This window comes from Caenorhabditis remanei, chromosome II (genome assembly GCF_010183535.1).
Source record: "Caenorhabditis remanei strain PX506 chromosome II, whole genome shotgun sequence".
In the NCBI taxonomy this organism is placed as follows: Eukaryota; Metazoa; Nematoda; class Chromadorea; order Rhabditida; family Rhabditidae; genus Caenorhabditis; species Caenorhabditis remanei.
In genome coordinates this window covers 17,234,224-17,304,478 of record NC_071329.1, presented here as the reverse complement: position 1 = coordinate 17,304,478, position 70,255 = coordinate 17,234,224, and the positions used below count along the sequence as shown (strand labels likewise).

The following is a 70,255-nucleotide window of genomic DNA, read 5'->3' as shown; positions in this document are numbered from 1 at the left end:
GCCTTTCACCTTGACAATCGCTGAGCGAATTTGTCCATCTCTTTCAGATCTTTCGACTTTAGTGATAATGCCTAGTGGCCATTTATGCCTTTTAACCAACTTGGTAACAACGATGACCACCTGACCCACTTCAGGTTTGATGAGCGAACAACGCTTCTTTTTGTGCATGTTTTCTCTCAGATGGAGCAAGTATCCTGTCGACCATAATTTCCACATTCGTTCCGTAGCTGCTTCCATCTTATCTAGATGTGCTCGAACTGTTGCCTCAGTACTTCTTGGAAGTACATTTGGGTCTTCAGATTCGGCTGGAATTTCAGTTAGGACTCCTGGGTTTATGAAATCGAAGGGTCTCAGTGCGACCATGTCTCCTGGAGATCTGGCGTGTGGGATCAGAGGGCGGTTATTGACCATTGACTGAGCTCTTGACACGACATATTGAAGCGAATAGTAGTCATACATTCGTGCCCCACACTCTTTGGTGATCTGGGTTTTCACGAGTTTCACCACTCTTTCGTAGATACCTCCTTGCCATGGAGCGAGAGGTGTGATGAACTTAAAGTTGATCAGTTCTCTGGCGAGGTACTCGACAAGTGATTGACTATAATCTGCATTCTTAATGTCTTTGTTGATGATCTCACCGCTCAACTTAAACGTGGATGCGTTGTCCGAATAGATACTCTTTGGCACTCCGACTTCTCCGAAGATCATTTTGAGTGTTTGGATGTATCTGAAGGCTGTTCCATCTGGAACGACTTTGAGGACTGCTCCGCGGGTGTTGAGACAAGTGTAGATGAGGACGTACGCTTTTTTGGCTGATCTGCCATCGTCTGCTCGGTACATGATTGGTCCTAGGTAGTCTAGTGCTACATTTGAGAACGGTTTAGATGGAGTAGTACGGCATTTAGGGAGATTTTTAGTGTATGGATAGTCGAAAGGGAAATTGTTCACTTTCTGACACTCGACACATTCTCTGATGATATTTTTTAGGATGCCTCCAAGTTTGGGAATCCAATACTTGGTCCGGATTGCGGATACTGTATACGTCTCTGGTAGATGACCATTTATTTCATGTGTCTCTCGAGCGATTAGCTGAGCAAGCGGATGTCGATTGTGGATGAAGATTGGCTCGCTGGCTTCCTGTGGAAGTACTGGAGATTCAATTCTTCTGTGCACTCGACGTATTCCTTGTGTGTCAATGTTGAACTCAATGTCGGTTGGGTATTTGTAGTCAAGAGCTTCACAGTCCTTGTAATGCTCGGTGATAATGAGCAATCGAGCTACCTTTGCTCTGTGGAGCGGGCAGTCCGATTTGGTGAACTCTTTCATCACTTGACTTTCCCATGACTTGTTTTTGAGCGAGATGCTTAATGAGTACAGAATCTGTACGACTATTCTAGTCAATTTGGTTAGAGATTTTGTTGCGTAGAACGGAATGAACGATCCTTTTCGAGTGACTCTGATGTCAGTAGTCATCACTGTATCGGATGGAGTCTGAGCTTCATTGTTGGCCGCGGGTGTTGTCACTTTCTTTTTTCTTTCCATAAGCGGCTTTCTTGCCTTTTTGGTCTCTGGATCAATGATCTCTGAGTAGACCAATTCTCTGAATTCAGCTGGGCAAGTGACTGTCCCTTGGATCATACATGGCCAATCTCCCGGATCCTGTTTGAGGAAATCCGGGCCTTCGAACCACATCTTGCTGTTCTGGAGTTCAGTGGTGCTCATTCCCCTTGTGGCAAAGTCAGCCGGGTTCTCTTTGGTTGGACAATGATGAATTGTGGTATCAATGCCACATTCCTTCATCTTGTTCCGATTCTCTTGGATAGTTTTTATCCGATTTCCGACCCATGGGCGGGTGTTCTTTTCTGAGAGAATCCAATAGAGAGCACAAGCACTGTCTGTGAACAGCTTGATGGACGCGATGTTTACACGGAGCTCTGCGATAATTGCACAGGCTAGATTTGACGCACATTGAATGCCAAGAAGCTCAAGTTTCGGAATAGTCCAATTCTCGTTCTTTGACGGTCGGATTTTGTTCTTACTGGCGAGTAATGACACAATTGGTGGTCTCCCATCCACGATGTAGTAGGCGTAACAGACTGAAGCATAGATGTCATGCGAGGCATCGCTAAACATAAGCAGGTGGATATCAGAATGTCCCGATTCTGCCGTAAGCTGTCTAGGTAAGCTGATCGCTCTGTCTATGTAGTTGTTACATAGAGCTCCCCATTCATGGAGTAGCTCTTTTGGAATGGGATCCTTCCAATTCGTGTCATCATTCCAGATACGTTGCATCAACCTTTTAAAAGGTACTAGAATCGGTGAAACTAGACCTAAGGGGTCGAACGTCTCCGCCATTTTGGACGCAACATCTCTTTTAGTTGGATGATCAATATTCAGCTGGGCTATTTTTACAGAGAGTGTATCCTCAATCGAATTCCACGTATATCCGAGCAGCTTGATGGTGGACTGTTGAGCTCTATCTGCTGGTGATAGTGACTGCATGGTCTCCGGATGATTTACAATATATTCTCTCAAGTTCATTCCCATTTTTTGGAAAATTTCTTTCGAGTCTTTGATTATTGCGGAGATTTCCGATGCGTCATTCACGCAGAAGAGACAGTTGTCAACGTAAATGTTGTCCTTGATCTCTTTGTTGAGATCATGCGGATTGTTGTCCAGATTGAAGGTGATATATGCTGCAAGTTGGAAGGGGCTGCTAGCAACTCCGAATGGAATACGTGTGAATCGATATACTTGGATATTGTCGGCTGTTGCGGGTGCTGTTACGTCTTTCAGCCAAAGAAACATTGTCACATTACGGAATTCAGGTTGAAGTCTGACTTGATGAAAAGCCTTTTCGATATCAGCTACCACGATGATTGGTGGGAACCTTACTCTGACTAGAATTCCGAATATAGGAGTGATCATGTTAGTCCCGGCGTATAAGCATTCATTCAATGAGAGTTCGCCGGCAGCGTGGCTGGAGGCGTCCAAGACAATGCGTAGCTTGGTTGTCATTGAATCTTCTTTTACTACGCAACGATGCGGGATGTTGTACTTTGGACCTTTGACTTTCAGCATCTCCGGTGTAACCTTCTCAATATAGCCAGCGATTTCTTGATCTATGATAATCTTCGCGTACTTTTCGAGAAGATCTTTGCCTCTCTTCAAAGTCAGAAGAAGACTTACTAATCTTTTGAACGCTACTGCATAATTGTCAGCTAGACGTACTTGGTTGCCATTGTAGGGAAGTGCTACTTCCAGTTGTCCGTCTTTGTTGAATTTGACGGTTTTGTTGAATTCAACAAGTAGATCGAGAGTGGTCTTCTTGAGATCATCGGATACCGTTATGTTCTCGATTCCCAGATTCTCAACTCTGTACATTTGGGCAACAAGATACGTTAGCTTTGTCATGGCGTCTTCAGGTTCACAGCTGTTCAGAATTGTGTTGGCCATGTTGATTGTTGATTGATACTCGTCAGACGGTAGCGGATGGTGTCCAGGTGACCATAGGTCTAGCCTCGGCACAGGGTGGATCAACATTCCGAGCTGAGTTTGCTCCAGTGCTCTTCCGGATGGAAGAATGTGTTTGCGGTATTGGCGTTGAGCTGAGATCCAGGATAACAGATCGTTTCCCAGAATCATGTCAATTTTTCGACCGTTGTATTTTGCACTGGTTCTGACTCTTTGAGTATCAATTCTATGGCTTTTAATATACTGTGAATCTTCTGACGAACATTTTGGAGCAGCGAACTTTGTATTAGGAAGTGTTGGGGTACCTACAATCATAATAGAAAGTGGTTTATCGGTACCATATAAGGATAAGTTTAGAGCAAAAATCTTCGTTCTGGCGAAAGTGGTGGAACTGAATCCTTGAACTGTAAGTTGTGTTTCTTTCAAGATTGGTAGTGACAATGCTTTGGCTTTAGCCTCGTGTATGAGAGACAACGATGCGCCCGAATCCGACAGAGCCAGCAGATGTTGACCATCCGAGGTCTCCAGACATAGAAACGTTAAGCGGTTGTTGTCACAATCGGCAATCGCCGCAGTCACTTGATGAGGTGGTGATCTTGCCAGAAATCTGGTAAACAACAACATAGCCAGTTCGTTAGGATCTTTGTCCTCCGAACAATCTTCAGAAACGAGATTTTTGAAATAGGTGATATTGGTAGGGTCAGCAACAAAGTACCTCGGTGGTACTGCAGAGAAAGAAACATTATTATTAGAAACAAGGTTAGTAGAACAAACAGGTGAAATCTCAGAACAATAGTTATTGTAATATGCTGTTGGCAAGTCAGCGTGTGACACGGGATTCGGTACTTTTGACCCCGTGTCTGCCGGAATGCCTTTATTGAGACTTGTTGGTGTTACGGGCACGAAAAAATGTTTCGACCTTCTTGGCACCTTTTGGATAGTTCTTTGGGTTTCTGTAATGTTCTTTCCTGGGACAACCACCCATGTTGTGGAGTCCATCGCAGTAACCGCAGCGGTACGCCGCGACGCATTTGGTGATCTCATGTTTACGAGCACAGATTGGGCAAAGCCCTTTCTGTTTGATCTTGTTGCGGAATTCTGTACTTGGCAGTGGGCATCTGATGATATGATGTTTTCCACCGCAGACAGCGCATTTCGAGTCTTCCTCGTTGGTGTATGGAAACGTCCGATGAATCAATTTCAGATTAACGCCTTTAGCTCCTGGGGCATAATAGCCTTCCAGTTTGGCGTTGGTGGCAGGATCTGTGTATTCATGCGGATGTTGTGATGCAACGTAAACTGGATCCCTATTATTTGCGCTTGCGGTCTTGTAGCTTTGTTGACCTGCGGATGCTGTCCGACTCTGATTGGAATTCGTATAGTGTATAGCAGCGTATGACTCTGGTAGTTCATTCATTGGAGGCTGATTCATCTGGCTAGTGAATGTATGTTCGATAGTTATGACTTCGATTTCACTGCTGATGTGATCGAGGATTTGATCGTGAGTGATGTTGTCCTCTCCGATCTCCACCGTATATCTGGCTAGACTTTTCCTGAAGTCTGCTGGAAGTTTTGCTCCAATGGCTCCGCTGACCATGTGGTCGGTTGTTGGAACACCTTTGTCTTTTAGCTGTTGAAGAATTCCGGCTATTTTCACGACGTCCAAACGCATTGCATCTGGGTCTGTTTGATGGAAGGGCATTTTCTGCAGCTTCGAAATGAGGCTGTGTCGATTGTTGATCTTTCCATAGACCTTCTTCAATGAGCAGAATGTTGTCATGATAGCGATGTGCGAGTCTTTGGCAAGCGAGATGCAATTCTTTGCTGGACCAGTAATATGATTCAGAAGAATGGCATACTTCGCCTCCGCGTTGAAGTGACTGTTCGATAGAACGAACTTTGAATATACATGTTCGAAAAAGTCCAAATCCGTTGTACCATCAAATTTCGGCAAGTATTTCAGCATAAAGTCTGCTGGTACCCCGGTGTTTTGCGGGCCAGCAGCTGAGGGCTCAGTGGTTTTGGGTTTCGGAACTTCCTTTTTGCGATTTCTTGTAGTTTGGGGACGTGGCGCCTGCGCTTCTTGTGGGCGATCTGTTTCATCGCCGGAGTCTGCGGAAGCTAGTCCTTGTTCGTATCTGCTCGCATAGTCAGACTCGGAACCCTCTGAGTTCTGTTGCTGTTGTCTCTTGCTTCTCTTTGAGATGATAGATTCGGCTCTTTCTTGGAAACGGGCATCCATTCGCTGCTCCAGTTCATGAATCATGCTGGTATTATGATGCACTATCTGCTTTTGATGCTCAGCAACTGAATGTATCGCTTGCATGATATCATGCATGTTTGGAGTATTGTTTGCGATTGGTGTCTCGTTATGTTGTGGCACAACTAGAGGGCTTCTGAAGGGTACTGGTGCGCTCAAGATTGGCGTTTCAATGTGTTTTTCAACATTAGTGATGACTGAGGCTCGTGTGCCCGCAGACGTCGAAACCATTTGCATCGTGGCTTGGGCTCTTGTTGCCATAGTGGCTGGAGCCGTGGCTACATTATTATTCGGAGTCGACGCTGCTATTGGCGATGGTTGAGCAGTGATACGTTGGGGTCTATCTGCGTGGAGAGCAAGCGCCTGGTTCGGCATTGGTGAATGTTCAACATGTGGTTGAGCCAATGTCATAATGTCTCGCGGCTGTTGTGCAAGCTCATTCTGCAGAGAGTAGACACGATCAATGTTTTCAGTCTCTTGAGCAGTTCTCCTTCTGATGTCCTCATCGTGGGCGCGACGATGTTTGTCTGCATTGATCCTTAGGATACGGTTCTCTTCTTGGAGTCTCAAGTTCATGAACTTGTGACCGTTGGCCAGCTGATCGAATGCTTCGTAGTCGTAGTCCATTTGAGAGATGTTTCGTGCTGCGGATGATGTGATTGGTCCGGAGCTAGATTGAGACTCAGTGCGGATAGCGGATGGTTGTTCTACAGTTGTGGACTGCATGTTGTTTTGGCGGACGTTGTCCGAAATACCGCTACCGACTTCGTTAGCTTCTACCAATCTGTCATCTTCCTGAGCACCCGTTCCATAAGGATCGAATTCAGTTGGGCGACGACCACAAGAGGCCAGGACATACTCCAAGTTGTTGACGCCGTTGTTGAGGTCAAGTAAGACTTCGTTGGCACCACTGTCATGGAGAGCGTCCGTGACTTCCTTGAGGAATGCGTCTCTTTCCGGGGATGCACGCATCTCCGGTTTGTTGAATTGTCTCTCAATAAAGTCACTGAGTTCCGTGATCTTTTGGATCGCAGTCTTCATTTTGAGGACTAGCTTATCCGTAGATTCGAGTGTCTCAGCGTCAATATTTTCGAGGGTCTTGTTCTGTGGATCATCGAAAAACGTCAGCTTCGCTTTCGAGGCTTCAATGAGCTCCTTGGCTTTGCCGATGGATTTTTTGATCACAGTTTTGGTGGGACCTACGATCGACTGCGTGAGCGTCGGTCGAGATCGTGAGCGAGACTTGGCTCCTGTACGTGGCACCTCACGCTCCGGGGGGAGCGAAAGAGCTTTGCGGCTTCTTGGTACCGGGGATTGAGAGCGGCTAGTGAGGCTAGACATCCTTTTGGGCGATCGATTGTCGATGACAATGAAGAATCCAGTTAACTGAAAAAAAGATGTTGTATACCTAGAAGTTGCAAATGCAACCATCATCGGTGGATACTGGAGCCTTGGGGATGATGACTAGCTAAGATCTTGTGAGAAATAGCTGCTCTTTTGAACACATTTGGGCTACATGATGTTGTGTATGTGTAGACTGTATGTATGAATGTTACAGAGTATGTCCAGACAGCGGTAAAAGCTGCTGGATGTTTGTATATTGCACAGCAGCGCAATATACTGAATGACTGGGTTGGGATTGACACTCTACAGTAACCGAGAGCTGCGCAACTCTTGGTGGAAAGTCACCGCGCACCCGTCCGATTCCAGTAAACCGTCGGAATCATCTGGGCAACATAGCTTCATAGGACCCGCCCATTCCGGCTCCGACAGACTGTCGGAGCGTCGAGCATTGTAACCGTAGGTTCGCAAATACTAGGGTGCCTACTTATAGTGGTTTCCTCAGCCTCCTTTCAGAGACTGATACTGACGACGAGCAGCTCTTACAATCACCGGATTCAGCGCGACCACAGGTCCGCAATATATGCTCCTCATGCAGTGGCTGTTCAGAGTAAAACCTTAATGTCGGTGTCCGATACATAAATGCGTCTTCCGCCTAATTTCAGGTAATATTTTAAATACCCGGTCCGGTTAGGAATATTGATTCTATTAGACCTAGTTGCAGCAGTCAGCGCTAAAGCGCGAAGTTATGTCTATATTAGATCTTTTGTGAGTCGAATATTATCGATTGTTTAGCTTTTGTCTTGTTTATTTAAGAACAGGAACACAGATTTAATCTCAATTCAAATTTATTTGATTGGATTTAAGAAGACAAGTAAGACGAGTAAAACATATGGCACAGGATCGGTTTGCGGGTTGTTGTATGAAAGAATGGAAAGATTAGCGGATGTTGTTGACTTCGAGCTATAGCTCTTGAGGAATCTCCTCGAAGTTGGTCGACTGACATCCGCAATCCTCCGTATCCTCCTCCAGTTGAGTCATGAGCTGTTCCCAAGTATACTGGAGCCAAACTCTCCAACGTCGTGCTGGAAATTTGGAGAACAGCTCTATCGTGGGCATGACCAAACGATGTCCAAATGCTCCAGCTGCGGCCAATTCGTCCGGGCAGTCGTAGAGAGTAACTTCGACTGTGTTGACCGGATTCTGCCGGACTTCGACCATCACCTGCATGGCAGCTCTGACTAATGGGTAGTAGTGAATCATCGCGAAGTTGTCACTTTCGATGTCTGGTTGGATCTTCTGAGTCAGAAAGCTGAGCATCCACTGGGTGTGTACGGCGAGTGTTGGCATTGACCTGGGTACTGCGGAGTTGAGGGCTTGCTCGAGGTCCTGGGATCTTAAGACGCCGAACCACATATCTTCAGCGAAGAGTTGTGCGGCCAGTTGTTCTTCCGCCATTTCCTCTTGCTCGTTCCCGTCCCTGAACCGTGGGATTTCGTCGCGGAACCAGCGGTTGTTGTCCTGGTTTTCGAAGCGATCGAAATCTCGTACAGGTCCGAACCGATCGTCACCGAGCATTGATTGGAATGCATTTTGTACCGTCTCCTGCTGCCATAAATCGATCGTTGGGACCAAGACGAAGTCAGCTCCGATTGTTGCTTTGGCACACACATTGATGGCGTTGTTCTTCTCCAGCATCACGATCAGAATACGTTCGTGCGACAGCGCATGTCCCAGCTTGACTAACCAACGATAGTATTTGCGGATGTTGGCCAAATCGTACTGATTCCACACGTCCATACGTTGGTCCTCTTGAGCTGTGAGGATGTGAGTCAACGCTTGAGAACGGCCGATGTATGCTGGTTTCCCGTCTGGAGGTGGGATACGCATCAGCTTATTGAAGGCGCGATGTTGGAACGCATGTCTCGCTGGTTGGTCCAAGATTCTGAGTGGTTCGTGGCACCAGGGAAGAACTTTCGAGCTCATCTCTCTATCAAGGTTGGCTTCGCGAATGTCTCTTTGCTGAAAAACAAATTGTTTTGCATTTTTTACAGCTGGGGTTAGATAGTTTACCTCAGAACCATTGCTGGCCTGTGAACCTTGAGAGGGACTTGATGTGTGTGTTGCAGCGGCGGATGTTGGTCTTTCAGCAGTCTGAAACAAGAATGTCTTCCAGTTATGTCTTGATTTATTTCGAGACAAACCGTGTCGGAAGTGATTCCATTCTGTTGTGGAGACTGTGACTGTGACGCTTGCTGGCTCGCCTGAGGTTCAGGAGTTTCCTGAATATTTACGATTTGATTGGTTACTCTATCTTAATCTTGTTTACCTCGCGGGTGTTGGCTTCCGATGAGAGTTGACTATGATTGTCGAGAGTTTCGACAACTTGCATAGCGGATTGTGCTCGAATCTCCATCTCAAGTTTTCTTTCCATATGCAAAGCCCAGTCGCTGATAGATTCGGATGGTCTTACACACAGATTTGGTTGATTGGATGTCGATTCTGATGCACTCGGAGTCTGCAAAAAGCATATTTATCCTCCGTATTGTCTCAAAAGTAGCTTACCGTTGAGTTCTGATGAACCGCGGATGTTGGCCTTGCACTTGTGCTCGGCTGTGAATCCGAGTGATCGTATGTCGGCAATTGAGGAGTGCCATACTGTGGTCTTTCCACAAATCTCGGCGGTTGTCTCAATCCTGGAGGGTCTGCTCTCAAGATTGGAGTTTCCACGAGATTCCGATCAACTGGTCTTTGGACGGCTGGACGTTCAAGTGGACGTTGAACAGGTGGCGAATATTGTCTCTGGACCTGATGCGGATGGTGTCGTGGATAGACTAGACGTCTATTGGCAGTTGGCGGTGGTGGCATTTGCATCTGTAAATACAAATGTCTTTTAGAATTCCTCGATGAGTTTTTATCATTAGAATAGATTAAAACTCTTACCGATTGTATGCGATCTGGATACATTCTGGCCTCTGTGACCATTTGTCCGATTCTCTCCAAGTATGCGATGGATTCTTCGTCGAAGAGTGGAATCGGAGCCTGCGCCTGATTGAAGAATTCCGGTGGAACCATGGATCGATAGTCGGCTCTCCGGTTTTCCCTGGCGCGGATGTAGGCACGGATTTCCGGAAAGGGAAACTCGTTGTTCCAATCTTCGAAGAAGTGAAGTCCTCGATGTACCTGTTGTCGATTGGCTGGCATTCGACGCAAGAGTAGGTGATATGGGTTGTCCACATGTGAACGATACAAGAGCATATGTTGTCCGGATTGCAGCATCTGACGCATTCTAGTATAGTGTTGGCGGCGGATGTTGTTGACGAAAGCTCGGAGCTCGTTCACATTTTCGGGATGTCCAAATCGATGATGACAGAGGTCAGTTGCGGTTGTGTGTCCAGGTCTTCTGCACAGTTGGCACAGCAATGGGGTACAGTTGATGTGGGTTGCCGACCTCGAATTGCACCAGTTGCAGTATGACACGAGATTGATGCTCATGAACTCGATGCGGGTGGTGTCTCTGAGGTCCGCGAACGGACATTCGGTCGCCGCGTGGTCCCACATCGGGAATCCCAACAATTGGCTGGCACATATGGGGCAGCGTCTCGAAACTCCGTTGACCATTGGTTCATGCACTGATCTTGCGTAACGTAAGAAGAATTGTTGTGCTCTCGGTGCCTGCTGGATTACGGGGAGTCGAATCACCGATTGTTCCCAGTGCACTGCGGGTGTTGGTCTCTCTTGTCTCCAAACGAATAGACGTAACGATTCGCCGTCGAAGATTGAGTTGGGCAACAGGTTGATTGTCCAAGTCTCCTCGAATCTCGCGAAAAGACGAATATCTGTCAACGTGAAAGGTGTTCTTCTATCGAAGAACTGCTCAAATGACATTTGTCTGATGACGACGTCTTCCTCTCTTGGTTGTGGATGTCTTGGCGGATGTTGTACGTATGGTCCGCGGATGTTGGGCGGACGCTCGTGACCTTCCGGCGGGACGTGTTCCAGCGGGAGAAGATTCGGACGTTGATTGGCCATCTGAATTATGGAATTGTTTTCTCTTTCAGGGCTTTTGGTTTCATCACGACAAGTTTGGAGAGGAGACTTACAACAAGGCGCAGATTTTTGAAGACTGCTATCAGAATTGTTCTGGTTATGTACAATCTTTAGTATTCGATCTCTTATATAATGCGCGAATCTAGAGCAATAGGTTAACGTGTCAGTGCAACGTGTCGCTATGTCTGTAGTTCACGTAAAATATTTAACTTTTTGCTGCTTACAGTTCAGACTAATGTCCTCAATATCAATCGATATAGATTTGATGCAAGAATATCATAAAAACAGCCTCCCTGACGGAGTCTTGTCTGCATTATATCTCTTTTATAGTACGATCTTTCTTGTAATCTTTTGTTCAAATTCCTGGGTGCCAGCCCAGTCTTTTGATGTGTGAAATCTCGCTACCAACATTATTACTCATGCAATCCTTTGCGTACCGGGTTATAACTCCGATACAGACAACATTCTTTCTGCTACAATCTGTAACTGCCACTTATAGACCTTAATCTGTCGACAAAGTCACGTGCATTGGCTTTATGAGTATTCTGTTGGGTCCTCAGGAGTTGGCGACTCCTTTGGATACTACAATGTCCTGGATACTACGCAGCTTTAACTATCGTCAGTGCCATAGTTTATGGATTCTAGTAACATCTCCATACTTCAATTATAGCCGAAACTATAACCTAACTTTCGGAATAACAATCCCAAATGGGTGAAGTTTCCCTGAACCTAGCCGAAACTTATGGTCACGTGGGGGATACCTCGATTGAAGTGGGTGAGTTCAATGCAAGTCGCATCTTACTCGAGATGTTTTGACTTCTAGTTCTGGAAAGATATTTCACTTCCTTTACTGTCTGTCGTTGATGTTTTGGCTCTGGATACAAAGCAGTAGCTTTGAAGAACCGAGGTGGATGTTGCCTATACTCGTTTGTGTAGGTCTTCTTATGTAGACGTTTGTCCGAGGACTAACGTTTGAAGTGTTGATGATGTGTCATCTGTAGTGTTGTGCAAAATATGTCTTGCATTGTTGAAAATTTATGTGGGTTTGTCATCCCCATGTATCTGATGCTCTTTGAGTAATCAGTGAATGTGTACCTATACGGTGTTGTTGTAGCTAAATGTGTTGCTTTAAAGTTTGTGTTCAAAAGAGCACCTTGTTGCTAGTCATCATCTCATTCTCTCCAAAATCTCCGTGATGTCGCCTATAAACAGATATTCGACAGAGTATATATACTCAAGAGTCACAGAAGAAGAGATAAGAAATATGTTTGATAACTTTTAATGCTTTATTCAATGAGCAAATGCTCCAAAGCTTTTACTGCAACAATTGTCCATGTAGAATGGAACAAAAACAAGAGTGTCTCCGAGGAGATAACAAGGTTAACAACAAAAATAATAGAAAAAGCAACAATTTGATTGAGGATCAGCGGATGTTGAAGTTCGTCAGCGGATGTTGGCGCCTTCTGTGACCGGCTCAATGTCCACGTCGTGAAGTGCCGCGTCTCAGCGGATGTTGCTGAAACTATCAATGATTGCTTACTATCAGGCTGTGTTATAGGTTATACCTTGATGACAGGAGTTTTTGGCTTGTTTGGTGGCTCGTGACTCGTTCCCGCACCGTTGCTCTGCGCTCTGAAGCAGCAGAAGACCGGGTGATGATACGAGGCCTCATCGTAGTCGACGTAGCGGAAGCAACTGCGGCATTTAACGCCGACTCTTGTGCATTCCTCATGCAATCCTTTGTCGTTGGCTCGAAATGGCTCCAGACATTGGATGCAGACGTTCAACTTGTGTGCCTGTTGAATCCTGTCGATCGATTTTGGATACGAACGACAGTTTTCGGTGTTGTGGGCGTCGGAGTCACAGAGAATGCAACCTCGCTGAAATATATCAGTTATGGTTCTCTTTCAAATGAATCAAAAGATAACTCACGTTGACTTTTGCGGATGTTGTCCCTGGTTTTTCACTTTTAGTGTTCTCCAGTTTGTAAGGATTGCGAGTGACTGACGAGACGGCAGGTGTTGTCGCTGTCAAGAGACCTTCGATGCGTCCGGTGGCCGCTGCTAGCGAGCCCACTAGTTTGCGAGTCTCATCAGTGCGGCCGACGACATCAGCCATGCCTTTGAGCCAGTCCTCTTGGTGATGCGTGTTGATGAGTGATGCGACAAGGTCTTGGAGACCGCGGATGATGTCACATGCATTCTGTAGAGTGTCAACGGTCTTGTTGTTTGACTTCACAAGTTCTTTCATGTTCTTATCAATGCAGGACATCATTGTGGCTATCTGATCGGTTGATCTGATCCACGCTGGAGCCACGTCATCTGCTGATTTGAACGTTTCCAACTTGTTCTTGACAAACTTGATCGCTTCACGCAGTTCCTTGTACTCTGGAAAAAAACGGGACGTTAAAGGTTATAGGCTTATAGAAGCGTATTGTTACCCTTTGACGCTACGAAGGCGGATGTTGGCTCCATTGGCTTGGAGGCGATCGATCGGACTTCAAGATCTTCTTTTCGAGTTTCAGCGGATGTTGGCTCCGAGATTCTTCCCTTCTTGGGAATGACCTGCGGCTCCGAAGCATGAATCCCAGAAGTCTTGGCTCCTCTCTTCTTCGCCGAAGACGATGGCACGTTGTCCTGGTCCTCCTCTTGGCGTCTCGGGCTTGCCGAACGACGAGAAGTACGTTTGGATGGTGCGGGTGGTGTCTTCAACTCCTCTTGGATCGCTCTCACGACTCTGGATGTGTCGTCGTCGCTTTGAATTTCCTCAATGTCACTCATTCTGCAATAAATATTACATGGAGACACTATGAGAGTATAGCGAAAGATAACAATAGTCGTATAATACGAGAAGTGATCTGAAATATCAGTAAGAAAGTGAATTTTATTCAACTTTTTATTCTTTTTTCCTGATAAAAACAGAGAAGGTAAAACAATGGTTTCAACAAAACAAAGGTTAACAATGCCTCAAAGGCGTTCTTCGGCTATCAGCCATTTTCACACGACTTCAGTGTCTGCGGGTGTTGGCGCCATTATCCAATGGGTTCCATCCGAGCTTGAGAGACTTCAGCTCGCTAAGCGAGTGAGAGGTCATCTGGTGATGTACTTCGAGAATTGCCTCTTGGAGGACTCTTCTGGCTTCGCATTGAATGTTGGCGTCGTGTGCTGCATAGTGGTGCATCATCGTTTTGATGCATGGACACTTTCTGCGACCGAAGGTGTGTGGCCTGAAGGTGTGGACGGGCGGATGTTGTACCAACTCCGTCACTACAAGTGCGGAAGTTGTCTCCTTGGCCCAGTCCTCCTCCTTCTTGTCGGCGATACGCTTCTTCTCCTTGAATTGCGGGTGTTGGTCATCCAAGTACAGCAGCTGCTTAGCATACGCTCCATGAACGGAGTAGTATGCAATTTGGGTGGAGCTCTTCGTGTGGATGCGGATGTTGAAGCGAGTTCCAAGGAACTCGCGGGCCTCCGACCATTTTGAGAGTCCATTGATGATTGTCTTCGCGTCCCTTGGCATCGGCTTCAACGAAACTCTTTGCAGAATTTCAGTGAGCTTTTGCTCGTTGTCACCGCAGCTTCGGACGAGTTGACGAATGCCTTCCGAGATCCCCGAACAGCATACGGCTCTTTGGACTAACCCTGCAAGGAAGAAATTTGTTATATTTTCGACGTTTTGCTATAATTGTACCTCCGATTCTGTCCATGATTGGAGCAGATGCGGTTGGTGGCGTTGGACGCGGGTTGTTGGCCTGAGGTGGAGTTGTGCGGCTGTTGTAAACAGATGTGTCCGCAGAGAGTCCTGGTGGGAACGGATGCGGGATTAGAGAGCTTGTCCCGTCAGCGTTGATGACTCGGCACTGGTTGAAGTGTCCTCCTCCCAAGTTGACCCATCCTTTGGCCATAGAGGCTTGGACTCGCTCGTTGAATGCTGTAACTATATAGTTATACAACAATTCTTCTCTCAATTACTCTATACCCTTGTGGAGATCGGCTTCTAGCGGATGTAGATGACGTGGAGCACCCGATGCTCTAGGCGGCATGCGGATGTTGTTGTCGGTGTCGGAATCACCAGACTCCTTGTCGACGTCGTTGTCTGAAGCGCCAGAATCCTTGTTGACGTCGTTGTCCGATTGATTGTTGCGGCTGTCGACATCGTGCTGTAATAAAAACAGTACAATTGTGGGTTATTATAGGTAAAGAGAGTTGAGTTTGAGTTCATTTGCCTTAAATTAGCAATTTTTTAGCTGCAAATCAGTGTCTTTCAGTATATTTCTATTAAATTTCAATGAAATAGTGACCGAAATTCTGAGCTATGAGCAATAATCGATTTCTATGGGTGGGAATTCGAAATATTTTCGAAAGTAGCGCTGGAACCGCTACGCGGCCGCGTCGCCTCCACCGGAATTCAAAAATTGCATCATTAAGTGAGGTTTTTTGCTGAAATTCTCTCGGAAGTCCTTAAAATCTAATAGAAACTGGGCGGAAATGGTGTTAGCTTTGATGCTTTTACCGAATTTCAGCAGTTTGACTACTAGTTCGTCGGCGTTCACTGAATTTTAGCTTAAAACTGCTCAAAATCACTGATTTTTAGCGTTTTTTGTCGAAATTTCACGAAATTTTAGCGAATGCGACTAAAATTTTGCCGAAAGCCTGGCCTTTGGCCTTTTTATCCACAAAAGAGTGAATTTTATCTGGATTTGACACAAAATTTTAAGCTTTTAGCTACTTTTCGATGATTTTCAGTCGAAAATTATCGATTTTTTGCGTTTTTGGTCGAAAATTCTCAGATATTTTCAGATTTTTTGGTTATTTTTTCTATTCATGACAAGAAAATACCAACCTCACTCTTATTAGAGCTTGAGTCCGCGGATGTTGGCGCTGGAATCGCTGCGGAGGTTGTCACGGACTGTCCCTCCACGTTTTCGCTGGCCTGTTGGGCGGATGGTGGTGTTTCGTTGTCACATGCCATCGAGAAGTCTGAAATAAACCCTTTAATTAATTATTATCACGGAAAATACGGATAAAATCAACGGAAATTGCGGAGAAACGGCAAGAGAGACGATAAAAATTTTAGGAGAAGAAAAATTTTTCGTTCGCGCTCGTTAGGTCCGCAGTCGTACGCAATGTCGGTGAACATTAGACAGTACGACTTTTTGGCGGGAAATTCAAACTTGTGTCGATTTACGGCATTGTTGCTCATGTTAAAAGCAAAATTGCTCATAATGACGCAAATTTGTGCGAAATTCATAGAATTTCGACTTGGGTGAATAGAAAAAATCGAACAGAGTTTCGCCATGACTTGACACAGAGTTTTTCGGCATTCTAATGAGAACGACAATCGAAAAAGGGTCTCTAGTGCGGGTCTGAGGCTAGTTCCGTCGTTTTTCAGAAGATGTCAGCTTCAACGGCGATTTTCGAGCGGATGTTGGCCAACGTAGACTTCGTAGAATAATGCAGACTTCGTAGAGTGACCGTGACATCGTAGAAAAAACGCAGACATCGTAGAAAACTTGACGTAGACCTCGTAGAATAACGCAGACTTCGTAGACTGAATTGTGCTTCTTTCTTCAACGATTTTCGAGCGGAATGTTGGCCAACCACGACTTCTTCGATCCATTTGACCTTCTTTCTTCTGCCTACACACTGTGGTGTAGGACTTTTCAGCTCGATTCGCGTCGTTGACTGCCGAAATCCTCTTTTGACCAGGAATGGACTCGCGGACAATGCCGGGAGCCGTCGACTGGTGACGATGACTGCCAAAATTCTCCTTTGACCAGGAATGGACTAGCGGACAATGCCCTGAGCCGTCGACTGGTGACAAAGGAAAAAAATCTGAAAAGGAGAGAACGGAAAGACGACGAAAGCGCGGAAAATCAAAGAAAAACGAAACAAAGAGGGTAAAGGGTAACATGTTGCTATTTTTTAGCTACAATTGCTCACTTTTAACACGTTTTTAGCCAAATATTCAGAAAATCAGAATTGTGCGAGCCGACTCGGTTCATATACAGCGGGAAAGAAGTCCTCGATAAATTAACGATTTGTGTAGAGACATGAGAGCCGTTTTCGAGTGGGAAATAATGTCGAAATCGATAAATTTGCGATTTATGTAGAGACATCAGAGCCACTATACAACGGAAATGCCGAAATCGATAAATTAACGATTCGCCGCTGGCCATCAATTAAGAAATTGAACGGTCGTTATGCACCATGTGGAGAAGGCAAGTAAGAGCGGTCGAAGACTATTGCCTAATCCGTTATTATCACGCACTCTAATATGAATAATGGCTAGTTTTGTGTAAGATAAGCTATGCAACCGGAAATAACAGTACACATGTATTCAATGACCCATTTATTACGCTCTCTATCACGGAATCCCTTGATAAAGCACCAAAAAAGGTAAAAAGAAGATAAAAATGATAAAGTTGACGGTATGACGAGCAGGTGACTGCGAGGAGTGCGTGCGGGTGTTGTCATTGATGGCGAAGGTAAAAAGAGTGACAATGCACCCAAAAACCTTCGGAAAAGATGGAAAATCCATTCAATGCACTCACAACAAATACGCGCGCTCCTCCTTGCACCCGTTCGCATATACGAAACTATTCGCAACTGAATGAGTGGGTGTGGGAATCTCTCAGTGAGAGAGTGGAGGATTAGAGAAGTGCAGGGGAGCGCGTTTGCATATTTACTTTGCGAGGGTATTTGAATTATAATTAATTGTTAATCAATATAAAATAAGCCTGATAACAGGAAATAAAGGAGAATAATAACAAGGTGAGTAGAACAGAGAGTAACGAAGGTTCTGAAGGTCCTAGTTTTGTGGGCAAAACCTTAGGGGGCCTTCAGATGACCTTCAAGTTGGCAACTGAGAACATTCTCTGGTAAAGTTGACAACAGACAATATCTTTACTCTTTACAACCTGACGAGATTTCGCAAAATTTCAAAATTTTACCTTATATTCCATTGAATGCCTATATTTTTAGTTATGATGCTGTTAGAAAAAGTTCTAAAAAAAACATTCGACTTTACCATTACCCACTCCAGGACAACCGCGCCGTCTCCACCTTCGCCGCTAGCGCCGGCGCCACCACTGTCTGGCTCGGCATGTTCTGTTTCGCCACGGGTAACACCACCACTTGCTACCACGATGACAACTCCGGACCACTTTCCTACAACAGTTTCGCAGCTGGAAACCCAGCAGTTGCTGGAAACGGAGGATGTGTCTACATGCAGACATCCGGAAAAACCGCCGGACAATGGTTGAGTGCCCCATGCGAGGTCGTTGGTATGCCATTTATTTGCGAGGTTCCATTGACTAATGCTGGTAAGTTCTGAAATTTGGATTTTTTATTCTGTAGACTTATCAAGCCTTGATTACTGTTTTTACAAAACTTCAGCCCAATATCTTCAAAACTGTTTACAGTACTCCAATTAAACTAGCCTCATTTGCCACCGCCTTCTCCAATGGGAGTCCTCTAACTCCGCCCATTTAGTTCGATAGAGTTGAAATTTTCACAATATACTTTTAAAGCCTTAGGCATCCTCCTTGCAAAAATTCATACATATATATGTTCCAAACTGTGGGAGTTACAGTATCCCCAGTAGACTTACCTCAAACTAAAATCGAAAAGGCGGGTTTCTAGGCCACCAAGTTGTTTTCTAGGCCACCACTCAAAAATTATGTTTTTTTTTGATGACCAGGACCTTCTGAAAGTGGAATAAAATTCGAATTTTGGGAAAAACTGGGAGAATCAATGATTTGGGTTTCTAGGTCACCAAAAAAATTTCTCGGCCACCAAGTTTTTTTTTCGAAATTTTGGAAAATTCGAAATTTTTATCATTTAAGAATGTTTAAAAGTCCGACATTCCTTTTTTGCAAAATTTCAGCCCAATATCTCTAAAACTACAATAGGTACAGTACCACCAATAAGCATACTTCAGTTTCCTCATCTCCCAAAGTGAAGCGCATTTTAGCATCTGTAGCTCCGCCCACTTCAGTCCGATTTTGCTGAAATTTATTTTGTAGACTTATCACATCTTGGAGACTGTTCTCACAAAATTTCAGCCCAATTCTTCAAAACTACAGTGTTTACAGTACTCCAAATAAACTTAGCTCATTTGCCACCGCCTTCTTCAATGGGGGTCCTCCCATTTTAGTCCTATTGAGTTGAAATTTTTACAGTATACTTATAAAGCCTTAGACATCATTCTTGTCAAAATTTGTATTTCTAATTTCAAAACTGTGAGAGTTACAGTATCCCCAGTAGACTCCTCATCCCCCAAAGGGAAGCGTTATTAAACATCGGTAGCTCCTACCAATTATATCCGATCCGGCTGAAATTTATTCTAGAGACTTATGGAGACTGTCCCCACAAATTTTCACTCTGATATTTTTCAAAATTGTTTCAGACCCCACCTGCACCCATAACTACAACGGCTGGTGCTACATGGCCTCCCACGAAATGCAGTTGGCTACTGTCAACACCACCTACGTCAAGGCCCAAAGCATCTGCCAATCCAACGGCGGAAACATGGTGTCGTTCCACTCGAAACCAGAAGTTGACTACGTTCGCGCCATCTACAGAACCTCTGGTATCCAACAAATATTTGTGGGAGCCATGGCGTTCCTTCCTGACACTTTTGACTGGTCAGATGGATCTAATTGGGATTTCGACTACACTGATCCACTAGCCACTTCCAAAGGAAACTGTATGACTATGGATTTGTCGAGTAGACCAAACAACGGAATGTGGTCGGAGACTAATTGTCAGAATATCAACTACTTCTTGTGTAAGAGAAAGGCCGGTGCTGCTCAGCCAGCGTCCACTGCAAAACCTATGGAAGAAGATGAAGATAACAGTGTTGTTGAGCAAGAGAAGCCAGTCAACCCAAAATTCGTCAGAACTTTAAAAGGTAAGACTACAAAACGCGGACAAAAAGATTGTAAAATTTTATCGGGAAAATTTAATTGTGTCATTTTTTCTCGTTTCTAAACCCAATAACGTCAGAAATCCGAAAAAAAATGAAAATCTTAAAATTCTACTTTAGGTTATTGTAGATGCACCATATCTCACGAGAAAATACACAAATTTTCAAAATTCCGACAAAACATTTTTCTAGACCGAAAAACCGTCAGAAAACCAGATTTTTACGTTAAAATTTGTTTTAAATCTATCAAAATAAGCTGAAAATTTAAAAATTCTATATGCACAAATTTTAAAATGCACAAAATTTCAGATTTCCGATGAAACATTTTTCTCAAAAAACCACACCCATCCAGATTCTGAAGTTATAGCCGTTTCAAATCTTTCAAAATAAACTGACAATCTCAAAATTCCACTCTAGGCTACTGTAGATGCACCATATCACACGACGAAATGCACACATTTTCAAAATGCTGAGAAATTTTATTTCAAGACTCAAAAGTCCGAAAATCCCAATCATTCTTTCTTCCAGACTCCATCAAAAAACAAACCGAGCTCATCGACTTCTCCAACTGCAACTCAACTCTCCTCATGGCTCCAGGAACCATTACATCATTTGGATACCCCAATACCAGACCCCCAATTACTTCCTGTACCTGGAACATTGCTGCCCTTGGACCATACCGCGTCGGAATCTACTTTACTGATTTCTCCACGTACAACGCCGTTTACATTTATGATGAGTTTGGAAACTTGATCACCAGTCCGAATGGCAACATGAGACCATTCCAAGTCTTGGGAGCCACAAATGTGGTGAAGATTACTCATGACTCGAGATATGATGCTGCTTATAATTATCATGGTTTCACCGCCACTATTTTGCCATTCTAATTGTTTTTTTGTTGAATAAATCTGAATTTATAGCTTTAAGACAGTCTAAAATAACAAAAACCGATAAAAATGTCAAATTTTCAAAAATTTCGAAAAAAAATTTAGTGGCCGAGAAATTTTTTTTGGTGGCCTAGGTACCCTAATCCTTGATTTTCTCAGTTTTTTTTCTGAAATTTTCGTGTTTTTTTTTCATTTTCAAAAGGTCCTGGTCATCAAAAACATAGTTTTGGATTGGTGGCCTAGAAACCCGAATTTTTGATTTTCTGTCCTTTTTTATATTTTTTAGGCCACCACTCAAAACGGGTGTTTTTTGATGACCAGGACCTTCTGAAAATGAAAATCACAAAAACTTTGGTAAAAAACCCAAGAAAATCAAGGATTTGTGTTCCTAAGCCACCAATTATTTTTTCGAAATTTTACCACTGTACATCCTTAAATCATTTTCAGAACAAAAAAATCAATGAGAAACATTTATTCGAAAAAAACATTTAATATGGCAAGATAGTTGCACTAAATCCATGATATAACCCAGGTTTCTCATATCTCGAGTCATGCGTCATCGAGACTAGATTTGTCGGACCTAACGCCTGGAATGGGTACCTCGAAATCGACGGGGCCTCAATCAAGTTTCCATATTCATCATAAATATTCAAAGCTCCGTTTATCGAGAAGTCAGTGAAGTAGATTCCGACACGATACGCACCAAGTACTCCTATTTTCCAGGTACAGAAAACACCTTCTACTGAGTTAGGGTATCCCAGGGTAGTGACTATTCCAGGAGCCAAAAACAATGTAGAGTTACAGTGGGATGCGTCGGCAAGATTGATGGTATGGGTAGGTTTGTCTGGAATTTAAAAAATTGTACTATGTACTTTCAGAATAACCTTGAAAATCGAAAATTCGGGTTTCTAGGCCACCAAGTGGTTTTCTAGGCCACCACTCCAAAGTTATGTTTTTTGATGACCAGGACCTTCTGAAAGTGGAAAAACACCAGAAATTTCGGCAAAAAAAATCGAGAAAATCAAGGATTTGGGTTTGTAGGCCACCAAAAAAATTTTTCGGCCACCAAATTTTTTTTTCGAAATTTTTATGAATTTCGTGTAATTCTAGATAGCAATAAACCTTGAAAATCGAAAATTCGGGTTTCTAGGCCACCAAGTGGTTTTCTAGACCACCACTCCAAAATTATGTTTTTTGATGACCAGGACATTCCGAAAACGGAAAAACACCAAAATGTCGGGAATAAGCCAAAAAAATCAAGGGTTTGGGTTCCTAGGCCACCAATAAAATTTCTCGGCCACAAATTTTTTTTGAAAACTTTGAAAATTTGACATTTTTGTTGATTTCGTGTTATTTTAGACTGATTTGTTCAACAAAAAAACCTCCGAAAAAAATCGATAAAATTTTGTTTTTCGAAAAAAATTTACCGAAAAAACTGGAAAATTCGAAAAAAAAATTCAAGAAAACTGTCTGAAAAAATTAGTTTTTATGAGGCAAAAATCTTGAATTTGTAGGAAAACTGTAAGTACTTCAAGGACCAACCCACAGAAAGCTGTTTTTTTTTTCAGAAAAAATCGAAAATCATTATTTTTGTTACTACATTTTTTTGAAAACAATCCGATTTTTCGCTACAAAACTATTCGAAAACACCCAAAAAAAAGGAAAATTTTTCGCACAGCCCTGAAATATATGTTTTTCAACCTACCAATAACTTTGGCTACACTCTTAAATTTGGGATTTACAGCAGCATCCCCAATTTTCCTCTTGCACAAGAAGTAATTGATCCTTTCACATTTAAATTTTGACCATAATCCATTATTAGTCTGACTTTTGATCGTGTTCATCTGAAGGCAATTGCCATCTGTCTGTCCAATCGGATTCATATAATTATAGTCGAAATCTGAACCATCCACCCAGGTAACATTGTTAACATCCGCCGATACCTGACCACCAATCAAAACGGAATAGAAATCGAGGTCTTTGTAGATTGATCGGATGAAATCAATTTCTTGATGGGAATGAATCGAAGCGAGCTCTGCAGAGTTGGAATGACAGATTCCTCGAGCATCGGAATAAGTGGCGTTGGGTGGGGAACCGGTTAGTTCATGGGATGGCAGGTAGCAGTTACCATTGAAGTTGTGCAAGCACGTGGGATCTGAAGAACATAAAATTTTAGAAAACGTTCCTAAAAATTGCTTTGCTATTCAACGGAATGAAAAAAAATTGAGACCGGAAATTGAGAATTTCCATACCGGGTCTTGCAAAATTTTTGAAGATTCGGCTTTTTCATCGAAAATGAGAACACTTCTAAATGATTTTTCAGAATTTCTTCTTATTCTGGATTATAGTAAAAAATTAGAGCATTTCGGGAGAAAAATTCAAATTTTTTTTAGAAACTTGATTTTTGAATTTTGGCTCCAATTTTCCGGGCTTTCGGGACTTTGAAAATATGGGTTTTTTTGTCAAATTTTTAAAAATTCCAATGTTTTGCAAAAATTAAATATTTTTTATAATGCAAAAACTATACCTTATTTTCAAACGTTAACAATTTTCCTAGGAAACTCAGAAATAAAAATAAAAAAACTTTTTTCCGAAAATTTTTGGCCGAAAAAACCGAAAATTTCGAAACTAAATTTCAAGAAAACTGTCTGAAAAATAGAGTTTTCAGGAGGCGAAAATCATGAGTTTGTACTTTAAGTGTTTCAAGAAAAACCATGTTTTTTAGTACAAAACTTTTAAAAATTTAAGGAAAAATCGAAAATTCCCTATTTTTGTTACTTCCTTTTTGAAGAAAAAATTTCGAGTTTTTCTAACGGTTTTTTTTCGAAAACTATCAGAAAATTTCATTTTTAAAAATACCAACCTGCTACCGTAGTCGGGACCTCACAAACAAACGCCAGTCCCACCACTCCACACGGTCCACTCGACCACTGTCCAGCATTTTTCCCGGTGGTCGTCATGTACACACATCCACCGTAATCATTGTCTAGTCTCGGGTGCCCGGGAATAAAATTATTATAGCTGAGGGGTCCCGAGTTGTCGTCATAATAGCAAGAAGTGGTTTGATTCTCAAAGCAAAAGACACCAATCCACGCGTTTTGAACTCCGGCGTTGGCAGCGAAATTGGATACGGCGCGGTTATCCTGGTAAAAGCCAAAAATTAATTCTCGACATTTCTTGAAAAGCTCAGACCCTACACTCAAATAATTTCTATTTCTGAGTTCACCTCGTTTCACGCTTTCAGAAAAGTACCCACAAGCCCAGGTTTCCTTCACTTCGGGTCCCACCACGAAAACTACCGTACCCAGGTTACTTTCGTGGCGAGACCCAAATCGCTCAGAATATAGGCGTGTGGGTACTATTCTAAACCGTCTCAACGAGCTGAATCCGAAAATCATCATAAAATTCTCGAAAAATTGGATTGGATCCTAGAAAAAACTCACAATAGCGTTATGAATAGTAGCAAGAGTCCCTCCAAAATGAGTGCAGTCAAGCTCCGCCTCCAAATGCTTCAAGTGATTCGGAAATATTTTCAGACACTTCTGCTGATTGACCAACGCAAAGCCAGTAGGGCATGCAATTTTAGCGTCCGATAATTCCGCTAGAAAACTCAGAATAACCAAGAAAAATAAAAATATAAAAGATTTCATTTTTCGAGAATACGCTAACTAGTCTAGCGGCTTGGTTTTATAGGTGCATGGCCGAAATTGTCATCATCTTGAAGAGACGCTGAAAGTGTTGATAAGTGATGAAAGAGAGTGAAAGTAATGGTCTTTTGGTTTGATAATTCGTAAAATCATGACAAAAGCACAACCCACGGAAAATGGGCGGGGCTCGTCCCCGGGCGTGTCGGCGGGGTTGTCTGTCACACTATCTGTTTGTCCAGATGTCCTTCTTTTTTGTTTTTAAAATATTTATCCTGTTTTCCAGTTGTTCTTTTCGTGTTTTTGCCTATTTTTGTTATGATAATTTTTTAAAATAATTTTTAAAAATTGGTTTTTTGACCTGTGTCGTCATTTTTCATGTCCCTCACTTCCTTATCATCAAAAGCAATTTGTGTAGTTTGTATTTTATCAGACACGTTTTCCACTGACACGATGACAATACTGTCTATAAAAACCGACAATGTGCTCTGGACTATGATAAGCTCACAGAAAAATGAATTCATATATTTTATTCGCTCTGTTCTCCCTATTCTGCTCTACATACGCCGCTTCCACACCCGTTTGTCCAGATGGTTTCAAATTGGTCAACCGCAAGAAATGTCTGAAATCGTTCCCGGATTACAAGCTGCATGATGAGGCGGAAGCCGTCTGTAGAGGATATGGAGGGTCTCTGGCGACTATTAAGAATTCTGCGGTGAGTAACTAAGTGTTAATTTTGGCATTTATTGTCCGTATCATCTGTAATTGATAGTTCTATGCTTTTAAATTAGAAAAAAATGAGATTCTGACTGTAAAGTTTCTTTTTAAAATACATAATTGTGCTACAGTACAAAAAAGTTGAAAAAATTTAGTTTTTTGAAGTTTTTCCAAAAAGGAGACTTTTCGACTATGACTATTATTTACAAAAATGTCAAAAAATGTCAAAAATTTTTGTGAAAAAATTTGAATCCAGCTGACCGAAATTTCAAAAGTAAGTAAAATTGCTTTTTGGTTCTGATTCTCTATTTTTTGGTTTTCCACGAAATTTCTCGGAAGCCTGAGATTTTACATCCAAATAATATTCATTTCTGAATTCACCTCGTTTCAAGCTTTCAGAAAAGTACCCACAAGCCTAGCTTCCGTTCACTTTGGGTCCCACCACGAGACTCCCGGGTTACTGTAGTTTTCGTGGCGAGACCCAAATCGCTCAGAATATAGGCTTGTGGGTACTTTTCTAAACCGTCTCAACGAGCTGAATTCGAAAACAATTATTTTATGAAATTCTCGAAAAATTGGATCCCACCACGAAAAAATACCCTTATTTTTCCACCCCAAATTCAAATATTTCAAGGACAACCGCGCCGTGTCCGACCTGGCAGGAGGCCACAGTAACCCATTCGTCTGGTTGGGTGTCTACTGCTTCTCCAACGTCACCACTTCCTGCTACCTAGATGACAACTCAGGACCACTCACCTACAGTAACTTTGCCACAGGACACCCGAAAAGAGATGCTCAATACGGTGGATGTGTTTATATGACAACTTACGGTTCGGATGTTGGAAAATGGTTTAGTTCTCCATGTGAATACACAGGACTGGAGTATGTTTGTGAGGCACCGTCGACGGTGAATGGTAAGGAAATTTCAGGAAAATAAAAAGTTTGTCTTAAAACAACAATAAGGGTATTTTCTTGGTAAGATCCAATTTTTCAAAATTTTCAAATTCACCTTGTTTCAAGCTTTTAGAAAAGTACCCACAAGCCTATATTCTGAGAGATTTGGGTCTCGCCACGAAAACTACAGTAACCCGGGAGGTTCGTGGTGAGACCCAAAATGAACGGAATCTAGGCTTGTGGGTACTTTTCTGAAAGCTTGAAACAAGATGAATTCAGAAATAAATATTATTTGATTGTAGGATCTCAGGTTTCCGAGAAACGTCGAAAATTAATTTTCAGACAAAGCGTGCACCCATAACTACAACGGAAACTGCTACCTGCCATCTCATGAGCTCTCCATCAACACTCCTAACACCACCTACTCAACCGCCCAGAACATTTGCAAGTCGATCAACGCTAGACTGGTATCCATCCACTCCAAACCTGAAATCGACTATATCAAGAGTCTCTACACAAATTCTGGAATCCAACAGATCACATTGGGAGCTCAGGCATTCATGCAAGACACATTCGACTGGACAGATGGATCCAGTTTTGATTATGATAACTTTGATCCGCTGGCAACGACAAAGGGAAATTGTTTGCAAATGGATTTGTCGAGTCGGGTGGATAATGGGATGTGGTCTCAGATCAATTGCCAGACAGTGAACTATTTTGTGTGCAAAAGGAAAGCGGGAGTGGCGGTTACTGTAGCTGGAAAAGAGGAACAGCAGAAGGAGGAGGAGAAAGACGTCAATCCAAAATTCAAATTCCAGATGGCCACTGAAAAACGAGGTATGACTAAAAAAAACTTTAAAAATGATCAAAAAAGGGATCCGGCCCGTAGTCAATTGAAATACAGTGACAAAAATAGAATGACCAAGTTACACTGACAAACAGGTCACTGTAGTTCCTTCTTAACGCGAAAATTTGGTCTGAAATAACAATTAGAGTATTTTCTTGATAGGGTCCACTTTTTTTGAGAATTTCATATTGATTTTCAAATTCAGCTCGTTGAGACGGTTCAGAAAAGTACCCACGAGCCTAGATTCTGAGCGATTTGGGTCTCGCCACGAACGCTACAATAACCCGGGAGGTTCGTGGTGGGACCCAAAGTGAACGGAATCTAGGCTTGTGGGTATTTTTCAGAATGCTTGAAACGAGGTGAATTGAGAAATAAAAATTATTTAAGTGTAGGATTTCAGGTTTTCGAGAAATTTAAAAAATGAAATTTTTGACATTTTTTCAGAACTCCGAATCCAACACCTTGACCTCTCTGATCTCTGCAACTCTACCCTATTCATTGCTCCTGGAGTCATTACCTCCTTCGGTTACCCGATATCCCAGCCACCTGCGACATACTGTACCTGGAAAGTGGCAGTAGTTGGTGCCTATCGTCTTGGCATCTACTTCACTGACTTTTCTGTTATGTATCCGGTGAATATCTACGATGAGAAGAATAATTTGCTGGCTAGTCCAAAATATGAAATGAAACCGTTTAGTGTTTTGGCACCGTATAATATGGTGACGTTGACACATGACTCCGCGAAGGATGCAGAGCTTCAATTTCATGGGTTTAGTGCCACTATCTTGCCGTATTGATTTACTTTTTTTCAATAAATATTATAATTTTAGAAATTTCTCGGAAACCTAAGATTCTACACTCAAATTGTTTTTATTTCTGATTTCACCTCGTTCCAAGCTTTCAGAAAAGTACCCACAAGCCTAGATTCCGTTCACTTTGGGGCCCATCACGAACCTCCCGGGTTACTGTAGTTTTCGTGGCGAGATCCCAAACGCTCAGAATATTGGCTTATGGGTACTTTTCTAAACCGTCTCAACGAGCTGAATTTGAAAATCAAAATGAAATTCTCGAAAAAATGAATCCTACCACGAAAATACCGTTTTTGTTGTTTACAGAGACCAAGTTACACCGCACAACCCTGTTTGTCAGTGTAACTTGATCATTGTAGTTTGGGTTAATGTGCCTCGTGCTCGGCTAGAATGTTTTTGGCTATTTTTTGGCCTTTTTCATGCTATCAAAGTTTAAAAACTGATTGAGAATTGAACAGGTGAAAAATTTCATTCGCACAACAAACATCGAAAACCTTTCATTTTTCATTTTTCCAGACATCAAATGCCTTTCTCCAATTTTTCAAGTATCATAAATCTAGATCCTAATCAAATTGCTCCAATTGAAAAATTATATTTCATTTGGATTGGATCAATCATATCAGAATTTTTTCTCGTGGTGTCTGTTACTATTTCTATGATATTTTCTATTTTTTCATTTCCTGCTTACTATGTTGTGCGACTTAAAAATCAAAAAATGAGAAGCAGGTAAGGGTTTTTAAAGGTTTTTGGACGGTCAAACTGATTTTTTCAGTCTCCAACGCACCCCATTTTATCCCACTTTTATTATGTCTCCTGTGCTATGAGTGGGTTCTATATCGTTTTAATTTTTATATTTGCTGTGAATTAGTGAGTTTTTTTTAATTTCAGATTATGATACTTCAGATAATTCTAAGAAATGGAGCACGTGTACGCATTTAATTTCCAGTAATTTTGAAGAAAACTAATTTTTTAATATGATTTTTTTTACTGGTAGCTTCACGATAAAACACGTCTAGAGTTTAACGAAAGTTGGTCACTGTAACTTTTGTCAGTGTAACTTTTGTCACAGTAAATTACAAGACCGTTCTCTTGGCCTAGATGGAAGAGTTTTTCAGCACGACAGTCTTGTCCTCTCGGACAAGATTTTTTACATTTTCCAATAAATTTCAGAAGAACGGGAATTAAGCATATGCTCCAATGAAAAATGTTTCTTAGAATCATCTGAATTATCCGAAATCTGAAATCGAAAAATATGACTACAGTCCTCCTGAATTACAGTAAAAACTGGGAAGAAGTTTACATCCCAATTATAATTTACACATTACCAATTGTATACGTTCTCTCCGTTGCAACTTCCCCAATTTTCAATATTTTATTGGTTATACTAGCTGTTCAAAGATTTCTTTTATATTTCGCACGGAACTCTGAGAAATATTTCACTTTCTCCTCTTGGAAACTTTTTCTTATAATCTTCTACATTTCGTCGATTCTGTTAAATATCGGATTGAAATTCACCAAACTAGTTTTATTTTTTACCACTTCAAATGCAACCAGTTATCTTGGCTATAGTACTAGCGGTAACGAGACTGTAGATTTACTCGATTACATTTTTACGACTGTTATATTTTCTCTGGATTTCCTAGCAATTTCATCAATAATATTATACGGACCTATGTATTCAAGTGTACGAAAACTTGCTCATCTACCATCTGTAGCACAGTTTCAACCAGAGAAGTATATCAAATATCAAGCCTTATTCATATTTGTGACAAAATTAGTAAGTGGAAACAGGAACAGGAGATACGGTATAATCTCATTATTTAACAGATGTGTTTTGTTATATCGATTTTTGGGGGAACCAGCTATGCGGCACACCTAGAAATGTCCGCTAGAGAGTTTGTGAGTGTTTTTCAAAATAACTTATAAGTTACCACACCTGTCAACCGGGCATGAACTTATGTACAAAAATGTAGATCTCAGCTAGTTCTATGTCTCTGACCTACTACAGGACAAATGGCTGGTGGATAATGTACTACGGGCCCAGTAAAGTGCCACGGGGCAAAAAAAAGCAAAAATTGTTTCTAGCCAGGCCCCTAGTTGACTAAAATACAGTGACCAAGTTACACTGACAAACAGGATTGAGCAAAGTGCGGTGTAACTTGGTCACTGTATTTTGGTCGCTTTATTTTTATGGAATAAGGAACCGGAATGAGATTTTACATTTTCGGAATCCGGAACCGGAATAAAATTTTCCAAATCTGGAATTTCGGAATCCGGAATTCGGAATGATTCGCTAAATTTGCAAGGTCATTCTTTCAAGTTTTTTAAAATGATAAATAAAGGTTAAACTACTTTTGAGGATCAAAACCGAAAAAAAAGTACTATAGTTGTCTTTTAAACTCAAAAAAATTTTTAAAATTCAACTTCTGGATTCCGGAAAAAGAAAACTCAAAAGACCGGAACCGGAATGTCAAAAAAAACCGGAATTCCGGAATTTCGGAATCCGGAAGGTCCGCGGTACAGTAACCAAAGCTACAGTAACCAAGTTACACTGACAAACTGGATTGAGCGGAGTGCAGTGTAACTTGGTCACTGTATTTTTATCACTGTCAACTACGGGCCGGGCTAGAATGCCCCTTTTAGTAGGTCGCGGAGATAGAACTCAGTCCACATTTTGGAATATTTTTCAGCTGATAGAAATCAGTTTGTCTCATGAACCCGTTTCGGCCCGGTTGACAAGTATGTATGTAGGTAACCATAAGTATCAACTTTTGCTGTTTTCAGTGGAAAATGACCAACTTTGAGAGTGTGTCATAGCAATTCTGATTATCACATCAAGAAAACTGTAAAGGATCATACAGATCAAGGGTAGAAATTTATTTTTGTAGTTGACAACTTTTTTGTACGGACACTCCCTAGCAAGTTACATATCGACAAAGTAATACCTCCCTTATTACTTTGTCGACCAATTTCAGTGCAATCGACCGATTTCAGTGCAAATTAGGACGATTTTTGAGCTGTTGTCTTAAAATGACTATAACTCTCTAGGGAGTGTTCGTACAAAAAAGTTGTCAACTACAAAAATGAAGTTCTACCCTTAATCTGTATAATCCATCAAACATTTTTATAGTGTGACATTCAGAATTACTACGGCACACACTCGAAGTTAGTCATTTTTCACTGAAAACAACCAAAGTTGATACCTTTTGGTCCGGTACTGTATGTTATCGTTGACCACTCTCTACATTTTCAGATATTCATCGAGTTGAGCATTTCAACATTTTTTATGACACCCATCATTATCCAAACCACGTATTTGTTCTGCAACAAGCGAAACGTACAGCTGTTCATGTCTCAATTTGATTGCAAATCTGTTTCTAAATATCTTTTTCCCGTGTTCAGAAGAGACAACGCAATTCAGCCAGGTGAAAGGGTTGATACATTTTGAATGAAGAATTTATGAAACAAAATATTTTAATAAGACAAAAACGTGGCACTAAAACCATGATCACCACTGGACCCGTCATGAGTAATTGTCATAATATTTGTGGGTGCCAGCACTTTAAACGGCGACAAATTTCCAGATGGATCCGCCAGTAAGTTTCCATACTCATCATAAATATAAACACTCTTGGCAACCGAGATATCAGTAAAGTATATTCCAAGACGGTAGGCACCAACTGTTGCAAGTTTCCAGGTACAGTATGCCGCAGGTGGCTGGGATATCGGGTAGCCAAGGGACGTGATTTGGCCAGGAGCTAGGTAGAGAGTGGTGTTGCAGTGAGAGAAGTCGAAGGGGTCCGGTTGGGGTAGAACTGAAAAAAAAACTAGGGTTTGAAGCTAATTAGGGAAGGTCATGGAGTCAGTGTGGAGTTACAAGACATGACCTACATATATCACTGGAAAGCTTTGAAAACGCTGATTCCAAATATATATTCAATTTTTACCCTCGAGCCATGGTATTCGAGAAAAACAAGGTGAATTGACTAAGATTTCTTAAAATTGGTTGAGATCGGCTTAGATTGCTTGAGATCGTTTAAAATTGTCTAATATTGGTTGAAATCGGCCAAAATTGGCCGATATCGTTAAAGAATACCTAAGATAGCCTAAGATTTTCTAAAACTGTCAAAAATCATCAAAAATCGGTTGAAATCGGTTAAAATTGTTTAAAATCGGCTTAGATAGCCTAAGATCGCCTAGGATCACATAAGACTTTCTAAAATTGACTAAAGTTTGTTGGGATCGGTCCAAATGGGTGAGATCAACAAAGATGCTCCAAGATAGCCTGAGATCGTCAAAGATAGCTTAAAATCATTTAAAATTACTTAAAATTGGCCAAAATTGAGTAACTAGGGAAAGTCATAGAGTAAGTTTAGAGATATGGGACGTGATTTATACCATTGGAAAGCTGAGAAAACTCTGATTCCGAATATACAAAGTCAGTTTTTGACCTCAATGTCTGGTATTCGAGAAAAACGAAGGCAAAGTTTGGGCATAAGGGTTGAGGCCTAAGGCTCCAAGTACCTAAACGGTAGTTCATATGAAAAATAAAGTTAAGACTTTTAAAATCATACATATGTAGATATTGAGATCTGGTCAAGTTTCCAGAGAGTTTTAACTAAAAAAAAAATTTTTTTTAAAGAGTTTGAAAAAAAAACACTTTAAAAAAATTTCGTTGAAAAAAGTTAGACGTTTGGGCCTAAAACTACACCAAATACAAATTTTGTGTCTCTCTGTCTGTCGGTGTGTCCGAATGTCTGAATGTCCAGAAACCCCAAAATTTGGTTATGCTTCTAGAAAGTTACAAAGATTTGAATATTGCAAAAAAATTCTAAACATTTATCATTTTTGCTGACTTTTGACTTTATTTTTCTCGAGTACCAGGCAAAAATTGAGTATATATTTGGAATCAGCGTTTTTTCAGCTTTTCAGTCATATATGTCATGTCCTGAAATGACTTACTACCTTGAAGATTTTCTGCTTCCTTTGTCATTACAGTACTGGTGGTACTTGCAATTTTTCTCTTGCACAAAAAGTAATTAGACGTCGAACAATTGACTCTAGTCCACATCCCACTATTAGGCTCCTCCGACAAATCCATCCCTAAACAATCTCCAAATGACATATCCAACGGATCGAAATAATCGAAATTCCAGCGTGAACTATCGACCCACTTGAACACATCCGAGTCGTAGGAAAAAGCGCCCAGCGTGATTTGATTGGTGACTTCCGAATCTTTGTAGATCTCACGGATGTAGTCGATTTCGCGTTTTGAATGGATTGACACCATTTTGGAACCTCCATTGAAACAGATCTTCTCTGCGTCGAAAAATGAGGCGGATGGAGAGGATCCGGGCATTTCGTGGGATGGGGTGTAGCAGTAGCCGTTGTAGTTATGGGTGCAGGTCGGGTCTGGATATTTTAAGGAAATTTTTATGTAGACAGATAGATACATACTTGCAGATCGGGCGCGTAACTCGCTTAAAATTATAAGCTGAAAAATATAGCGAAATGTAAATCTCAACAGTTTTAATGTCAATGATCTGCTACGGGCCGGATGGCAAAAAGTATCAAAAATTTAATTTTCGAATTTTTTTGGAAACCTGAGATTCTACACTCCAATAATTCTTATTTCTCAGTTCACCTTGTTTCAAGTTTTCACAAAAGCCTAGATTCCGTTCATTTTGGGTCCCACCACGAACCTCCCGGGTTACTGTAGTTTTCGTGGCGAGACCCAAATCGCTCAGAACATAGGCTTGTGGGTACTTTTTTAAACCGTCTCAACGAGCTGAATTTGAAGATTGTTATGAAACTCTCGAAAAAGTATCCACTGTAGTTCCGTCTGTTAAAAAGCGAAAAAGTTGTCTTGAAACAACAACAAGAGTATTTTGGTAGGACCCAATTTTTCAAAAATTTAATGATAATTTTCAAACTCATCTCATTTCAAGCGTTCAGAAAAGTACCCACAAGCCTATATTCCGAGCGATTCGGGTCTCGCCACGAAAACTACAGTAACCCTTTTTGTAGTGGGACCCAAACTGAACAAAATCTAGGCTTGTGGGTACTTTTCTGAAAGCTTGAAACGAGGTGAATTCAGAAATAAAAATTATTTGAGTGTGAAATCTCGGGTTTCTGAGAAACATCGATAAAAAGTTTTGGCACTTTCTCCCGGCTCGCAGCACATTAACAAATAGCCATCCGACCCGTTTTATTTCAGAGCCATAGAACTCGCCGAGATCTTCATTTTGATATATTTTTGAGCTCATAATATTACGTTTTAAGCAAGTTACTCGGCGGCCCATGTCGGCCTACGACTATCGTCAAGATTCTTAGTGTTCATTGACTGAATCTGTTAAAAAAGTTCATTTAGACCCCAAAATGCAATAAAACTCACCCGCCACCGTGGCTGGAACTTCACACACAAACGGCATCCCGGCAACCTCACAAGGAGCACTTATCCATTTTCCAGCTGTCGGTCCGGATGTCTGCATACTGACACATCCACCGTATCCTTCACCGACATTTGGGTATCCTGCAGCAAAATTTGTGTAGGTCAAATTTCCAGAGCCGTTATCATTATAGCACGTGGAAATATCACGACTTGAAAAACAGAAGGTGCCGATCCAAATACTGGTAGCGCTGGTGCTAGCAACTAGGTTAGACACGGCGCGGTTGTCCTGAAAAAGAGAAAATGTAGATCAAAAATTAATCTCTGGAGAACTCACAATCGCATTATTGATATTGACCAGAGTACCTCCACAGCTAGTACAAGTGAGTTCTGCTTCCAAATGTTTCAAATTAGTTGGAAATAATTTCAGACATTTATTTTGATTTATTAGTTGGAAGCCGGATGGGCAAACAATTTCAGAGGCATGAATAATGGAGAATAAATTGAAAAATAAGAAGAAAAGAGAATATAATTTTGACATTTACAGAGTAGTGTTATCAATACGTTAGTCGGAGGGGGGAGGCAGTTTATATAGAGACGCGAAGGTTCAAAAGTTTATAAAATGAAGATAAGGAGTATGACCGTTTTTGTGATTTCCAGTTTCCCGAATTCGTCATTTAAAAGTTGTTGAACAGTTTTGACCCCGTATGCTTTATGATACTTCGGAAACTTGTCAAAATCGATCCGGGTTCTGAAAAGGGATCGGTGTTTTTGCAGACCAGAAAATTTCATTCAATTTTCAGGATTTGCCCTCAAATAGAAAGGTTTTTACCTACCAAAAACCCTTAGTACTCGAATTCCTTAAAAAATGTAAACCGGCGGTTTTCGTTTTTGTTGTAAGCTTGCCTTTTCGTAACCAGACACATAAAATATCTTGGTTTCCAAATGTTCGATTCTGAAATGTCTGGTTCGGCAATGTCCCGTAACCGTTATTGATAATTGTGCAATAAATAACAATTAAAATACAGATGCTTCATTCAGAAAAAAAAAGAACAAAAGTACGAAAATTCAGATATCATGACCGGCAGTGGCGCTCGCTACAACCTCCATTTCAAAAACCCATAGATAATTGGTAAATCTCTCCGACTGGATCTTGCTCTTGTCACAAAACATCACAAGCTCACGATCATCTCCGATTTTGAGAGATATACTATTTCCAAGAATTGTTTTGCTGGAGAAAAAATTCTCCAGATTTGATCCCACTTCATCAGCACCAAAATGCGTCTTCAGATGCTCTAGAATGCCACATACGTCCTCGAATCGAATCTGCTCCCAACTGAAGCGTGTCCCGATCTCTCGGCCTGTCGTTATCCAGTCCTGAAATTAAATCGATTGAATTTCGTCCCAACTTAGGCTTATTTACCTCTACAAACAGTTGTAGTTCACGAAGATTGAAGCGGTAATCTTCGAAATGGAGATGTTGATTTCGGAGACGGAGAAGTTGGTCGACTGATGGGGGGACAAAATACTTATGTACAGTAACGATGAGGTTCTTGCAGGTTTTGATCTGAAAGAGGAGACTATGGTTTCTTAGTTTCGTTGTTCGCGTCGCGGTTGCGTCGCGTGCATCCCATTTCACTATTAGACACTTTTAATGATGGGACACCGTAAAAATCGGGGAGCTTCCCCGTTTATTAATTCAAAAGCACTCACCTCTGGCTTGTCAAGAATGGGCAGTGAGTTCTCCGCAGAAACAAACTTGACATTTTCCAACACACCCAAATCAATAAACCGAATAAAGTGCTCATAATCGTCTGCAGGAAGAGTTCTCAAGTTCAAATTCTTTACTTTCATCTTCAAATCCTCTCTTCTTCCTTTCAGAAATTTCGGAATTCCACAAAGACAAAGTGATCCGCTGGCAATTGTCCCATCCCTTATGTACTCATCAAACAGTTGCTCCAAAATCTCTTCAGCCGATTTGTTAACACGATAGCGAGCTGCTTTACGTGAATTATCCTGAATGATGGTCAATCCGCTCTTTCCACCATCCTCAGTTTGTCCATCTCGAAGTGGCACTAATCTTAATGGATTTTCAGAATCTTGTACCCAGGCTGGTTTAGTGTACCAACATCTTCCGTTGGTTTCAAAAGTTGCACTTGTTATGACTACATTTACCAAAACATATGGTAAGCGAGAGTTGATAGTGCGAAGTGCCGGAATCCGTCTGTTGATGTGTTCTCTGAAAAAAGGAATTTTTAGTCATTTTCTGCCGAATTGCCCAAATTAAGCAAAGACACTTCGACGCTTCATAGGAGAGTGGCTTACTTCTCAAAACTTCTTGGTTTTCCATTTTTCAAACTGAAAAATCGATAATTAGGAGTGAGAAGAGTATGCTAAAGTGATAAGAATCACAGGGCAGCGTCTCTGGGCGCAAGAAAATATAGATAAGAAAATTGTTTCATATGTTTGCTGTAATTATTTATTGGATGACGTTTGTGGTATTTCAACAAAAAAAGAAAATTTTAATTTTAAAAAACGACATATATAAATAGAAATTTAAAAACTCAGAGAATTGCACTGGGCTACTTATATAGTAAAATGTCCTACAGTTTCAGTGAGAGCTTGTAGTAAGTATTAGCTATAAAACAACGTTAAAACCAACCAACAAATATTTTCAAACAAATTTTCTTATCTCCCTCTCCCGGCTACAGTAACCTTCGAGCCGAAATCTGGAGGAGCCGGGTCGGAAGTGGATAAAGGATTCCATGCGACGGTCTTGCCGGTTTCATAATAAATTGAAAATTATTGAATAAACATTTTGAGCATTATTTTATTTCAACTTGATTTAACTTGCAACTGTAACAGACAGTTATTCAAACGAAAAAGAGAAAAGTCATGAAAAAGTAAAAAATTGAGTTCGAAAGAAGAGATTCAAAGAAAAAGATAAATGTATCATCTCACATGAAGAATCTATCCGCCGGTCCTTTTGGCACCACCTCCATCAGAACCATTGAGAGCACGCGGTCGTGCAAAAGCGGAAGCTCCTGCTCGAAGTACGGAGATTTGACGACGCGGATCACAATCTCCGAGGAGAGCCCGTTTCCAGATTTGAGACAGAGACCGTAGTTGAAGAACATGGATCTGGAAAATATTTTTTATGAGAATAAATGTTTAGATTCAGATCACAACCCTCCTAAGAGTTCTATTTTTCGGTCGGGTTCGGTCTGACCACCGACCGACTGCCAACCGACCGCCGACCGGATTGGCTGATCGCCGACCGTTCGCCGATCGGTCCGACCGCCGACCGACCGCTGTCAGACCGCCGACCGTTCGCCAACCGGACCGACCGCCGGCCGACTGCCGACCGGATCAACTGACTGCCGACCGGATCGACCGACAGCCGACCGACCGAAACGACTGCCGACCGACTGCCGACCGGACCGACCGCCGACCCACCGCCAATTCAATTTGTGAAAAGTGCACTGACAAAGAAGTCAAAACATGAGTAGTTTTGGAAAATTTGACGAATTTCGAATGAAGTGTGTTTTTTTTTTTCAAAAATTGTCGTCGAATATGACGCATGCAGATAGAAAAAAATTACGTACCTATCCGAGAACACTTTACAGTCGAGTGTTCCATACACTGCCCCGATATACTTGTGGTATCGGTTGGTCGTCATGCCGAACTTCGTGCCGATTGGACGTGGGCTTCTCATCCAATCCTGAGCGACTCTGACGAAATCACTGAATGTGATCTCGAAGTCGTTGATCTCCACATTTGGGTGACGGAGCATCTTCAGTGGCTCTGCGAATTGAGGCTCTCCATATTTTGGTTCTGGAAGAATCAACGCCATCGTGTCGGTGTCGGCGCTGGTGATCCGGTTGTTGAGGATTGTGTCTTCTGGATGATCCGGGAAGATGCACATATGTTTGAGTGGGAAGCATTCTGCCAGGATGACTTGACGAACGGCTTGGAGGACTTGCAGAGTTTGATCGCGGAAGACCATTTTGTTGACCTTCAGCTGCAGATTCTTCGGGAGACCTGAGATGGAGTTCATGTCGTTGGCAGTCAAACAGTCCACAGAATGAACTCGATTCGCTCCGAGGAAGGCTTTGAGCATCTGCATGTGTCCGAGATTGGGAGTGAAGCGAGCGAACAGTTTCTGATTGATTAGGATCCCTTCTTGGCTGAACTTCAAGTTTTGGAAGTGATATGGAACGCACTTGTCTATTGCTCCAAATATTTTTGGGTTTTTGGCGACGAGGGCGATTCTGGAAAACAGGGAAACTTTTTGAGATTTTTCAACTCGGTAAAAACACTGCTTCATGGAGTCAATGTGGAGAGATATGGATCCTGACCTATATCATTGGAAAGCTGAGAAAACGCTGATCCCAAATATATAACTAGTTTTCTCCTTCGAGGTCTCGTATTCGAGAAAAACAAGGCCAAAATTCGGAAAAATAGAGAATTTTCACCTTTTTAACACACAAAAATCGCAAAAAATTGGTAAAAACGACGGAAAAATGAGTTGTCTGGCGTGCTTCTGGCGCGTTTTTGAATGTTTTTGGTGCGCAGTCGCCGCGATTTCATGAAGTTTATCTCAAGATTAGATTATCTGGCGCCCCTTTGACGCGTTTTCAAATTCAAAAACAGAAAATTTATGGAAAATATGCGATTTTTCAGAAATTTTTCAGAGTTGTCGCACAATTTGATATAAAAATAGTGAATTTTTGAATTTTATGTACTTTTTGGCCCATAAAAAAGGCAGATGATATAAATTTGAGATAAATCTCAAGAAAACGCGCCAGAAGCACGCCAGACAACTAATTTTTGAGTGATTTTACTATTTTTTTGCAACTTTCGCGTGTTAAAAAGGTGAAAATTCTCAATTTTTCCGAACTTTGGACTCGTTTTTCTTGAATACCAGGCTTCGAGGGAAAAAGATAATTATATATTTGGAATCAGCATTTTCTCCGCATTCTAATTATATGTCACGACCAATTTCTGCAAACTGGCTCCAGGACCTTCCCCTAGTATTATCTCGAAGAAAATGTACATTTTTTCTCAAAAATTTGGACTGATTCGTATAAAAACTCATCATTTTAAAACAGCCCCCCTTCTCACCTTTTATTCGCATCCATATGCTCAAGAACCGCTTTGGCACTGGAGTAGTTCAACGGCTTCGTCGCCGAAGCCATGACTCCGTAGCTATTCGATGCGGACTTCTCTTCAGGTGTCTGGTACCAAGCTGGCGGTTTTCCGATAATATGCATTTTACGACCGCCAAACGTGGTTTCGATGACTCTGGGGGCTGACATTTCCTGAAATATAATTTTTGGTTTTCAGGTAAAAAAGGTGAGTAAAAGCGTAAAGTTGGCCAAAAACAAAACCTGGAAAAAAGGAACTTTTGAAACAATGCTAAGCCATTTTTCCAAAATCGAAAAAAAAAACAACAAAACGAAAGAGAAATAGGGAGAAGAACACATTCTCCTCTGCCGGAGTAGAGTGAGAGATGGAGAGGACTGATTTACATATGCATGGAAATAGTGAGAGACGCAGGAGGCGTCTCTCACCTACCCACTATCTCTCAATTGGTCATCTGTTAGGAGGAGTGTGATTCAAATGATCATGTTGTTGTCGACACGTCTGGTACTCTCTAGTATTTTTTTGGTTGACCAGAGAATGAGAGTGACCTTTGCACAACATATGCACCTGTTGCTTATATAAACAGAAAAACATAGCAGTAGGAGGCGTAAAGTAGCGTAAACGCGCTCTGTTGTACAAAGGTTGGCGCGAAATTTAAATTTGACGTTTTTTGACGTATCTTTCAATGAAAACCGCCATTTTTGTGGCGGACCTTGCACATCTGTGGAAAAATATGTTATGGCAGAAATGGGAAAGGGTTTCACTATTAGTTATTTACTTTATTAGTTTACTGTATATCATATCGAAAGAAATCAATGATCAATCGATAAAACATGCGAAAATCAAGAATCATGCAGGGTTGGGTTTGGTGCTGGAAGTGCTGTCATCACTCGGCTCACTGTCATCATCGTAATTGAAATTTGCATCTTTTCCACCTCCTCTACGACGGCAACAGATGCAACTTCCGACGATTGAAGCAATGATGGCGAGGGCGATGAGCCCACCAACAAGAGCCCAGAACCAGGTCTGAAAAGATTGAGAGATGAAGGTTTTCTTGGGTTTGCGATATTAGCCCGACACAGGTTTTACAACAGCGCTCTACCAAAATGCTCTTGAGAACTGTCTATTTTTCTCTGAGTCTCTTAATTTCGCACACAATTTTCTTTGGTTTTATTAGAGCGCGGTTGTAACCCGCGTGTTGTGCTAATAACTCACTTGAACGTAGAAGCTGCAGAAGTCAAATGTCTCGCAACATGTTTTATATTTTGGATCTTTATAGTGACCTTCTTTGTAGTCGGGGCTCTCCATGTCTGCAATTATTAGGGACAGGATGAGTGAAAACAAAACCATAAACCTACATTCTTTACATGCTTCTTTAGCAAGCGCGTATAAGGCCATTTCAATTTTCGTATTCGACTTGAAGCTTGAAGACTCGCGAGAAGAGAGAAGAGGGCAACAGTAAAGTTGAAACTGAAGCTTTTCACTCTATCGATCGATATTTATATGGAAAAAAATGAGGACGGGATAAGACAAATATAGGGTCATGCCACGGTCAAATTGGAAAAAATGAGATTTTTCTGAAAGTTTTTTCTCGGATTTTTTTGGTCACGTGTTTTTTTATTTACCGAGTTGAACTCTTTTTTATTTTTTTTTGATTATAAAATCGCCAAATGCTCAGTAAGTTCTGTCTCGACGAACGTCAGTAATCATAATCATGTCATGCCCCATAACGTTCTTTGAGTTCCTCTGACGTAAACACTTATTCTAGCACCTTCCATATAGTGACCAGCTCCCGGTACTAACTGATAAGACATTTGTATTTAACCCCTGCCACCGACCAGTCTTGGTCGGTTCTCTTATCTATGTTTATTGGACATAATGATGTCTAACTGACACTAAATAAAGATGATGATACCGCTACACTGAATGGCAGAAAGAATCTCTATATAACATGGAGGTACCACCTTCGCCATGAGTACACTGCTCTTGGTGAACAAGGGTGCAGAGTTCGAAACCTGATTCTGAAATGACGAGTTCTTCTTTATAATTCTGACCAATTGCTAGGCTACCAAAGAGTACCCAACAGCAAATTGCTTGGTTTTGTAAAAGAAAAAAAAAAGATTCCACCTGTGACAGTATCTTCTCCATTCTCTACTGTCAGAGCTGGTAAATCTCAGAAACTACCTCTAATGCAAAAGTCAACCAATCCTCCGCTTTTGTAAGAGCTAGTGAACTAAGAAATCATTTTATAATCAAAACATCTTATTAGTCCGCCACTCAAATGTATTCAGAGTGAAGCTAGACATCTGAAATGCTCGTTATCAAAGCAAGTACTTTGATAGGAATGACTTCAAGCTCGTTCAACATGATTCTGTTCTCTTCGTGTCCAGAAACACTCTCTTCGTGTCCAGAAAAAAAATAGTTGAAATGAAATAAGGCGAAGCTTGAAGAAAGAAGCTCGTTACTCTGTAAAAAGCTTATCAATGAATGATAAGTAAGGAGAATCATGTCGTATTGAAATATCTTGAAATTCATAATTTTGAGAGAATTCAATCCACATCAGAGAAGAGATTAATTGGTTTAAGTTGTCATGCTCAAAGAAGATGATAACGGTAAATACCTGATGTGGCGAGTAAGATCGAAACTCTTTTCAAAGAACGAGCCAAGATTTCGAGTACGGAAAAGTTACGTCTAAAGAACTAGATGAGATATGCAATGATGTTTTCTATCGGAAAACAAATCATTGGGAACCTGACCGAAAAAAAGGTAACCGTTTAATACCCCCATAAAAGGTGTAAGACGGACCTTGCCCAACTGAATTCTGCCTTAAAAGTAGAAATTCAGTAAAGACAGATCAGCAGTTAGAAGATGATTGTCGACCATTCAGTCTTAGCAAGTAAAGTATTTCAATTCATTCATCTGTCGAGATGAAACCTTTGAAAACAAAACTTGCCAACGTAAGACGTGCTACTGGCAAATCATGAAAACTCTCTGACTGATAACAAAGAAATGGCGGCACAAAATGCTAAATTTGTATTTTACAACCTTGGCAAACAGTGGCATCATTGTGGACACCAACAATGGCTTCATTCAACGGGACACTACAAAAAGATCAATGGCGTTAACAACAACATCTGGAACAACTCAAATCGTGTCAAGGAGTCATGCTACAACGGAACAGCAACAAGGACAAGAAGCAGGATGGTTTGTCTTCGGAAGCTGAGGATCGCAACAACAGAATATGGAATGGTTTGGAGAAGGATTGGAACTACAGAAGTTGGAAATGAACTCAATTTTGGACAATGGCATCAACATTATCTACACCTACCGCTACATCAGATAATTTACTCACTTTAAATATTTCATTTCCCGATTTACCCCTATAGCTTTTTATTTGAGTCGCTCGGGACGAGCTTTCCCAAAAGAAGGGGGATGTCATGCCCCATAACGTTCTTTGAGTTCCTCTGACGTAAACACTTATTCTAGCACCTTCCATATAGTGACCAGCTCCCGGTACTAACTGATAAGACATTTGTATTTAACCCCTGCCACCGACCAGTCTTGGTCGGTTCTCTTATCTATGTTTATTGGACATAATGATGTCTAACTGACACTAAATAAAGATGATGATACCGCTACACTGAATGGCAGAAAGAATCTCTATATAACAATCAGAAAGCAGCTAAATTTCTGAGGTTTCATACCATTTTTTTCAGAAAAAAACTCATAATCTCCTAGTTTTTACAATTACAATGTATACGTGAACTTCATTGGGTAACACACTCTTTGGCTCTTATTTATTCAGAATTATAAAGATAAAGCGCTCTTTGAAGGAACTCCGCCATGATCGATGGGTCCAAATCGTGAATATCTCCGGGAATCACTGATTCAATATCATCCATTGATTTGATCTCCCCGAGACACTGTTTCTGTAAAAAACTTTGTTAAATGTAAATAATTTGGTAATGTGAACACACCATAAGTTTTGGCAAGTTGTATCGAGTAGACAATTGCAACTTCTTCTTCTTCAGTTCTTTCTTTGATTCTTTCTGTAGAAAATTCTCACATTTCTGAGTGACCAGAGAGGTGTCGTATATGTCAGCCACCATGAGGATTCCTTCGACAGTGATTTCTGAATATTGTAACTTTAAAACTTACAAAAATCTAGACATTATTACCATCAATTGCTTGTTCTCCATAAAGAACTTCAAGATAGTTCTGAAAATCATCCGCATCGATTCCAGACAGTTTGATCTCAGTTTTCTTTGCTTCGTTGAATTTTCCTAAAAACAAAGTTTTGAAATATAAGAAAGCCAGAATTTGGAAATTTTTGATTTTGATTAACAAAATACGAAAAACTTAAAAATTCCTGTGACTGCTCACAGGAAAACTTCTTTTTTGCAAAAAATTGCATTATATCTGAAAATTCAACGTTTTTAGTCAGAAAAAGTTGCAATCAGACCAAATGTAGATAATTCTGTTGGGGAGTTTCAGTAAAATAACAACTATGCGTTGTTTCCAGTTTTACCTAATATAAAGCTTACGTTTTCTGAAACTTGACACCATTGATAAAATAAATACGTGAACTTTATTCAAATATCAGAAACCCAGAATCGGCAATAACGCCAACTCTGTGAAAAACAAATTAATTGAAGGAAAAATATAAAAACACGTGAACTACACAGGGAGGAAAAGGATTCCCAGAATCGGCAAGCTTGCCGATACTGTTATTTAAAAAAGATATTCCAAAACATTTAAAAACGTGAACTCGGTGCCAGTAGAAGGGTACTCCGTGGATAAAATCGATCTTCGAAATCGTGAAAACTGTTGATAAGTTATAGTAGATACATATGAAATGGGTGCCATTCAAGTCTAAGGTGTCTGAAATAATGAGGATTTATAGAAAACTTTGGTTTCTATTACTAACCTTTGTAAAGTATTATTCCAATTGTATCAAAATGATTTCAGTAATAAACCAACACTTATATTTATTGATTAAAAAAACAGATAAGAAAACTGATAGATTGGGTCCTGCAATATGAACTTGTATTATGTATATATCATACCTGTCCGAGAGAAGAACGCTTTTTGAATAGTTTTCCATTGAGATAAACCAAAAATGAAAACATTGCTACCGCTGAATGAGAAATGAATTTTCTTCGCATTCAAGTGAGCATCAGGGAATGAAGATCGCTGGAAAAATATCAGCGTGCCCTATATTTAAAAAAACACAGTTCTAGAGCAATGTTCTTTATTTTTGGTTTATCTCAATGGAAAACTATTCAAAAAGCGTTCTTCTCTCGGACAGGTAAGATATATACATAATACAAGTTCATATTGCAGGACCCAATCTATCAGTTTTCTTATCTGTTTTTTAATCAATAAATATAAGTGTTGGTTTATTACTGAAATCATTTTGATACAATTGGAATAATACTTTACAAAGGTTAGTAATAGAAACCAAAGTTTTCTATAAATCCTCATTATTTCAGACACCTTAGACTTGAACGGCACCCATTTCATATGCATATTCGGCATCTACTTTATCCTATTGACAGTTTTCACGATTTCGAATATCCACGAATGACACCGAGTTCACGTTTAATGACACCGAGTTCACGTTTCTAAATGTTTTGGAATATCTTTTTTAAATAACAGTATCGGCAAGCTTGCCGATTCTGGGAATCCTTTTATTCCCTGTGTAGTTCACGTGTTTTTATTTATTTTTTCCTTCAGTTCATTTGTTTTTCACTGAGTTGGCGATATTGCCGATTCTGTGTTTCTGATTTTCTAATAAAGTTTACGTATCAATGGAGTTGAGTGATTATAATGTTTGCCTCATTATGAATAGGAATTGAGTGGAGCACAGAATAAATAGATATTCGGAAAAAATGTGTTTTCTCTGATGAAACTCCCGAAATTTCCCAGAATTATTTAGAAAATGCGATTTCTTGATTTTTCTGGGTGCCCCCAAGAGAATTTTGAAAACTTTGATTTGTGAGTGACAAATTAAAAATTTCCAAATTCCGGCTTTCTTATATGAAGAATGCGTGGCAAGATACTGAAAAACTAAGAACTTCTGTAGATGCATTTCACATACTCATTACTTACCAATTTGGAAACATAAAACTTTTCATCATTGACGATTAGAACGGCATCCGAAAATTCTTCCATTGTTTCATTGAAACTTCTCAAGTTCTCTTTGTAAATTCCACTCATCTTTTTCACTTTCACAGCAATTTCAACATAAATGCAGTCATCTACAACGGTGTCATGGACGTAAGTTCTGACGTCAACCCCGTTTTCTAGAAGTTTCTCTGACCGAGAATACTACTGATAAGGAGTGTATAAAATGCTCCTTGTCAGAGTATTCGAGGTCGGTTTTTGATTACTCTTATCTTTCTTTAATTTCTGTTTGTTGAATAAATATGTAGAAATAACGCAAGTGTGAAGAGGTGCCTTACAGAGATAAAACCGCTACACACAGAGGAAGCCTACTATTCTCATCGAGAGATGAGAAGGTTATTCCGCTAATACTTTGATGGTCCGGGTCCGTACAACCCCCAACCGGCAAGTATTATTACATGGAGGTTCCACTCTTCACAGAAGTATACTGCTTCTGTGGAACTCGATTCTCAGAATTCGAGAGTGTGAATTACTATTCCAGCCTCTAGAACTTTCAAAAGTGACTAGGCCTAGGAATATCCATTTTCTAGCACTAAGTTTTATTCAGTTTTATGAGGTGGCCACCTACTTTCCTGTAACACCTGTAAAAACAAGAATATTACTATCTGCACAAAATCTGCCGAGTTCGTTGAAATTTTCTCGTTCTCATTTAACCGGATACGGAGATTTGCGAAAGGCAAATCTTCAGAAAGGTAGCAGTGATGTTTATTGCTCGGCAGGTTCGACTCGTTAACCTGAGGAAGAAGTCTCTTTAAGAGCCGATAGTCGTGACCTGAGAAAGGTTCTGCTCAATAGTTGGTTAATAGCCATCGACTTCTTCTTACGGGTTACACCTCAACGGCTGGTAGCCAACTGATAATGTTGATCGTCGAATCACAGGGAAAGTGACGATAGAAATGATATAATATCAGGAGGATAGTCCTATTGATGACATTTATGCAGAATTTTGAGAACAACCCGGCGGAGCCCGTGGTATCAATTAGTCATCATCATCGCGTAGAACCTCCGTACTATTCCCGGACTCTACCGTATGATTATTTTCTCACGTGACAACGGTCAACGGATCCAAAAAGACCAAAGTCAAAAAGTGATCGATTTCCCAAATTTTTTTTCGGAAAACGTAAAACTTGAATAATAAACGTGATAGTGCTAGAAAAGTAGTGACACCCTATCAAAGTGAAGTTGTAAAACTCGAATTGACTAAAAGAACTTCAACATGATAAGGATCAAAAACCACTCTTGTTGGCCACATATACAGTCTTAACCTTGATTTCAACATTCATTTTCCAAATGAAACCCGAAAATCTAACAAATAAGACAGTGGTTGACAGTACTTATTTTCTCCCGTCTGAAAAAGCAGAGAGAATACTATATGACTAGAATGACTTTTCAAATTGACGAAAGCATCTATTAGTCAGAAGTTTTACGACTCTCCGAGATCGTAAAACGAAAATTGAGATGCCGAGCACTAAAATTAGGTAGGCAAACAACCAGGAATTCAATGACGCAACACGACTACGGAGATCAGTATAGTCTCCGTTAGTGACGCAAATGAGATAACTGAAGAAAACGTTATCAGAAAGTCAAAGAAAACTCTGGAAAATCTGATGACGCAAATGAAGATTGACCATAACTGATAAGAAACAGTATAAAAGAGGACTGTATACTTCAGTGGGTCACTACAACTCTAATGTTGCATCTTCGTAATCGTCAGGTTATTCGCCCAGCGCTAGGTGCGAGACCCCCAGGAGCTCGAGTCGAGCAACCGGCAGGTCGAGCAAGAGCGCAGGCCGCTGAACCAGTAGCCCCGTAGCCTTTAAGGACATCAAGACAGCTACTGAAGCAATGCTCACCTCTCTTCCGAAGTTTACCGGAGAGAGAGATGAGGAAACATTCGCTCAATGGATACAAAAGTATGCCATTGAGGCGAACACACTCCGTCTCGGAAGGCAGCTAACTGCGGGAATCTTTCCGCGGATGCTGACCGGCTCAGCTCGTCTTAAATATGACGGGTTAACGGACGCTGAGAAAGCGGACTTTGCCTTGGCTACTCAAGCTCTCGCCGTGAAATTAAGAAATCACGGAGGGCGAAACAGGGCCATGAGCGAAATGTCCAAGGCAACTAAAAAGTCATCGGAATCGATGATAAAGTTTGCCAAGCGAGTAGAGTCTCTCGTAAATGCCTCATTCCCGGCGGGGACAGATGAGCAACGAGCTGAACTCACTATCAATCGTTTTATTGAAGGGCTTCCAACGCGAATCCGGACCAAAGTTAAGGTCGAGGACGCTCCGGAAGATCTAGATGAAGCGATTGAACTCGCAGAGAAGATGGAGGAAATCATGCGCGAGGAGGACCAAGAAACTATCAATCTGATTGATGATGTAACCAGGTCCGGCCGTGATGAGGTAGAAGAGATTCTGAGAGATCAAGTGAGACAGCTCACTATTGAAAACGAGGAACAGCAACGTTTGCTCGATCAAGATCGTTGGAACCACTACCAATCTCCATCAAACTTCCAAGGACGAAACCCAAACAACGGGCATGGTCGCAACCAAAACCAACGAGTTCGATTCTCCGATCAGCAGAATCGTGGAAATTTTCATCACCAAAGAAGCACGTCAAATTTTGAACGAACTTCGCGGAATGAAGAAAACTCCCGCTCTAGAAGAGGATGGCAAACAAACCGAGCTCCGGCACAATCAGGAATTCATTTCTTAATGATAGTGACGTGCGTTGCTCTTTGCTTCCCCTTGGTGACAGCCGATTTCCAAATTTGTCCGAATGTCCGAAGTGGAGAATATTTTTCACCACCACCTCAAATGACATGCGAACTTAACCCAATGGAAACGGTAGTGAAAGCGACGATTGATATTTATACAGAGTTTGGAGGATCTATAAAGGCAAAAGCTCATAGATGTGGAGTATCAAGCTTGTGAAGGAAAAGGCTTCTGGATCTTTCAGGAAAACGACAACATTGTCAATATCACTGTAAAGCCGATGAGCCACGACGATTGCCTCCAAGCCATTGACCAACACCAAGTGAAAAACCAAACACTGGTTTCTATGGGGAATGGAATTTTTCATTCAAAACCCCATGTGGTGAACAAAACAAAACTTCCAAATGGAACCTACTGTAATGCAGGAGTGGTATACATGTTGGAAGTTGGTGAAATTGCAACTCCAGACGGAGATCGAGTGATAACCTCATTAGGTGACACAGCGAATTGCAAAGCAGCGACTGGTGAATGTGAAATCTATGATGCTCGAATTGTTTGGAGCTCAGAGAAAATCACAAAGTTCTGCAAATATTCTAAGGTAGAAACCACGGAAGCATTTGTGACGAAAACCAAAATCGCGATTCCGTCCCTCCAAATGGCTCTTGAAATTAAACAAGACCAAAACGAGACACACACGGAAAATTGTGGTCTCCGCATGGCGGTGATAACAAATAACGGGTTTGTGATTTCTATCACAAATCATAAACAATCACTTTCTGAACTGATTGACTCGGTCGAAAACAAAAAGACCAGAAGGAAGAGATCCTTGCAATTGAAAAACAGACCATCGGATTTGCTAATCCAACGTCTGTATGGACCAAATGCAACTCTCTCAAGTTATCCTATGTTCTCCTATGACCCCATTACTGATCCGCGAATTCTGCACGAGATCAGAAGATATGACATCGCTTTGAGTCACATTCGCTATCAATGGGAAAATTTTGATCTCCCCGATAAGCAAATTGCGGTGCTCAGGGCAATCAGGGAGGGGGAATACAGAAAGCAACTCATTCGAGAGCTCAGAAGATGTTGGAAACCTCAAGAATGCTGTGACCATAAAGCAACTTGAACAACCATCACACCACTTCGATGGGTATCTGAATGAAGAATTCGGAGCTGCCAGAGCACTAGTAGGAAGTGAGAAAAGGGAGTGGAGTGTACATACACCACCCACCGCCCCAATCACCACCCGAACGCCCAGGAGCAGAGAAGCTGCTGGCATCGAGTACATCAGACAAATGTCTGATATACATCGGAAAGCAACTGAAAACCGAGACAACTCTCAACTCAACGGGAGACTCCAGTTCGTTGCCGACAGGATCATTGAAGCAAACCACCAGGAGTTCGATAACATTTATCACAAACTTTGTGAGATGCAAAACTCACATATTGAGATATCGAAAACCCTGTTAGCCATTGACCCCACACTCGGAATGCGTGCCTTGTTGAAAAGACAAGACGTAGTCGCAAAAAGAGCAGGAATGGTGTACCTAGTATCACAATGCAGTCAAGTAACAGTTGACGAAGTGTACTATGACCATAACGTTAATGGAACTTGCTACGTCGATACATCAGTCAGGTTACAGAACCAAACATGGTTCATTGCCCCAGGCATGGAAAAAGACTTAGTGAAAGAAAGTGCAGAAATCCCATGTGAAGAAGTCACATTAGGAATCTACAAGGATGAAGACGGAAACTGTAAGAGCCGAAATGGTCCTTCAGTGGTCCGCAATATCCCGATCACTTTCATGAAAAAGGTTGAAAAAATCAACCTTACGTTATCAGCTCCACCAGTATTCAACAAACTGGAAAATATTGATAACCCGTTGGTGTATTTAGCAACCTGGACAGTTAGTATGATGAGATTGAAAGAGACACAGATGGAATTAATGCGGAATTTACGCAGTAAGGGTCTATCTTCATCTCCAATCGAACATATCCTGGGTGATGGTGCAGGAAAACTTCTGGGCATTGTGGGTGAAATCCACAACAGCATAGAAGAAAAAAATGGTTTTATAAGAACGCACATTATATCAGTTATAAAAAGCGTCGTAATACCAATCCTAATCATTCTGGTGTTAGCAGCAGCTGCAGTTATAGCTTTGAAAATTTATTTGTTCAAAAAAGCAGCCGGCACAGCTATCTCAGAACTGGTGAACCTCACGCGAAGTGCCCCACTATCAATTCAAAAAGTGATAAGACGGTGGAAACCCGAAGTCCATAACATCATGTTACAGGACGAGGATGCCACTGAGCTTGATGTTTTTAGCATTGAAAGAAGTGATTCAGTAGTTACCATACCTCAAGTACATACTATCTTAACCTATGACGGTATGTATACGGTACCGAGACTACCAATCCAAGTCAACCATGAAAATGCTATCGCCCTAATTGACACCGGAGCGTCCATTTCTCTTATCACGGACATGATGATAAAGAGACTGGGGGCTGAGAAGAAAATTCAAAAATACTCTCCAGCATACGCTACGACGGCAAACGGCGAGTTAATGCATTTTCAAGGAATGGTGTCGGTGATCGTGTCTGTAGGGACATACCACGTTCTCATGAAACTATTTATAGTTGAGGAGAAAGGAGCCCCAGAACAATGTGTTCTCGGAATGGACTTCATCCAACAACTGAACAAGCAGAAGCTTAATGTTTCATTCAACCCAGCGGGAGACATCACCATTGGAGAAATGAATGTTAAGATGCTGAGTCAAGAAGACTGTCAAAGAATTTCCAAAAGTCAGACGGAGATTTATATTGGCAAAGTCAAAAACTCAGAAAAGCACTCTGAACGGGAGGAAAAACCACCTATTGTGATTCAATCGCAAAAAGAGGGGAATAATTCAACCGTAAATTTCCCCCCGAAAAATATCGTTTTTGGGAGGGTGACCGTATCACCGACTGATATCATGCTGAAAACTCTTCGGTCTTGCTATCAGAACGATGATGATCTGGTAGAAAATTTGACGGAATCCATCCGTCAATGTCATGAGCTCGTGTCGAGAACACTGGAAAATTCTCAAAACGAGACTAAAAAGACGCATGACGCAAGGAGGAAGGTCGCCGAACCTGACTTCCAAATCGGAGACAAGGTAGTGATAAAAGACCACACAGCGGGAAAACTGATGCATCAGTGTGCAAGACCGGTCATTATCACTGCTACCACCGCGTCCACGATCACAGTGAAGACTGAGAGAGGAAAACTCGAAACAGTTCACAAGAATCGGGTGAAGAAGTTCATCGAGGAGGGCCAGGACAAGACTACAAGAACAAGCCGCAACAGTGCCATGGATGCTGAGGAGGAGGAATGCTCACCAACGCCAGGAGACAAGAGAGGTCGTCAACCAAGGACTAGGAGAATCAACAGTGCTGGAAGTATTTTGGATCACCCCACTCAACAACAACAACGACGTTTCACTTTACATGGGGAGCCGAATCAAATGCCAGAACAATCAGAAGGATCCTTGGATCAGTCGACGCCCACCTCACTGGACAATGCATTGCGACGCAGTCGACGTCTCCAGCAGTTGCCGGTAGAACATACATCTCTCTAATATTTCTTTTTATTTATTTATAATTTTCTTTTTTAACGCCCGGGACGAGCTTGTCCTAAGGGTGGGGGATGTCATGGACGTAAGTTCTGACGTCAACCCCGTTTTCTAGTAGTTTCTCTGACCGAGAATACTACTGATAAGGAGTGTATAAAATGCTCCTTGTCAGAGTATTCGAGGTCGGTTTTTGATTACTCTTATCTTTCTTTAATTTCTGTTTGTTGAATAAATATGTAGAAATAACGCAAGTGTGAAGAGGTGTCTCACAGAGATAAAACCGCTACACACAGAGGAAGCCTACTATTCTCATCGAGAGATGAGAAGGTTATTCCGCTAATACTTTGATGGTCCGGGTCCGTACAACCCCCAACCGGCAAGTATTATTACAACGGGATCGTTTTCCAGTTCGTTCCATTGAATGTTTTTTAAACACCGCCATAAACCATATTTTATAGGGTCACTTTGGAAAACAATGGAACTCTTTTTTTTTCTTTGTTCTTTTTTTCCACTGGAGCTAAGGAACACTAATTTCGGTTCGAATTCGACTTCAATTTCCCAGTTTTTCTCTGTGTTATTAAGTGAAAAGTAAAAGAGAAAGAATGAGAGAAATCCATCGCGCCGTTCCATAATAGTTCTCCTGTAAAGAATTCAATTTAATGTGCTTGGATTAACTTCAATTCACACCATTCAACACCAAAATGTTCTTCGCAACCATTGTTTTGTTGTGAGTCTAGAAACGTTGGTGAATTTATGCTTCAACACAAAGTATTTTCCAAATGTCGAAATCATTTCCTCGTTTTTTACTAGATTCTGAGTAGAATTGACATGAGCCGTCGGATATGCAGAATTGTTGTCCTCGACAACTTCCGACGATACTTCCGGTTTTAAGATCTCAACGATTTTATCCAGTTTTGTTTGAATTGAATCAAATTTTTCCTGTTGTTGATTTGACAGTTTCTCAATTTTCTCATCGCATAACTTGAGCATCTCAACAATTTCCAAATTCGACTTTTCAATATCCTTCTGTTTATCCAGAATCTCTTTGCGCATATCGAGAACTTTTTCGATTGTCCATTCGGACAGAGTATCATTCATGCCTCTCTGAAATTGAAAATATAGAATTAACTTTATGAATATATTGAAATTCGAAAATTTAATCATCTAGTCCCATGCATTAGATTTCTAGAGATTCTATAGAAGAAAATTTATTCGAAGAGCAAAATAAAGTTAAATAGAAAACTGTATTCGAATATAACTGTGAGCCGAAGAGTAGTCTCATTGATACTCATTTGATAGAGATGAAGTGTATACTCATTGATAGAGATGAAGTCGACAAGTGGTGTAATCAAAGTGTGTTTACCACTATTTCGACGGTTTAATTCAGATTATAATCTACTTATTCCTCACTCTTCATCGCCTTTTTTCTTCTTTTCCCAGTTTTATCAGCTAATTCTCTCACTCCTTATCACCTATTCAACTCCACGCTAACAGAAAACCGGCCGAACCAACGACATGAAATGAATTGACAGAACCCATTGATTGTCTACTGATGTTTAAGTTTCCATAAACTGAGCACAGTTTGGAATTGTAGCCTTCAGCATAAGCAGCTCCTGAAAGTTTGTAGTTTGTAGTCTTTGTGATCAGAATCATTGGAGTTGAACAGTTCACTAGTTGTTTCTCTTTCAGACTTAAGATATGAAGGAATAGGAGAGAAATTGTGAACAGTAGAAAAAAAGGAAGAAATAAGGTGCCAAATCGAGCTAAACAATCAAAGTGGATCAAACCGTCGGCTTTGCTGCTGTGAGAACGGGGAAAAATATGGGAAAAAGGGAGGAAAAAGATGAGATGTAAGAAGTGGGTCGGAAACTGTGTTGAAAATAACAGAAGCTGGAGAGACTGCCGCAGAGTTAATTATAGGCAAAGAGTAAAGTTTTTGGTTCATATTTCATTAGTATTATGAAGGGAAAGTGATTTTTGAAATAACTCCGCCATAACCGATGGGTCCAAATCGTGAATATCTCCGGGAATAAGTGATTGAATATCAGCTACTGACTTGATCTCCTCGAGACATTGTTTCTGAAAATAAAATATTTAAATAGTTTGGTAAGGCGGAATCACTTTGAGCGAGGACAAGTTGTATTGAGTTGACAGTTGCAATTTTATCTTCAGATTCTTTTTCAATGTCTTCTTTAAATAGTTCTCGCATTTTTGAATTACCAGACGGGTATCGTACATGTCAGCCACCATGAGGATTCCTTCGACAGTGAATTCTGAATATTGTTACTTTAAAGCTTAACAAAATTGAGACAATGTTACTATTGATCGCATTTTCTCCATAAAGAACTTCAAGATAGTTCTGAAAATCATCCGCATCGATTCCAGACAGTTTGATCTCAGTTTTCTTTGATTCGTTGAAGTTTCCCAAAAACAAAGTCTTGAAATATGGAGAATGCGTGGCGAGGTACTGAAAAGTATGAACTTCTGTAGATGCATGACACATACTCACTACTTACCAATTTGGAAACATAAAACTTTTCATCATCAACGATTAGAACGACATCCGAAAGTTCTTCCATTGTTTCATCAAAACTCCTCAGATTCTCTGTGTAAACGCCTGTCATCTTTCTCACTTTTACAGCAATTTCAACACAGAAACAGTCATCAACAACGAAATCCTTCTCCAGTTCGTTCCATTCCATAAATTCTGAATCTCCCCATCCATCGAAATCATCGTCATTTTTGAAAACAAAACAACTATTCCCTCCTCTTTTTTCTTTCTTTCCTCTGGAGCTAGGGTACACTATTTTCATTTCTTTTTCAACTTCAATTTCCCATTTTTTCTCAGATTTTTTATATAATTCGTTACAGAGATATAATGTGAGAAATCCATCACACCGTTCCACACTGATTTTCCTGTAAAGAATTTAATATAATGAGCTTCATTTAACTTCGGTTCATACCATGGAACACCAAAATGTTCTTCCTTTTCATTGGAATAACATTTTTCATTTTCGAAGCTAGAAACGTTGTTGAATGTATGCTTCAACACAAAGTATTTTCCAGATGTCGAAATCATTTCCTCGTTTTCCTGAAAATTTAAGTTCTGGTGTTTAGAAAGAACATAGTACTAACCTCTTCCTGAGTTGGATTGACAAAAGTCATGGTATCTGACGAATCATCATTCTCTTCCATTTTTGACGATACCTCTGGTTTCAGTTTCTGATTGATTTCAATTAGTTCCAATTGAATAGAATCTAACTTCTTTGACAGGATCTCAATTTTCTCATCACATGACTTGAACTTTTCAACAGTTTCCAAATTCGAGTTTTCAAACTCCTTCTGAAACTAAAAAATATATAATATTAGCAGCCCATGCCTTCTTACAACTGCGCTCCCTTTGCAAACGAGAGAGTATCGGCAAAAGACGCAGAGTTTTTTTTTCTGGCGCGAAACAGATTTTCACCATTTTTAAATCTATTTTTGCACAATTTTCTCTCGGAAATTGGCAAATTTTTAATTAAAGCTCGTGAAAATATATCAAAAATTGTGAAAATTTGTTTCACGCCAGAAAAAAACTCTGTGTCTCTCCGATACTCTCTCGTTTGCGGCGGGGCGCAGTTGTAACGAAATTGCTCTGCTAACAACTGAATTAATATATATTCAATCTACTTGCCTCATCATTTGCATTGCTCATTTTTCTGAACAAGTTATGATAGTTGTGAAGTCACCAAATACAACTGAAACAGATGTAAGTGTCAGGGGGTCATGTCGAAGTCGGTTAGGAAACAATTGTTTCAGAATTTTTAGTAAGTATTATATTGCTACAGATTTTCTAGAATAAAGTTTATTTGAAGAGCAAAATAAAGTTAAAAAGAGAACTGTATTCAAATATAATTGTCAGTCGAAAAGACGACTCGTTGATAGAAATGAAGTCGACAAGTGGTATAATCAAAATGTGTTTACCACTATTTCAACAGTTGGTTTCTGATTTTTCTCTATTTCTTCCTTACTCTTATTCGCCTTTTCTTCTTTTTCCCCAGTTTTATCAGTTATTTTTAACACTCCTTATCACCAATTCAACTCCAAGCTGACAGAAAACAGACAGAGACAATGTCATGAAAGTTATGTACTTTAGAAGTGGTCGTGGAGGTTTCCAGTGAGAACTCGTCGTTCTAAATTCACATTTTTACTGATTTCTTTTTGGAATTATAGCTTCATTCAGGGAACTATGTGTAGTTTTCAGTCTGAGCAGCTCCCAATATGTGTATTTTCCGTTTTTTACAGCAAAAGAGTATTTCACATCATATGAGTCCGGTTATAGCAGCTGAGATAATAGCATGTGAGTCAGCGAGGGAATACCATTTTCATTGCAAAAGAGACACTTCATTTAGGAAAAGAGACAATATAGCAACTAAGAACGTTTTAAGTGGTAGGAATTGTTCAAAAAAGGAACTAACCATACAGTTTTTTAAAAACTGAAACATAGTCTTCGAAAGTCCCTATTTCGCCCTATACGGCTAGTTTTTTTTTAACAGTTCGCACCACTTAAAAGGTTCCATTGTAAGAAAAACAACTACATAATTGAGCAAGAGAAAATGATCTCATACCAAATGAGAATTAGCCTCGAATATCAGCCACTCATTAAATTTCCTCGAGACATTGTTTCTGAAAATAAAATATTTACGGTAGTTTGGTAATGTGAAAGTACTCTGAGTGCATCCAAATTGTATCGCTTAGACAGTTGCAACTTCGTCTTCAGTGTCTTTTTCGATTCCTTTTGTAGAAAGTTCTCGCATTTCTCAATGACCAGACTGCTATCGTACTTGTTAGCCACTATGAGAATTCCTTCGACATTGAATTCTGAATATAATATTGTAACTATAAAACTGAAAAAATTCAAACACTATTACCATCAATCGCCTGTTCTCCATAAAGAACTTCAAGGTACTTCTGAAAATCGTCCGCATCGATTCCAGATAGTTTGATCTCAGATTTCTTCGATTCGCTGAATTTTCCCATGAACAAATTCTTGAAGTATGGAGAATGGGCAAGGTACTAAAAGAATGAACTTCTGTAGATACATTTTACAATTGAACGTGCGGGACTGATTTACAAAATGACCAACTGAAATGAAGATCTACCTTTGATCTGTATAATTCATTAAAATCTACTTAATAGGACTATCAGTGTTACCATGGCATACTCAAAATTGGTCATTTTCCACTGAAAACACCCAAAGTAGATAAATTTTCAGGCGGTACTGTAGGATATTCCGAAATGCTTACATCCACTAGCTACTTACCAACTTGGAAACAAAAAACTTTTCATCATCGACGATTAGAACAACATCCGAGCTTTCTTCCTTTGTTTCGTCGAAACTTCTCAAGTTCTCTTTGTAAATTCCTGTCATTCTTTTCAATTTCATAGCAATTTCAGCACAGAAACAGTCATCAACAAGAAAATCGTTTTCGAATTCGTCACATTCGATGACTTTTAAACACCGCCATGAAGATTTCATAGGGTCACTTTGGAAAAAATCAGAACTCTTCTTTCTTCTTTTTTCTTTTTTTCCGCTGGAGCTAATGGACACTAATTTTGGTTCCAATTCAGCTTCAATTTCCCAGTTTTTCTCTGTGTTATTAAGTAATAAATAGAAGAGAAAGTATGAGAAAAATCCATCGCACCGTTTCACATTAATTTTCCTGTAAACAATGTAATTTAATGAGCTTCGTTCAACTTCGATTCTCACCATATAATACCAAAATGTTCTTCCTCCTCACTGGAATAATATTTGTTATTTTCGAAGTTAGAAACATTGTTGAATGTATGCTTCAACACAAAATATTTTCCAAATGTCGGCGCCATTTCTTCGGTTTTCTGAAAACCCTGAGTAGAATCGACAGGAGCCGTGAGAATAGCAGAATCTTTGTTCTCTTCTATTTTTGACGATACTTCTGGTTTCAGTGTTTCAATTATTTTATCCAGTTTCGATTGAATCAAATCAAACTTCTTTTGTTGTTCCTTCGACAGTTTCTCAATTTTCTCAACAATTTCGGAATTCGACTTTTCAAGATCTTTCTGTTTATCCAGAACCTCTTTGCGCATATCGAGAAATTTTTCGATTGTCCATTCGGAAAGAGTATTATTGATCTTTTTCTGAAATTGAAAATATAGAATAAACTGTATGAATATCATTCTTATATATGAAAAACAAGTTGGCGTTGTCTGGACTGGCAGATAGATATACCTATATATATACTAGCTAGTAAGCCTTGCGCGCCTACGGCGCGTTTTTTCGCGGCTCCAGTTCCCAGACTCCACATGTGTTTTATAAAAGTCAGATTTTCAATCAACTTGCCTCTTCCTTTCCATCGCTCATTTTTTTGGACATGTTATGATAGTTGCAAAATCACCAAATACAGCTGAAACTAACAAAAATAAGTGTTATTCATGCAAGGGATCACGATGTTATGGCAATCAGAAAAGCAGACAGTCCTGGCCTAGGATCCGTCAACTGGGCCATCATGTCATTTTTGTCACTTTTTGATGCGAGATATCACGATAGGCATTGTTGATGGATTCTAGTCCAGGACTGTCTTAAATTTAAATTGCCATAATTTTGATTAGCATATAAAACTGACCATCAAGACACTTGCAAGCTCATTCACTTACAGTACCGGCCAAAAAGATATCATATTTTCCCTTTTTCAGCTGAAAATGCTCAACTTTGAGAGTGCGTAATGGTAGAACTAACTGTTCCACAGAATAACTTTTTATTGGATTAGACAGACCAAGAGTAGTGCTTTATTTTTGTAGTTGACAACTTTTTTGTACGGACACTCCCTAGAGAGTTACATCTCGATAAAGTAATTTCTTCCCGCAAATTGACCCATTTCAGTGAAAATAGTGAGATTTTTGAGCTATCCATTTAATATGACCATAACTCTCTAGAGAACATCCGTACAAAAAAGTTTTCAACTACAAAAATAAAGAACTACTCTTCGTCTGTCCAATCCAAAATAAAGTTATTTTGTGGGACAGTTAGTTTTACCATGACGCACTCTCAAAGTTGAGCATTTTCAACTGAAAAAGACAAAATATGATGACGTTTTGGCAGGCTCTAGTCAATATTGGCTAGAGATCCTTTAGATAAAAGGTATTCGGGAAACAAAATGATTGTACAAAGAGAACTATATTCAAATATATTTGTCAGTCGAAAAGACGACTCGTTGATAGAAATGAAGTCGGCGAGTGGTGTAATCAAAGTGTGTTTACCACTATTTCGACAGTTTGTTTCTGATTATACTCCACTTCTTCCTCAATCTTATTTTCCTTTTCTTCGATTTCCTCAGTCTTATTTCTTATCAGCTATTTCTCCTATTCCTTATCACCTATACCTTTCAACACCCCTGTAAGAACTTTGTTTTTCAATAAAACGAATTGTTTCATATACTTCTAGTCGACATTTGTTACAGAAAATGCACCAAAATAATGAAAGAAAAACCCATTCCTAGCAAACCAAATAATTCAAATTTAAAAATGCATCAAAGAATGGCGGCAAAAAATGAGTAAAGTCATGATAAAACGTGAATTCATTTAAGAGCTCCAGAAGATATCCTTGGTGAGGAGGTCTCTGCTGATGAGTAGCCTCATCATCTCATTCGTTCCTTCGAGGATCTGATGGACGCGGATGTCACGGAGGTATTGTTGGATTGGGTAGTCTTTCAGGAATCCGTAGCCACCGAACATTTGGAGGGCTCCGTTGACGACCTGGAATTGGGAAGAGATTTGTAGGATAGGCCAGCTCTTTGAATTTTCGAGAATTTCATAATCATTTTCAAATTCAGCTCGTTGAGACGGTTTAGAAAAGTACCCACAAGCCTATATTCTAAGCGATTTGGGTCTCGCCACGAAAACTACAGTAACCCGGAGGTTTTGTTGTGAGACCCAAAATGAACGGAATCTAGGCTTGTGGGTACTTTTCTGAAAGCTTGAAACGAGGTGAATTCAGAAATAGAAACTATTTGAGTGTAGAATCTCAGGTTTCCAAGAAATTTTGAAAATTAATTTTTTGACGCTTTTTATCGGCTCGCGGCACATTAACGAATAGCCATCCAGTCTGTAGTAAGTCACAAACATAGAACTTGATGAGATCTGCATTTTTGTATAATTTTCGTCGACCTAGGAACCTTAATTGCAAAAAGTTTTTTTTTAACTTTGAAAATTTTGGTGTGCGTCCGGGGAACCAGAAAATTAAAAAATGAATAGCATAGTTGGAATCGGCGAGTTTTGATACCCATATAGGTTTGGTGAATTTTGAAATTTTTATTTTAGTGTGCGTTGCGGTCGCGTCGCGGTCGCGTCGCGGTCCGATTCCCAGTTGTTTCAAACCTAGCCAATATGGGTATCAAAACTCGCCAAATTTCATGGAGAATCCGTTTTTGACTATCCCAACTTATCCCACTCAGCCATTTTCAAATTTTACACTTACATCAAAACAATTATCCGTGGCATACAGCTTAGCCATCGCACAAAGTGTCACTTTCTCCGGGAGATCATTGTCGAGTTGCTCAGCGGCATTTCGGACGATCAGTCTGGAATTCAGAGAAAAATTCAAATGAGGTTTTCAGATTTTTCACATCTCCTTACCTACTAGTATACAACTTTGTTGCCAATTCCGCCAATTTGAACTGATTATACTGGAAATCGGAGAGTGTCTTTCCAAACTGTTTCCTACATTTCAAATGCTCAATCGCCAAGTCCAAACTCCTCTGAGCTGCTCCAAGTGAGCAACTGGCAATGTTGACACGTCCTCCGTTGAGTCCAGCCATTGCGATGTTGAAACCGAATCCGTCTTTTCCAATTTGATTGGTAATTGGGACTTTACAGTCCTCAAACGTCAAAATCCTCGTTGGCTGAGAATTCCATCCGAGTTTATCCTCCTTCTTTCCGAAACTGAATCCCTCGGTTCCATTTTCAATCATCAAGCAGAAGATTCCTTTGGCTCCTGGAGCAGCGCCGTCTTGTCGCATCATTACGAAATAACTGGAAGAGAAAAATGTGTATTCCGCTATAACTCATCAGGGAGTGTACGTACAAAAAATTTGTCAACTGCAAAAGTAAAGCTCTATTTGTGATCTATATGTTCCATAATTTTGAAATTTCTGCGAAGATCGGTAATCCTATGATACTTTCCCAAAAATCGGTATTTTCTACTGGAAAGGAAAATTTCAGTCGAAAATATCCAAATTTGAAAGTGTGTTACAGTATCACTGGTTATTGTACCAAGTGAAATTTTTGATGGATCATACAGAACAAAGGCCGAGCTCCATTTCTGTAGTTGACAACTTTTTGAAAGCTCCGCCCACTTTCGAGATATGCTCCTTTAAAGATAGCCAACTCCTGGTGAGAAAGTGGGAGACGCAGAGAAGCTAGGGAATTTAAAGGCGCATATCTCAAAAGTGGGCGGAGATATCGGAAAGTTGTCAACTACAAAAATGAAGGTCTAGACATGATCTATTAGAAAAGAAAAAAGGAAAAATCTAAAAATTCTCATATTTTCAACTTTTCGAAAAGACCAAAATTGTACATACATACCATTGTATATCTTGGAACTTTTTGGGGTCAGAAAATTTTTTTGCTGGTTTTTCGAAAAACTTTACGGCGAAAAATTTTCAGATATTTTTCGAAAAAAAAACCGTTTGAAAAATTTTGGTCATTATTGCTGAAATTTAAAAAAAATTAAATAATAAAAATAGGGTTTTTTTCATTTTTTTTAATGGAATTTTTTCTCATTTTGTACTCAAAAACAGGTTTCTGAGGGTCTGCCCTTGGAATGCTTATAGTTTTCACACAAATTCAAAATTCTTGTCTCCGAAAAACTAATTTTTGACACCGTTTTTGGAACTTTTTTTGAATTATACGGTTTTTTTCGGTCTAAAACTTTCGAGAAAAATAAGCAGGTTGGGATAAGCAGACTGGGATAGTAAAAAACGGATCCTCCATAAAAATTGGCAAGTTTTGATACCCATATTGACTAGGTTTGAAGCGATTACCAAAAAAAGATTTTTCGCACAAGGTACTGATGGTACTGTACCCACCCAGACTGTTTCAAATTTTGATCTACAAAATAAAAGACCTACTTATCAGAAGTGCCTGCTCCACTGATGAACGCCTTCGATCCATTGACCACATAGTAGTCACCCTTCTTGGTGGCCGTTGTTCTGATGCTAGCGGCATCTGATCCGGCATCTGGTTCCGTCAAACAGTAGGATCCGAGCTTATTGAAAAGTGCCATGTCGGGGAGGAGATCCTCTTTCAGCTTGTCAGGGCCGTAGGTGTCCAGCATCCAGGCGCACCTAGAAAATGGAGCATAAAAATGGATTATTCATAAAAATTGGCGAGTTTTGATACCCATATTGACTAGATTTGAACCAATCGGGAATTGGACCGCGACGCGACCGCAACGCACGCAAATTTTTTTTTCAAAAATTTCAAAATTCACTAAACTTAGTGACATATTAGGGTTCAGCGTAGAAAATGGCAAATTATGATGCCCATATTGCCTAGGTTTGGTGAATTTTTAAAATTTCATTTTTGTGTGCGTTGCGGTCCTATTCCCAATTGCTTCAAATCTAGTCAATATGGGTATCAAAACTTGCCATTTTTTGCGCTGATTCTGGACACAATGTTTTTTCTTCAGATTTTTCAACATTTAATCCAAAAACCCACATATTATGAATCGAAATATAGGCGGCCGTCGACACGCATCCCATCGAAAGTTGCTCGAAAATCACAGAAGCGTGAAGTCTCGACAATCCGGATCCGCCGTGATCCCCGCTACAGTAGATTGCTCCGAAACCCATTTCACCCGCCTTTTTGAGCACATCCATTGGGAGCTCTCCCTGAAAATTGGCTCAATTTTAGAAAAAATGAAAAATGAGTGACATATTTGGACTCACCGCAAAAAATGGCGAGTTTTGATACCCACATTGGCTAGATTTGGATAGTTTTGAAATTTTTATTTAAGCGCGCGTTGCGGTCGCGTCGCGGTCCAATTTCTAAATGCTTCAAACCTAGTCAATATGGTTATCAAAATTCGCCAATTTTCATGGAGAATCCGTTTTTCACTATCCCAACCTGCTTATCCCACTCTGCCATTTTCGGGTACATCTCCTTTTTAGCGAATTGATGGGCGGCCTCAAGTACATCTTCCACATCGCGTTCCAGACCAACACTGGCTGGAAATTAGTGAGTTTTTGATCGGAAATTTTTTTCTGAAAAATTCTGGACTTACGTCTCATACAATAACTGCTGGAATTTCGAAGACTGAACCCCTTGGAGAGGATATTCCTGAGGAGCATTTTTGTCTGTAAATCTGGAAATGCCGGGAAAAACTACAGTAATCTTAAGAATAGAAGCAAAAATAACTGAAAATCCCAAAAAAAAAATGGTAAAAACGAGATATTTGTGCACAAAACTGAAAAAATTTTTGGATTTTTTTTGTGACAATTTTTGATAAATAGAAATTAAGGAAAACATCAGAAAAATCTCCAAAAGTTAGCAAAAAAAAACTCAAAAACTGATCAAAATCTGTGGAAATCGTATTTTTATGGTTTTGATCTACAATTTCTTTTGAAAAAGGTCAAATTTGATAAGATATGTGACACACTGTTTTTACAACTGCGCTCCACTGAAATCCTCTTGAAAATGGAAAAAAGCTTATTTTTCTCGGCGTCTCTCAATTTCCCACGCTATTTTTCTCAATTTCGGAAGGGCACGCTTTTTACAATCGCGCTCTACCGAAACTAAAGAAAATAGTGTGCGAAATTGAGAGACTCAGAGAAAAGGAGACATTTTCAAGGGAATTTCGGTAGAGTGCAGTTGTAAGAACAGGATTTTTGGAAAATGAGAAATCATTTGAAAAATTGAAATAAATACCTTAAAAATAGCTAAAAACTGACGGAAAAGTGAAAAAAAGTTGAAAAAAAAATATTTTTCTTAACATTTTTTTTTCTTTTCTACTCGAAAAATGCAAAACTAACCCTAAAAATCCAGAAAAAAAAAGAAATTTTAGGATTTAGGCATCTAAAACCTCCAAAAAACTGTAAAAATAGCATAAAAATTGGACTAAACCCTCTAAAATTCCCCCAAAAACCTAACTATTTCCAGCGGGCTCTCACCCCACGTGGCCGAACCAAAACGTCGAAACAAAAAGCAGAAAAAGCAGAAAAGTGCGTCTTGTGGACTTTTTATCGGGTAGAAAAAGAGAAAAAGAGGATCCAAAGAAGCAGAGAGAACACGAAATAGTGGAGAGTCCTAGAGAGACGCAGACAGTGAAAAAGATAGTTTGATCGCGGAAGGGGGAAGGCAATAAGCAAATGGATGGGAGAAGAGAAAAGAAGAAGATAGAAAAGGGGGACATAGAGAAGAACAACTGACAGGCGGTTGGAGGTGATGACCGGGAGAAGAAGACGGAGTGGTGATCTGTGATGTGTTGTCTTGGTGGTTTTGTATTTGTAATCGACTTGATCATTCTGTATTTTCTGTACTTTTCTAGTTTTCAGAAGATCTGTACTATCAAATAAGACAGAATCCATTAAAAATCTATTTTTCTCATTCTTCTTCTTTCTTCTCCGGATTTTGAATATTTGGGGAAGAAAAAGAGATTCTGAATGAAAAGTTGAGGATTATGGATAAGGACAGTCATATAAGACAGAATACAGCAAAAAATCTCTTTTTCTCGCTCCTCTTTTATTCCCCGGATTTTGAAAATTTGGGGAAGAAACAAGGATTTTCGAAAATCCGGGGAAGGAAAAAGAGATTCTGAATCAAAAGTAGAGGATTCTGGATCTCAACTATTTAGAAACTGAAAATACTGAAATTTCAGATTTTTGGAATTTCCACATCTCTAATTTTCATTAGATGTCCAAATAATTCAATTTCAGACTTTCCGGTTTCAACTTTCCTCCCAATTTGTTTGAGATGTATTGGTATCCAGAGGTTTCTCCAGTAACACCAAATGGGTCTAAAATCTTCAAATTCTGAAAAATGAGAACTAGAAGAGAGCGGAATAGGCAGCCAACAATATAAGAATTGATTAAAAGCGAAGATTCTCTGGAATCGTGTGATGAAAAGACATGTTACGATGGCCCATTCCATACTTTTTCATCACACAAATCTTCGCTTAAAGGCACATACACTCTTCGATTTTTACGTTTTGTTATATAGAAGCTGAAGTTTTACACAATTTTCAAAAATTGGTCGAGTAATTGCCGAGAAATAGTCGCTGGGAGAACTTCGGTGCTGACAATCGATTTTTTTGAGATATTTCCAGTCCAGAAGCTGATATTCTTGAATGCGACCAATAAAAAGAAGTCAATCTTTCGTGTTTTCTGGATTTCGCCCAACCTCAATTCCGGAGTTTCTTACAAAAACCGAAAGAACAAGAAATTCAAAATAATTTTCAAAAAATTTAAAATTTGGTTCAAAATGAGCCTACCGGACCTAAGATAACTTTGATTTCGGGCTGGCTCGGCCTGTGACAAGTGTAAAAAGCTAATAACTAAGGAAGAACGATAAATTTAAGGGATTGTTAGGTTTTTTCACTTTTTTGGCAATTTTATAGGTTTTTGGCTTCTGAAATGTTATAATGTTGTGTTAAATTAATTAATGCATCAGGGAAAATGTTTTTGAGCTGTTAAAAATCAATAAAAATAAAAAACAAACACGAAAAACGAGGGAAAAACCCAAGAAATGCCTTTAAAAAAAGAAAAAAATCTTGCAACGACACTCCGAAATTACGCACCGCGTGTTGTTTAGCGACACGATTATTTATTGGATTTTTGTCGATTTTCAGTGTTTGTGCTCGATTTTCAGTCGAAAATCAGTGTTTTTGTGTGTTTTTAGTACGTAATTCATAATTCCCATTACCTAAGCTCCATTTTAAGTGTAAAAAACACGAATTTTGAACGAAAACACCCCGATTGTGCGAAAAAAATTTTTTGCCCGATCTTTTGGTCAATTTCTGACTTTCGCAGCTGTTTTTTGTCGTTTCTCAACATTTTTTTCTGTTCCAAAGCTTAATCGTTATCATTCGCGAATGATTTTTTTTTCTTCGCAAATTTTTTTCGAGAAATAATTTTTGTTTCAGGTGTGGCCCGATAAGGATGACGACTGCAAAGAATCGATCGCAGTTCTATGGAAACAAAGAAAATGAATCCGGAGTGAGTTTTTATTTGAAAAGAAAGAAAAAAAAGAAAATCTTGGAAAAGGCAATAGGTTTGCGACAATCAGACACGCGAAAGTTTATTCAATGAAGTGTGGTCTCGATTAGGAATTTTTGAGTAATCTGATGGTTTGAAGTCAGAAGGGACCATTTTAAAAACACATCCATCGGAATGGTTATAAGTTTTCAATATGAGATGTTTCGAAGGGTTTCTTGTTTTTATGCGAAGTATAGTGTCAGTTCTATCCAGTCTGAAATATCGTGGAGTTACAGTAATTCTAGTGGTGATTCTTACATTAGATCTTGTCCAAACTCGGCTATAAAATCGTCCATCGGTTTGCCCCCACAACTGGAAATTTTATGAGTTGACCCAATTTTGACATCTCTTTCTATCCATTTCCGAATGATAGCAACGCCAAGATCATGGCTGAAACTCACATCGATCCGCCAGAATTCGATAGAGTTCACCTGGAAATTATGAGTTTTAGAATCAAAAGAAAAAACCTTCTTTCTGAAAGCTTACCGCTGGAAGCGCTAGAAATCGGTCGACTGGAAACATCTCTAGTTTTTCATAGCGCAAAGTCATGCCTTTCATTGAATTGGCGGCGCATCTGGCAAAAAACGGAAAGTGTTCGAGATGAAGTTGTCCTCTGACTCCTCTAATGTAGAATGGAGATTCTCCAGTGAGTCTTGTCAGAATGCGAATTGATTCTTCTGGAATTAATGCCAGATTCAGCTAGATTTCTTTGATAGAACACTCACGGTCCTTGTTGAGATATAATCCTAAACTATGGATATATCCATTATTGAACAAATAGGAAAGTAATGGTATTGCTTTCAAAACGATTTGATCTTCACGGAATATTTTGATCTGCTCCGGATTTCCTCTTTCGCGAAATCGAATCTCCAAATCTCTACTATCACTTCTATCTCTTATAGAAAAAGAATTGATGTAAATTCTCTCAGAAGCGTTGTTCACAAGACTTCGTTCGTTGTGAGCAGTGGCACCGAGAGAGAGTCTGAAATCCGATTACGGTAATTTCAATTTAGCTACTGGACAATTCAGGTTCAACAAAACTCCTTTGAAATTATTGATTTTCTCATTCAAATTTGCTTACCTCGACTTGAAATCTAACCAGTTGATGCACAGTAACTTAATTTCGTTCGGAAGAAAATTCCAGTTTTCAAAGTTCCTATCAAACCACATGTCTGAGAAATGTTAATCTGCGGAAAATAAGGTTTGCGGACAATGTATTATTCTGCGTTTTCGAATGTTCTCCTCCTGTTCGTTAGTTCAGTAGAGCGCACTTTCCTCACATGTCTATTCGTGAAGACCTATGTAAACAGTATTAGTGTTAGAGGGCATCATCATATGGAATTGTATAGAAATTGATTTCCGGCGGCAGAATTAGGTGTGATTAAAATCGGTTTTGTTGAATTCGAGATTTTGGACGAGCTAGATACAAAGAAGACTAAAAAAGAGATTTTTCGCCGTAACCTGCAGGTATGTGCCTGGGTGGCGTTGAGCGCCTCGCATTTCTTCAAAGTGTGATGAAAAAACTCGAAAATGCGAAAAGAGAGAGTGTGAAAAAAGGAGAGACGATATCTGGCCAATCTCGCGCTGATTGGCTGATTGAAAGGGGCGGAGTCTCTCGCTGAATGCTGATTGGTCGCTTGAGATTAAACATGAGCAATATTCGCATTTTTGCCGTGGCCGAAGCGGAAACTAGTCCCCCTCGCCAGATATCGTCTCTCGATTCTACACACTCTCTCTTTTCGCGTTTTCGCACACTTTTGATTTTCTCAGCGCCCAAAGCGCCTCTATAGGCACATCCCTGGTAACCTGTCCAGTGGTGGGCGCGAGTGAAGCTGAGCTTCACTCCAAAGTCCACGGGGGGAGGAGAAATGTCTGCGTCTCTCGCTGTCGGCAATGGTGGGGCGCGCTCTCTCGCGCTCTCTTCCCCCCGCGCTGTGGCCGCTGCCGCCACGGGGAGAGTCACTTATTTCACTCCGCGCCCACCACTGAACCTGTCTTAAATGACTGTCCTCATTCAGAATCCTCAACTTTTCATTCAGAATCTCTTTTTCTTCCCCGGATTTGTGAAAAACGGAAAATTCTTTTTTCTTCCCCAAATTTTCAAAATCCGGAGAAGAAAAAAGAAGACTGAGAAAAAGAGATTTTTCGATGTATCCTGTCTTATATGACTGTCCTCAGAAGACTCAACTTTCGATTCAGAATCTCTTTTTCTTCCCCGGATTTGTGAAAATCCGAAAATCCCCAAATTTTCAAAATCCGGAGAAGAAAAAAGACGAACGAGAAGAAGAGATTTTTTGCTTATATTTCATGTGAGAGTTTTCCAAAGAGAATTTCTGCTAGTGAATGTTTAGAAGCTGTCAAATTAATTATCAGCCTGAATCATCAAAAACCTTAAAATTAGTGTTCTTCTTGCTCCAGACGTTTTCTGGTAACTGTAGAAGACGTCCGCCCAAATCTGATGACTTCTGGAAAATGTAAAGTCCTCCAAGATTCCGAGAAGACCCTCCAGCTAGACTGATGAATTCAGATTCTGAATTTCAGAAGTCGTTGCACAAAATCAAGTTGACTTTTGTTGAGAAAAAGTACACGATTGCAATAAAATATATCATCTTTATTAGTTTCGAAGAATAAAATCAGTTATTTGGGATTCTGGAAAATCGGATGATACTATTTTGATGAAACACTTCTTATCCCATTTGTATGTCACATACAACACCATGTGCTTCTCTTTGTCCTTCATCTCCATCCGGACTAAATTCGGCGATTTTTGAACGCTGAAAATGATTTGACCGAATTTCGATAGAGCGCACTTTCTCCATCTCTCAAGTTGAGAATCTCAACTCACACTGTATAGTCTTCCATTCCTGATACGAAATCGTCAGTCGTCCGATTCTCGTAATAGTTGAAAAACATTACCGAGCCCACGTCTACATCGATTTCCATCCATTTCCGAGCGATCCTCTCGTAATCTGGAATTGTCTCAACAGTCAGATACCAGAGTTTGATAGAGTTGATCTGTAATTTCATGTTTCAGCTGGAAATGCTGCTAACATTGGCTCACCATTGGGTAAAGTACGAACTGATTGATTGGAAACCGTCCTTCATGACCTAATGGTTCATATTCCAGTTCGAGATGTTTGATTGAATTAGGTGCAAAGTTATTCAAAAATCGGAGAGTTTGGAAAGTAAAGGTGCCGGAAACGGAATCGATCTGATAAGGGGAAGAAGCGACGAAATGTTGAAGATGTTGATAAAAATCATCTGAAATCAATTATATTCACATCACTGAAACTAAAAGAAAAAACTCACAATCGGTCCTGGAAAAGTCGAATTTCCCGAGTTTGACAGTGTTGAAAATGAATGAAAAAAGTGGAACAATCATTGACTCGATCTGATTTTCGTAATAATAAATGGAGGTTTTAGGTCTGAATCCAAAATTCAGACGAATCTCTTTTCTTCTGCCCCAGCTTCTTATTTTAACAGATTCCCAGCTGAACTTTTGAGCTTCAGCTAGACGACGTTCTGTGTGAGACGTGGCACGAAGACGGTATCTGAAAACGAAGTTTCAGTTTACATTGATATGTAGGTATCAGATATACTTACCGTGTCTTGAAATCCATAAATCGAATACACGACAGTTTCATTTCCTCCGGTAGAAAATTCCAGTTCTCGAATTTCGACTCGTTAGTCATCTGGAATAACAGTTTACTTGATTCAAAAGAAACTGTCTGTTCAGTGGAGAAAATAGTGTATTTGAACGGTTGTTCCAAATGGCGGGAAATCAATAGTGTGTTCCGATAGAGCGCGTTTGCCTTCTCTCTCTTTTTCTGTGCTCCCATCACTCTTGTTCCATCTTCTTGTTACGATTGTGAAATGCTTTTTCTCGAGTTGTTTATTTTTTGAAAATTAAAAATCGAAAGAATGAGCCGTTTTGATGGAAACTGTCTAGTTGGGGGGGAATTTGTGTGGAAACTGCCAATTGGCAGTCCAATGAAACAACTCGAGGGCGAAATTTTGACAGATCCGTGGCATAAAAACACGTGTACAAATAAATGAATGGTACAGAACGAAGAATTGGGGTTGGGA

The 70,255-nt window shown here is 40.2% G+C and overlaps 13 protein-coding genes across 13 annotated transcripts; 2 read left to right on the top strand and 11 right to left on the bottom strand.

Annotated features, from left to right (window-relative positions):
* Nucleotides 1-14,131: 14,131 nt before the first annotated feature.
* On the bottom strand, nt 14,132-16,096 carry GCK72_007624 (uncharacterized protein; the record flags this gene model as incomplete). Its single annotated transcript, XM_053726336.1, has 4 exons — nt 14,132-14,766; nt 14,816-15,055; nt 15,104-15,284; nt 15,968-16,096. The coding sequence occupies 4 exons, from the start codon at nt 16,094-16,096 to the stop codon at nt 14,132-14,134; spliced, it is 1,185 nt and encodes a 394-aa protein (XP_053590530.1).
* A 1,874-nt stretch (nt 16,097-17,970) lies between these two features.
* On the top strand, nt 17,971-20,940 carry GCK72_007623 (uncharacterized protein; the record flags this gene model as incomplete). Its single annotated transcript, XM_053726335.1, has 4 exons — nt 17,971-18,005; nt 18,109-18,449; nt 19,535-20,038; nt 20,582-20,940. The coding sequence occupies 4 exons, from the start codon at nt 17,971-17,973 to the stop codon at nt 20,938-20,940; spliced, it is 1,239 nt and encodes a 412-aa protein (XP_053590529.1).
* A 488-nt stretch (nt 20,941-21,428) lies between these two features.
* GCK72_007622 (uncharacterized protein) lies at nt 21,429-24,590 on the bottom strand (the record flags this gene model as incomplete). Its single annotated transcript, XM_003107181.2, has 4 exons — nt 21,429-21,784; nt 22,646-23,095; nt 23,804-24,083; nt 24,384-24,590. 4 exons carry the CDS (start codon nt 24,588-24,590, stop codon nt 21,429-21,431), a joined length of 1,293 nt encoding a protein of 430 aa, XP_003107229.2.
* A 6,735-nt stretch (nt 24,591-31,325) lies between these two features.
* On the bottom strand, nt 31,326-34,780 carry GCK72_007621 (uncharacterized protein; the record flags this gene model as incomplete). Its single annotated transcript, XM_053726334.1, has 4 exons — nt 31,326-31,666; nt 32,817-33,263; nt 34,246-34,528; nt 34,577-34,780. 4 exons carry the CDS (start codon nt 34,778-34,780, stop codon nt 31,326-31,328), a joined length of 1,275 nt encoding a protein of 424 aa, XP_053590528.1.
* Nucleotides 34,781-35,307: 527 nt separating this feature from the next.
* Nucleotides 35,308-39,557, bottom strand: GCK72_007619 (uncharacterized protein; the record flags this gene model as incomplete). The annotated part of the gene is made up of 6 exons (XM_053726332.1): nt 35,308-35,616; nt 35,663-35,806; nt 35,953-36,478; nt 37,201-37,380; nt 37,845-38,510; nt 39,364-39,557. The coding sequence occupies 6 exons, from the start codon at nt 39,555-39,557 to the stop codon at nt 35,308-35,310; spliced, it is 2,019 nt and encodes a 672-aa protein (XP_053590526.1).
* GCK72_007620 (uncharacterized protein) lies at nt 37,820-38,284 on the top strand (the record flags this gene model as incomplete). Its single annotated transcript, XM_053726333.1, has 1 exon — nt 37,820-38,284. The coding sequence occupies one exon, from the start codon at nt 37,820-37,822 to the stop codon at nt 38,282-38,284; it is 465 nt and encodes a 154-aa protein (XP_053590527.1).
* Nucleotides 39,558-40,233: 676 nt separating the features above from the next.
* GCK72_007618 (uncharacterized protein) lies at nt 40,234-40,782 on the bottom strand (the record flags this gene model as incomplete). The annotated part of the gene is made up of 3 exons (XM_053726331.1): nt 40,234-40,410; nt 40,600-40,694; nt 40,743-40,782. The coding sequence occupies 3 exons, from the start codon at nt 40,780-40,782 to the stop codon at nt 40,234-40,236; spliced, it is 312 nt and encodes a 103-aa protein (XP_053590525.1).
* A 2,399-nt stretch (nt 40,783-43,181) lies between these two features.
* GCK72_007617 (uncharacterized protein) lies at nt 43,182-45,603 on the bottom strand (the record flags this gene model as incomplete). Its single annotated transcript, XM_053726330.1, has 5 exons — nt 43,182-43,313; nt 43,362-43,516; nt 43,563-43,667; nt 44,451-44,577; nt 45,496-45,603. 5 exons carry the CDS (start codon nt 45,601-45,603, stop codon nt 43,182-43,184), a joined length of 627 nt encoding a protein of 208 aa, XP_053590524.1.
* Nucleotides 45,604-52,592: 6,989 nt separating this feature from the next.
* On the bottom strand, nt 52,593-53,000 carry GCK72_007616 (uncharacterized protein; the record flags this gene model as incomplete). Its single annotated transcript, XM_053726329.1, has 1 exon — nt 52,593-53,000. The coding sequence occupies one exon, from the start codon at nt 52,998-53,000 to the stop codon at nt 52,593-52,595; it is 408 nt and encodes a 135-aa protein (XP_053590523.1).
* Nucleotides 53,001-53,843: 843 nt separating this feature from the next.
* On the bottom strand, nt 53,844-55,097 carry GCK72_007615 (uncharacterized protein; the record flags this gene model as incomplete). Its single annotated transcript, XM_053726328.1, has 6 exons — nt 53,844-53,981; nt 54,024-54,175; nt 54,222-54,369; nt 54,419-54,818; nt 54,866-54,993; nt 55,038-55,097. The coding sequence occupies 6 exons, from the start codon at nt 55,095-55,097 to the stop codon at nt 53,844-53,846; spliced, it is 1,026 nt and encodes a 341-aa protein (XP_053590522.1).
* A 1,449-nt stretch (nt 55,098-56,546) lies between these two features.
* Nucleotides 56,547-58,010, bottom strand: GCK72_007614 (uncharacterized protein; the record flags this gene model as incomplete). Its single annotated transcript, XM_053726327.1, has 5 exons — nt 56,547-56,570; nt 56,614-56,765; nt 56,816-56,960; nt 57,208-57,607; nt 57,655-58,010. The coding sequence occupies 5 exons, from the start codon at nt 58,008-58,010 to the stop codon at nt 56,547-56,549; spliced, it is 1,077 nt and encodes a 358-aa protein (XP_053590521.1).
* A 1,491-nt stretch (nt 58,011-59,501) lies between these two features.
* Nucleotides 59,502-63,268, bottom strand: GCK72_007613 (uncharacterized protein; the record flags this gene model as incomplete). The annotated part of the gene is made up of 7 exons (XM_003107253.2): nt 59,502-59,675; nt 60,397-60,499; nt 60,555-60,950; nt 62,048-62,263; nt 62,637-62,809; nt 63,045-63,145; nt 63,202-63,268. The coding sequence occupies 7 exons, from the start codon at nt 63,266-63,268 to the stop codon at nt 59,502-59,504; spliced, it is 1,230 nt and encodes a 409-aa protein (XP_003107301.2).
* A 2,928-nt stretch (nt 63,269-66,196) lies between these two features.
* GCK72_007612 (uncharacterized protein) lies at nt 66,197-69,861 on the bottom strand (the record flags this gene model as incomplete). The annotated part of the gene is made up of 9 exons (XM_003107119.2): nt 66,197-66,383; nt 66,428-66,600; nt 66,656-66,846; nt 66,895-67,151; nt 68,881-68,943; nt 69,015-69,184; nt 69,231-69,430; nt 69,479-69,720; nt 69,773-69,861. The coding sequence occupies 9 exons, from the start codon at nt 69,859-69,861 to the stop codon at nt 66,197-66,199; spliced, it is 1,572 nt and encodes a 523-aa protein (XP_003107167.2).
* Between the last annotated feature and the right edge of the window lie 394 nt (nt 69,862-70,255).